Consider the following 72,089-nt stretch of genomic DNA (forward strand, 5'->3'; position numbering starts at 1 on the left):
TCCATCGAATAAACCAACTAGCATCAACTACTAGGAGTAATCAACACTACTAGCAACCCACAGGTACCAATCTGGGGTTTTGAGACAAAGATTGAATACAAGAGATGAACTAGGGTTTGAGAGGAGGTGGTGCTGGTGAAGATGTTGATGGAGATTAACCCCCTCTCGATGAGAGGATCGTTGGTGATGACGATGACAATGATTTCCCCCTCCGGGAGGGAAGTTTCCTGATAACCCACAAGTATAGGGGATTAGTTGTAGCCTCTTTCAGTAAGTAAGAGTGTTAAAACCCAATGAGGAGCTAAAGGTAGAACAAATGTTCCCCCAAGTTCTATCGACCAACGATACAACTCTATGCACGCTTTACGTTCGCTTTACCTAGAACAAGTATGAAACTAGAAGTACTTTCAAGGTGTTTTAGGATAGGTTTGCAGAATAATAAAGAGCATGTAAATAAAAACTAGGGGATGTTTAGATAAAGAAACAACTAAGTTAGTTTTAGTAGAGATCTTTTTGTCACAAGAAAGTTATTTGTCCCTAGGCAATCGATAACTAGACCGGTAATCATTGTTGCAATTTTATATAATGGAGAGGCATAAGCTAACATACTTTCTCTCCTTGGATCATATGCGCTTATGATTGGAACTCTACCAAGCATCCGCAACTACTAAAGATCATTAAGGTAAAACCCAACTAGAGCATTATAAGGTATCAAGTCCTCTTTACTCCCATACGCAAACAACCTACTTACTCGGGTCTATGCTTCTGTCACTCACGCCACCCACCATAAGCAAATCATGAGCATATTGCAAACCCTACAGCGGGGATCCCTCACGCTTGTGCGACACGGAGTGCACCATAGGACAACACCAATAATAAAACATGCAACTCAAACCAATCATGATCATCAATTAACCCGTAGGACAAAACAGATCTACTCAAACATCATAGGATAGCCATACATCATTGGGAAATAATATATAGCGTTGAGCACCATGCTTAAGTAGAGATTACACCAGGGAGGAGAGGTGTTACACCGCTGCATAGAGGGCAAGAGAGTTGGTGATGACGGCGCCGAATTTGTTGTTGTAGATCGTCGTCACGAAGATGGCCCCGGCGGTGTTTCAGCACCACCGGGAGAGAGGAGGAGAGAGCCCCTGTCGGTGTCAAAACCGGCGGATCTCGGGTAGGGGGTCCCGAACTGTGCGTCTAGGCCGGATGGTAACAGGAGGCAAGGGACACGAAGTTTTTCCCAGGTTCGGGCCCTCTTGATGGAGGTAAAACCCTACGTCCTGCTTGATTAATATTGAAGATATGGGTGTTACAAGAGTAGATCTACCATGAGATCGGAGAGGCTAAACCCTAAAAGCTAGCCTACGGTATGATTGTATGTTGTGATTGTTGCCCTACGGACTAAAGCCCTCCGGTTTATATAGACACCGGAGAGGGTTAGGGTTACACAAGGTCGGTTACAAAGGAGGAGATATCCATATACATATTGCCTAGCTTGCCTTCCACGCCAAGTAGAGTCCCATCCAGACACGAGACAAAGTCTTCAATCTTCTATCTTCATAGTCTAACAGTCCGGCCAATGGAGATAGTCCGGCTGTCCGGAGACCCCCTAATCCAGGACTCCCTCAGTAGCCCCAGAACCAGGCTTCAATGACGATGAGTCCGGCGCGCAGTTGTCTTCGGCATTGCAAGGCGGGTTCCTTCTCCGAATACATCACAGAAGAATTTGAATACGAGGATAGTGTCTAACCCTGCAAAATAAGTTCCACATTTCGCCGTAGAGAATAATGCTTTCGCAGATCTAATCCGCTAGCTTGCTTCGGCAACATGACGTTACGTCATGGCCCGGTGATTATTCGAACCGTTTCTTTTAACCAGCCCCGCACATAACGCAAGGCAGTTTTTCGACACGTCTTGTCAAAGCAGAGATCATGTCCCCCTATTACGAGATTCTCATCAATACGAGCATGGGTAACCCAACCGCGCCATCAATTGCAGAGCTTGGGGGATAAGCGAGTTTTACTAGGCAAGTGAGGACGTTTAATTTTGTCCGCCCATATAAAGGGATAAGGATTCACCTTTCTATCCACGCCTTCCTCCTCCTCTGCTCATCCGCTCCCGCATACTCGAGCTCTAGCACCCAAGCTCTCACTTCCACCTCAACCTTCTCCAACCATGTTCGGAGCGGGAGGCAAGTGGATGGTCCCCTCCATAACGGAGGGAGACGTCAAGAAACTGAGGAGAGCCGGATACCTGCACGACGACATCGCGCATCGGCTCCCAGATGAGGGACAGCTCATCCCCACCCCTGAGCCCCATGAGAGGGTGGTATTCCTCACTCATTTCCTCCGCGGACTGGTATTTCCTCTTCATCCCTTCGTCCGGGGGCTCATGTCTTATTACGGCCTGGATTTCCACGATCTGGCCCTGAACTTCATCCTCAACATCTCGGCGTTTATCGTCGTGTGCGAGGCCTTCCTCCGCATCAAGCCCCACTTCGGCTTATGGTTGAAGACCTTCAATGTCAAGCCAAAGGTAGTGAGTGGCCGCCAGGCGGAGTGCGGAGGCGCCATGGTGGGCAAGATGCCCAACATCACATGGCTCGAGGGCACCTTCGTGGACACCATAAATGGGTGGCAATCGGGGTGGTTCTATATCACTGAGACGCGCGACCCCGCATGGGTAGCGGCCCCTCAGTTCCGATCTGGCATCCCCATGCGGCTCACCTCCTGGAAAGAGAAGGTCCTGTCCTGGGGTAATTCAAAAGAGCTAACCGGACTCTAGTCATGTATTCAGAACATGGTGGATAAGAAGCTCAAGCTTGTCAACATAGTCCAGGTTATGCTCGTTCGCTGGATACTCCCGTGCCAACAATGGGAGTTTACCTTGTGGGAGTTCAATCCGACGCTGCACCGAACTCTGAATAGGCTCTTCGACACGACTCATGAAGATGCCTGGAGGGTGCTGTTCAAGGGCGCCGAGGTCCCTCCCCCCATTACTGAGGATCGCGGATTCAGTGCGAAGCGCCACGCCAGTGCAGTAAGTTGGTTTACCTCTTACAGGATATTTGTTTTATATATATAGATTGGCTCTATGGGATCTAAACTCCCGTAATTTTGACAGGACTGGCAGAAGATGGCCGGATAGATCGACTGTCCGGCTCCCTTGCCCGAAGGCCCCGCAGACGCTCTTTTGACGAAGATGCTGACTCCGGCCCCTTATAAGGTGTCGGAGAAGACCAAGAAGGCCAAGGGAGCTCGAAAGAGTTCCCGACGCCAGGCGTCATTGAACTCACCGTCCGATGACTCTGCGGTGCACTCTTCCCCCGAATACGAGGAAGAGGAAGAGGAGGCCCCCCCACCGACTGGGGGAGACAAGAAAAGGAAGGCCGCCCCAACTGGGGAGGCTGAAGGGTCCAAGAAGGGAAGGACGCTCCTTCCGGACAGCTCCACCGCCGCCGACGAAAGTGAAGACGAGTGGTTGCCCAGGGGCAAGCCCCAAGGGAGATCGTAAGTATTCGGATACCAAAGTAAACCATAGGATTCCTTTGTCGCATTGCTTTTCCTAACGGCGAACTCAATTGTGCAGGCCTCCTCGAGCCAATATCGAGGTATCCTCGGACGGCTCCCTGGGCGCGTCGGACATGGATAGCGATCCAGTCCCGACGGCCACCTCCCCCCATCCGGCCGACGACACCGAGGTGCTATTTCAAGAGGCACCGGATCAAAGGGGCAGTCCCGGAGGTGCCTCAAGGCGACCTTCCGGACTCCGGGAGCCGAGGGGACAGGGTCCCGGGAAGCTCCAAGTTCGGCCCTCAGCCGAATACCGCGCCGGACCCTCCAGCGGATCCGAACTCGGGCAGGCGGTCCCCTTCTAAGGAGGGTGAGACGCCAGTGCCGGTGACCTCTGTCCACCCAGAGGCACCGGACACTATGTTGGAAGCACTTCGCATCGCTGCCATCAAGGAGGAGAACCACACTATCATGAGTGCGGTGATCCAGAAGGTTCAGTCCGCCAAGAGCGGATTGACTGAAGCCTGTACTAGCCTTCTAACAGGCTTTGAGGTAAGTATTTTAAAATGTAGTAGAAGTGTTACCGCATAGATAGTAGCCCCTGATGCTTTGTTCGGTGTTCACAAAGAAAAGCCGAACAGAGGATCAAATAATATCGCAGGAGTCTAATATAAGTATGTCAATATGCATGTGCAGGCTTCGCTGCTGGCGTCCACCGCACTAACTGCGGAGGTCGCCGTACTGAAGGAGGCCCTCGAGGGGTCCCAGAAAGAGCTCAGCCTTGCTAAGAGGCAGCTCGAGGAGAACAAGGGTAAGTAATACCCCGTATGTAGATGAGAAAAAAGGACGCGATTGCTAAATGATAGGATCATTATATGTTTGCCAGGGGCCACGACCGAGGTGGCGACCCTGAAGCAAGCGCTGTCCTAGGCCGAAGAGAAGGCGGCCCAGGAGCGCACCGAGCGAGAGAGGCACGAGGCTCGGGTGGGCGAGGTGCAGGAAGAGCTACAAGCTCTCGTGACGAATCACGAGGCGTTGGAGCTTGACTTGAAGACGAGAGAGTCTGAGCTTGCTGCGGCCCATGAGAGCGCGAAGAGTGCCAAGGCCGAGGCCCAGAAGGCCCTTCAGGAGATCGACGCGATGAAGAAGATAGCGGCGGGTAAGGCTTTCTATATGCAAAGCAAGCATGCAACGGTGAATTACCAATTACTTACCCGAATCCGGAGCTCTTCAGGAGCATTCGTTGATTTGCCCTGCAGTGTGTCCGATGCCGCATTATTCTACCAGGCCGAGGATGGAAGCTCGACGGAGAAGTTGTTCTGGTCTCAGTATGCTGAGGCCGAACATCCGGTGCTAATGAGCGACCAGCTGAAGCAGATGGCCGAGCTACATAAGGCGGCCGATCAGGCCATGAAGGGCTTCATAGTCCGGCTGTGGCTTGGCGACGCCCTTCCGAACAGCTTCTTCAGCCTGGTGAGGCAGCTTGTGGGTGCCTGCCCATGGCTGGAGCTCGTCAAGCGATCCGTCTGCATTGAAGGTGCACGCTGGGCCTTCGCCCGTGTAAAAACGCAGTGGGTCAAGCTAGACGCCGTGAAGCTGATCAAGGAGGGACCGCCGGAGGGCAATGAGCACCGCCACCCCGAGATGTACTACGAGGGTGTTCTGCCGGGCGCCTGTCTTATCGTGGATGAGTGTTTGCAAAATGTAATATTTGAATGAGACTTGCTCGTTTTATCCTGTATGTATGAAAACTTGTATCGTTTTCGATATGCAACACTTGTGTGAATTTAAAATATTACCTTCTGTTTGGCTGTTTATCCAATCTGAGAGATGGCTAGTCCTCGGCTTCTTCCCCCATGCCACGAGTGATGGGGTGTTCGGGATAAACCTGAGCACTCTTGTTCCCATGTTTGGGTCCTTCGAGGGAGGTGCTCAACACAACGAACAAGGCAACCGGACTAATAATGCTTTATCACTCTCACTTAGCCATAGAATTCTATAATTTTAAATTTTGGCGAAGCCCCTAGTATTCGGAAGGCTGAATTCGGGGCGCGATACACGCCTGTAAGCTGGACGGAGCCGTCCCCTCGCCCTAAGCGACATAAGTCTTTAGGGACTTGAAAAACCTCGCCGAACAGCAACCAGTCTCTCGCCTTATCATGACAATCAGTTTTAGCTTTCTCTACTGAGGTGCTTGGCCCGGCAGAACCGGGGCACAATCGCAGTAGTTCTCCTAGCGCTACCTTAGCCGATAGAGCGGAACGTAAGGTACCAAAACATAGGAGCCGGGCAAACCCAACATTTGACCAAAGACATGATTCGGAGCTGATGCATATAATGCTATAAGTTCGGGGTGCCGCACTTGTGGAAGTGTTCGGACTTTTCACACCATATTGTGGGTATGTAAGCCCCTGGTGCATTGGCCGTACCAGAGTGTACGGTTGCTAGGCGTCATTAATGAACACATAGATATGCATACATATAACAAAAATGCGATAATAATCATAATGTCATGCATTGTATATTAAAAAATTGCATTAAAGCAAAGTGATACAGATAGTGTAATGAGCAAAAGAGTAGGACTATGTCCCTTCCAAGGGTGAGCTGAGGAATTATGTGAAATCTGTAATCCACCTGGGAATTCCGTAGTCGTCGGCCTTCTTGGTTGATGTATCATGTGTTCGGCAATAGAGCTACCGGACAGAGTTTCCAGAGATTAAAGTCTTGAAAGAAAAAGAAAAATAACCAAATGGGAAGCCCCTGGTGCGGTTTAGGCCACGTTTTAGGACGTGCCATAGTTGTGCCTCCCCCTCCCCATATGTGCCCATGGTATTTTTAATGTGTAATGATGTATGCGCGGCACGAACAATGTCGTTGGGCTGGGATTGGGGTGGCCGTCATATTACTACGCGAGCTCAGATTGCACCAGGCAGTCTATTTGCCGGTTGCCCGAGCGCACTTGAAGGTGTCCGAGCTTTGAAATGCCGAACTGGTAGATTGCCTTGAGAGGCTGCTTTGCGCTTCTGCTGCAAGGGCCGCGGTGTGCTCCTCTGTTCGGAGAGAGCGCTCTGTGTTTCCATTGACTGTAATAACTCCGCGAGGTCCTCGCATCTTGAGCTTGAGGTATGCATAATGTGGTACCGCATTGAATCTAGCAAATGCGGTTCGTCTGAGCAGTGCGTGATAACCACTGCAGAACGGGACTATATCGAAGATTAACTCTTCGCTTCGGAAGTTATCCGGGGATCCGAAGACCACTTCTAGTGTAATTGAGCCTGTGCAGTGGGCCTCTACACCTGGAATGACGCATTTAAAGGTCGTCTTTGTGGGTTTGATCCTTGAGGGGTCTATACCCATTTTGCGCACTGTGCCCTGATAAAGCAGGTTCAGGCTGCTGCCGCCGTCCATGAGGACTCGAGTGAGGTGAAATCCGTCGATGATTGGGTCTAGGACCAGTGCGGCGAATCCGCCATGACGGATACTAGTGGGGTGGTCCCTGCGATCGAAGGTGATCGGACAGGAGGACCAAGAGTTGAACTTCGGGGCGACTGGCTCCAGCGCATATACGTCCCTGAGCGCACGCTTCCTCTCCCTCTTGGGGATGTGGCTTGTGTATATCATGTTCACCGTCCGCACTTGCAGGGGAAAACTCATCTGTCCTTCGGTGTGCGGCTGCCGGTGTTTTTCCTCGTCATCGCTATGTGGCCCCTTGTCCTTGTTTTCGGCGATTAACTTGCCAGCCTGCTTGAACACCCAACAATCCCTGTTGGTGTGATTGGCTGGCTTGTTTGGGGTGCCATGTATTTGACACGAGCGATCGAGTATACGGTCCAAGCTGGACGGACCCGGCGTACTTTGTTTGAATGGCTTTTCCCGTTGACCGGGTTTAGAGCCTTTGAATCCGGCATTGACTGCCGTATCCTCAATACTTTCGCCGTTAATGCGGCGCTTATGCTTGTTGCGACGGGACCTGCTGTTGCCGTCCTTGGTATCTGAGGTACCATGGTTCTTTGATATGTTGTTACTGCGAGCCAACCAGCTGTCTTCTCCCGCACAAAAGTGGGTCATGAGCGTCGTGAGGGCTGCCATAGATTTTGGCTTTTCCTGACCAAGGTGCCGGGCTAGCCACTCGTCTCAGATGTTGTGCTTGAAAGCTGCTAAGGCCTCCGCATCCGAACAGTCGATGATTTGGTTTTTCTTTGTAAGAAACCGAGTCCAGAATTGCCTGGCCGACTCTTCTGGCTGCTGAATTATGTGGCTCAAGTCATCGGCATCTGGTGGTCGCACATAAGTGCCCTAAAAGTTGTCGAGGAATGTGGCTTCCAGATCTTCCCAACAGCTAATGGAGTCCGCTGGCAAGCTATGAAGCCAATGTCGTGCTAGTCCTTTGAGTTTTAGTGGGAGGTACTTGATGGCATGTAAGTCATCACCGCGGGCCATGTGGATGTGGAGGAGGAAGTCCTCAATCCATACCGCGGGATCTGTTGTGCCGTCGTATGATTCAATGTTTATAGGTTTGAAACCTTCTGGGAATTGATGTTCCATTACTTCGTTTGTGAAGCATAAGGGGTGTGCGGCGCCTCTGTATTGGGCTATATCGCGACGCAGCTCGTATGGGTCCTGCCCGCTGTGTTCGGCCCGGCCGGATTCGCTTTTATTGTATCCGGCGTGAAGTTTACCGTCTCGTAGAGTGGTGCGCCCTCATGATCCGTAGATCGATCTTGAGTGCTTTGCTTTGTCCTCCAATATGTCTCGCAGGTCTGGCGTATCTCCCCATGCCTCTTTATTTGGATGGCGTTGGGGTGGAGGCTGAGCTTTCGGCAGGAATGCCTCTCTATCGCAGCCACGAGGTGGCCGGTCAGCCGTATCATACGCTTCTTCCTCCAGTTGGGGTAGTAACCTGCGCCTTGGGTAACTCTTGGAGGGACGCTCGAGTTTATATTCCTCGGCTGCGAGGACTTTAGTCCATTTGTCAGCTAGCAGATCTTGATCTGCTTGAAGCTGCTGCTACTTTTTCTTCAGGCTATTTGTCGTGGCCATAAGCCTGCCCTTGAAGCGCTCTTGTTCGACTGGATCCTCTGGTATGGCGAATTCATCATCGCCGAGGCTTGCCTCGTCTTCGGAGGGGGGCATGTAATTGTCATCCTCCTCCTCTCCGCCAGCCGCTTTCTCCGGAGAGCTGGCACCTTCATCCTCCTGATCTAACTCTTGCTGGAGGGGGTTTTCGTTGTTTTCGGTGCTATCTAGAGTGTTATTATCTCCTGCGCCGGTATCACCACTTTTGCTTTGGCGGGACTTAGAGTGGCGTCGTTGACGTTGGCGCTTGGGTTGCTTCTTGGAGGGTCATCCTCCGCTATCTCGTCGTCGTTGCCTTCATTGGGTGTATCCACCATGTATATGTCATACGACGAGGTGGCTTTCCAGTGCCCTATAGGTGCTGGTTCATGTTCGTCTCTTACATCGTCGCCCATACCGCCGATGTCTTCAGAGTCGAAGTTGAGCATGTCGGTTAAATCATTGACAGTGGCTACAAAGTGGGTGGTGGGTGGGCGTCGAATTTCTTCGTCGTCCGCATCCTAGTCTTGTTGGCCATAATCCGGCCAGGGCTCTCCTGACAAAGAGAGAGACCTTAGTGAATTCAGAATGTCGCCGAAGGGCGAGTGCTGAAAGATATCCGCGATGGTGAATTCCATGATCGGCACCCACTTGGATTCGATTGGCAGGGGCGCGGATGGTTCGGGGCCCGGAAGAGAGTCCGGCACCTTGGAGTCACGGGCTGCGTAGAGGATTATGCTGGTGTTTGGCTCGATCGCTGTCGAGACTGCAGCCCCTGAGACGGTGTCTAGCCACCCGTCCTCGATTGGCGCAGTTGGCTCCGAGCTAAGGGTCGGAGCTGGTGTGGGCGCGGCCTCTGGAGTACCGTCCGGTGGCAGAGCTAGGTCATGCCCATCGAGACAGTGCGGCGCGTCCGGCTGTGGCTCGAATCCGTCGAAGATCAAGTCTCCGCGGATGTCGGCCGTGTAGTTCAAACTTCCAAATCTGACCTGATGGCCAGGGGGGTAGCTTTCAATCAGCTCCAGATGGCCAAGCGAATTGGCCCGCAGTGCAAAGCCGCCAAATACGAAGATCTGTCCAGGGAGAAAAGTCTCACCCTGGACCGCATCACTACCGATGATAGTAGGAGCCATCACGCCTAACAGCGACGACACAAAGGAACTCTCAATGACAGCACCAATGTCGGTGTCAAAACCGGCGGATCTCGGGTAGGGGGTCCCGAACTGTGCATCTAGGCCGGATGGTAACAGGAGGCAAGGGACACGAAGTTTTACCCAAGTTCGGTCCCTCTTGATGGAGGTAAAACCCTACGTCCTGCTTGATTAATATTGAAGATATGGGTGTTACAAGAGTAGATCTACCACGAGATTAGAGAGGCTAAACCCTAAAAGCTAGCCTACGGTATGATTGTATGTTGTGATTGTTGTCCTACGGACTAAAGCCCTCCGGTTTATATAGACACCAGAGAGGGTTAGGGTTACACAAGGTCGGTTACAAAGGAGGAGATATCCATATACGTATTGCCTAGCTTGCCTTCCACGCCAAGTAGAGTCCCATCCGGACACGAGACGAAGTCTTCAATCTTGTATCTTCATAGTCTAACAGTCCGGCCAATGGAGATAGTCCGGCTGTCCGGAGACCCCCTAATCCAGGACTCCCTCAACCCCCCTCCTTCTTCTTCTTCCTTGACCTTCCCCCTATATGCGAGAAGGGTTTCCCCTCTGGTCCAAGGCCTCTATGGCGGCGAAGGGGCGGGAGCCCCTCCAAGATTGGATCTCTCTCTCTCTCTCTCTCTCTCTCTCTCTCTCTCTCTCTCTCTCTCTCTCTCTCTCTGTTTCCTTCTGTTTCTGCGCTCCCAGATTCTGGCCTTTCACCGTTTCTTAAATTCCCGGAAATTCGTAACTCTGATTGGTCTGAAATTTTATCAAGATTTTTATCCAGATATTAGCTTTCTTGTGCCAGAAGAAGGGCACCAACCGCCTTACGGGGTGACCACAAGGGCCCAGGTTGCGCCCTACCCCCTAGGGCATGCTACCTCTTGAGCACTGCCTTGGATTTCCCCGAAGAGGAAGGGATGATGCAACAAAGTAGCGTAAGTATTCCCTCAGTTTTTGAGAACCAAGGTATCAATCCAGTAGGAGGCTACGCTCGAGTCCCTCGTACCTACACAAAAACAATAGCTCAACGCAACCAACGCGCTTAGGTGTTGTCAATCCCTTCATGGTCACTTACGAAAGTGAGATCTGATAGAGATGATAAATAATATTTTTGGTATTTTTGGTATATAGATGCAAAGTAAAAAGTAAAAGCAAAGCAATAATAAAGTGATGGAGATTGATATGATGAGAAAGAGACCCGGGGGTCATAGGTTTCACTAGTGGCTTCTCTCAAGATCATAAGTATTCTACGCTGGGTGAACAAATTACTCTTGAGCAATTGACAGAATTGAGCATAGTTATGAGAATATCTAGGTATGATCATGTATATAGGCATCACGTCCGAGACAAGTAGACCGAAACGATTCTGCATCTACTACTATTACTCCACTCATCGACCGCTATATATCCAGCATGCATCTAGAGTATTAAGTTAAAAACAGAGTAACTCCTTAAGCAAGATGACATGATGTAGAGGGATAGTTTCATGCAATATGATAAAAAACCCATCTTGTTATCCTCGATGGCAACAATACAATACGTGCCTTGCTGCCCCTTCTGTCACTAGGAAAGGACACCGCAAGATTGAACCCAAAGCTAAACACTTCTCCCATGGCAAGAAAAACCAATCTAGTAGTCCAAACCAAACTGATAATTCGAAGAGACTTGCAAAGATAACCAATCATACATAAAAGAATTCAGAGAAGATTCAAATATTATTCATAGATAGTCTGGATCATAAACCCACAATTCATCGGTCTCAACAAACACACCGCAAAAAGAAGATTACATCAAATAGATCTCCATGAGAGAGGGGGAGAACATTGTATTGAGATCGAAAAAGAGAGAAGAAGCCATCTAGCTACTAACTATGGACCCGTAGGTCTGAAGTAAACTACTCACACTTCATCAGAGGGGCTTGGATGATGATGTAGAAGCCCTCTGTGATCGATGCCTCCTCCGACGGAGCTCCAGAACAGCCCCAAGATGGGATCTCATGGATACAGAAAGTTGCGGCGGTGGAATTAGTTTTTTGGCTCCTTTTCTGATCATTTGGGGATACATGGATATATATGGGAGGAAGAAGTACGTCGGTGGAGCTTCGAGGGGCCCACGAGGCAGGGGGGGCGCGCCCTCCACCCTCGTGACCACCTTGTGGCTTTCTTGACAAAGGGTCCAAGTCTCCTAGATCTTATCTGATGAGAAAATCACGTTTCCGAAGGTTTCATTCCGTTTGGACTCCGTTTGATATACCTTTTCTTCAAAACCCTAAAACAGGCAAAAAACAGCAATTCTGGGTTGGGCCTCCGGTTAATAGGTTAGTCCCAAAAATAATATAAAAGTGGATAATAAAGCCCAATAATGTCTAAAACGGTAAATAATATAGCATGGAGCAATCAAAAATTATAGATACGTTGGAGACGTATCAGGGCGCGCCCCCTGCCTTGTGGCCCCCTCGGGCATCATCTCGCATTGATTCTTTTACCCAAAATTCACATATATTCCAAAAAAAATCTCCGTAAGTTTTTATCATGTTTGGACTCCGTTTGATATGGATTTTCTACGAAATAAAAAACATGCAACAAAGAGGAACTGGCACTCGGTACTGGATCAATATGTTAGTCCCAAAATTAGTATAAAAAGTTGCCAAAAGTGTATGAAATTTGTATAATATTGGCATGGAACAATCAAAAATTATAGATACGACAGAGAATATCAGCATCCCTGAGCTTAATTCTTGCTCGTCCTCGAGTAGGTAAATGGTAAAAAAAGATATTTTTTGATGTGGAATGCTACCTAGCATAATCTTAATCATGTAATCTAATCATGGCATGAATATTAAGACACGAGTGATTCAAAGCAATAGTCTATCATTTGACATAAAGACAATAATACTTCAAGCATACTAATAAAGCAATCATGTCTTTCTCAAAATAACATGGGCAAAGAAAGTTATCCCTACAAAATCATATAGTCTGGCTATGCTCCATCTTCATCACACAAAGTATTTCATCATGCGCAACCCCGATGACAAGCCAAGCAATTGTTTCATACTTTTAATGTTCTCAAGCCTTTTCAACTTTCATGCAATACATGAGCGTGAGCCATGGGTATAGCACTGTAGGTGGAATAGAATATGATGGTGGGGGTTGTGTGGAGAATACAAAAAGGAAGAAAGTCTCACATCGACGCGGCTAATCAATGGGCTATGGAGATGCCCATCAATTGATGTCAATGCGAGGAGTAGGTGTCGGTGTCAAAACCGGCAGATCTCGGGTAGTGGGTCTCGAACTGTGCGTCTAGGCCGGATGGTAACAGGAGGCAGGAAACACGATGTTTTACCCAGGTTCGGGCCCTCTTGATGGAGGTAAAACCCTATGTCCCGCTTGATTAATATTGATGATATGGGTAGTACAAGAGTAGATCTACCACGAGATCAAGGAGGCTAAACCCTAGAAGCTAGCCTACGGTATGATTGTTGTATATGGAGTTGATTGCCTACGGACTACAACCCTCCGGTTTATATAGACACCAGATAGGGTTAGGGTTACATAGAGTCGGTTACAATGGTAGGAGATCTTGAATATCCGCATCGCCAAGCTTGCCTTCCACGCCAAGGAAAGTCCCATCCGGACACGGGACGAAGTCTTCAATCTTGTATCTTCATAGTCCAGGAGTCCGGCTGAAGGTATAGTCCGGCTACCCGAACACCCCCTAATCCAGGACTCCCTCAGTAGCCCCTGAACCAGGCTTCAATGACGACGAGTCCGGCGCGCAAATTGTCTTCGGCATTGCAAGGCGGGTTCCTCCTCCAAGTCCTTCATAGAAGATTGTAAACACCAAGAGTAGTGTCCGGTTCTGCAAAAATAAGTTTCCGCATATTGCCATAGAGAGAATAATATTGACACAAATCAAATCTGCTGACGTATTCCGCAGTGCGTCATCACACTATGGCCAAGTCCTTTACTCAAATCGTTTTTACTTTTCCACCTCAGCATGTTTTGCGAGGCGGTTTCCTTGGCATGTCTTGTCAAAGCAGAGATCGTGTACCCCCCTTTTACGGGATTCTCATCAATACGGACGTGGGTAACCCAATCGTGCCCGCTAGCATGTTTTCTCGATTAAAGGCGAGTCCCAAACGGTTACGGGGAGGGCTCCTGGTATTCAACCTTTTATAAAGGGACCAGGGCCTTACTCCTTTTCTCCCATCCCAAAACAAGTTCGCCCGTCGCCTCGAGTTCCAACACCCTAGGCTTCAGATTCCGGGCGCCTCAGACCTTCGACAATGTCCTGTTCCGACCTTCAAGGCCGATGGATGCCCTCCTCTGTCACGGAGGAGGACGTGCTAAAGTTGAGAGAGGCTAAGTTCTTGACCGCCGAAATTTCGCATAGGTTGCCTGCTCAAAGGCAGGCTATTCCCAGTCCCCAGCCCGGTGAGAGCGTAGTGTTCATGTCTCACTTCCTTCGGGGGTTAGGCTTCCCGATGGATCCCTTCCTGAGGGGGCTGCTGTTTTATTACGGGCTGGAATTTCATGACTTAGCTCCGGAGTCCATCCTCCACATTTCCTCATTCATCGTTGTGTGCGAAGCGTTCCTCCGTGTTACTCCTCACTTCGGATTATGGCTCAAGACTTTTGGAGTGGAGCCGAAGATGATCGAGGGACGGCACGCAGAGTGCGGAGGCGCTGTCATAAGTAAGAATGCTGATGCTCCATGGCCCGAGGGCTCCTTTCAAGAGGAGCTCGGCTTGTGGCAACGAGAATGGTTCTATATCACCGCTCCCAGGAGCGCCAAGTGGGCGGCGCCTCCTGCCTTTCGCTCGGGTCCCCCATCACGGCTAGCGTCATGGGTCAACAAAGGATTAGATTGGGGGTTATCCAAAGACGTGCCCTTGTTGCAGGGCCGCATCAGGGATCTCTTAGAAAGAGACCTCAACCTGGTCAAGGTGACGCAGGTCATGCTGATTCGCCGAACACTGCCCGGCAAACGTCGCTCCCTTCGTCTGTGGGAGTTTAATCCGGAGGGACCACGAGCTCTCCATCATTTTATGGGCGCAACGCCCGTGGAGATGTATAAACTGTTCTTCGGATCACAAATGATGTGTCCGGATTTGACCGAGGACGCAGGCCTAAGCTGCAATCGCCCGGATACCGAAGTAAGTAACCTTGTGCCCGGACCTACTATCCATATAATCGTCATAAACTTGCCCCTAAAAGAGTTGTCCTTTTAAACAGGAGTGGATAGCGAAGGCAAAGCTGATCAGGTGTCTGGCTCCCCTTCCCGAAACCAGGCCGGATCCCGTGCTTGTCAGGATGTTGAAGATAATGCCTTTGGAGGGAAGTAAGGGGAAGGACAAGGGAACTATGGCCTCCTCGAAGGAGGCTGCTCCAAAGGGAGGAACCGACAATTCCTCTCCCAAGGGGAAGAAGAGGGCCGCCTCTGACGACCCGGAGACCATGGCCCCGAAGCGGGGGAGAAAATCCTCGTCAGAGGGTCCGACACCGGGGAGTTCCTCGGCCGAACTACGCCTTCAAAGGGATCAGCCCTCCAGCGAGCCGTAAGTAGAGAGAGGTTTTCCTTTTGAGGGATGAGAGAAATCCTTGATTTATATCTGAGAAGATTAACTGAAATTTTATCTTGTAGCTCGGACCTCAGCCCTTCTTAGCAGAGCTCGTCTTCGGGGGATCTTCTTCCGGAGATGATGGAGAGCAGGACGCCTCCCCCTGCCGTACCGCCTAGCGAGGCGGGCGACCCTGAGGTGTCGTCGCGAAGGGTTTCTCCGAATCCGGTAGGGGCGGAAGATAGCTATGTGGCCCCCCAAAGCTCTCCGCGTCCGGCCTTCGAAAGAGGCCATAGGACAAGTCCGGCACCGTCTGGTGCTCGGCCGGAGGAGCTAAAGATTCTGCTGGGGCGAGCTTCTATCTCAGAGGAGAACCATGCATTGGTGGGAACGGTTATTGAAAGGATTTCATCCGTAGAAAGCGGATTGCATGAGGCCGTCAAAAGTTTACTGACGGGTTTTGAGGTACGTTAGATAATGTACACTTTTCTCAGTTGCGCATAAGTAAGGTGTGCCCTGTGTAGATAGTAGCCCCTGAGACTCTGTGCGTTGTCAAGAAATGACGGCATGCAGAGGATCATAATCCCTGGTCTAAGATGTCGCCTTTGAATGTAGGTGGCGAGGTGTCCGGAATCAAGCCAAACTGATGATGTGGCCGAACTAAAGCGGCAACTGGACGTAGCAGATGCCGACATCGCGCTTGTCAACAAGCGGCTTGATGAGGCTCAAGGTATGTAATTCTTTGGGCGGCATCAGGTAAGAGGAGCTTCATGCCAGTGTTTTACAATGTGTGTGCTCGACGCAGATGGTACGGCCGCCATGGATAATCTTAAGGCAGAACTTGCCCGAGCTAAGGAGCAAGCCAGAAAAAGCGATGCGGCTGCCGAGAAGGCCCTTGAAGAGCTGAGAGCCGAACAGGCTGCTCATTGCCGAAGCAAGGAGGAGATGGCCGAGATGGCCGAAAAGTTAAAAAGCGCTACCGACCGTTGCAGACTTCTTGAAAAAGAAGACCAGGCGAAACAGACGGACTTAGAGAAGGCCGTTGCCAATGCCAAGGACGCGCGCTCTGCGATGAGAGCTGCGAAGGAGGAGCTGCGTCAGGCCGAACAGATTGCGGCTGGAAAGCCCTTTATGCTGCGAAGGAAATTTTGTGATCCGAAGTTTGCTCCGTTGGACCGGATGTGGAGTGTGGAGGATACCTATCTGGACTTGGCAGCGAGTGCTGCTGATGCGACCGAACACTTTCAAGATCAGAAAGATCGCGAAGTGGAAAAGCTTTTCTGGTCGCAGTTTCACAATCCAGAGCGTCCACTGGCAGTGGATGATCGTTTGGCTCAATGGGCCGAACTGAATAGGTTGTCTGGACTCGCCATGAAGTACGTCATGGGTCACCTGTGGCCGGGGAGATCGGAGCCGAAGAGTTATTTCAGCTTGGTGCAGCAATTCCTTGACGCGGTGCCGCGTATAAATGCAATGAAGAGGTCAGCATGCATAGAGGGCGCTAGGATGGCTCTTGCCCGTGTTAAGACATACTGGGCAGAGATGGAGACCACCGTTGTTGCGTCCCGAGATTCGGACAAAAGCCGAGTACCCTCCGAGCACTATTTTCAGGAAGTTCTTGAAGGCGCTCGTGTAATAGAGACGCAGTGCCCGAAAGATGCTATGTTATGATAGCATATGTAATTATAAAGTAATATTTTGATAAACTGTAGTGGCCTTTTTTATACTTGTGCCTCCAAGTATTGGGAACACCTCCTGTGCGGCCGTTTTAAGATATATATATATATATATATATATATATATATATATATATATATATATATATATATATAGAATCTGAAAGATGGCAGTCGTTGGCTTCAGCCCCCACGCACATAGTGCGGGGGTGCTCGCAGAAGACGCATTTTCACACTTAACCCAACGTCTTGGTCCTACAAAGGAGGTGATAGCGCAGCGGGCCAGGCAACCGGACTATAATGCTTTAACACTTTCACTTAGCCATAGGAGTTTGACAATGAGACTCTTTAGGTAGCTCCTTGGTGGCAACTGCGCTCGTCCGAATTCGGGGCGCGTATGTGCCTGACCGGGAAGCGGCCCTTCGTTAAAGCGGAGGAATCCGATAGATTCCGATAGGTCATCGAGTGGCTGACCAGTCTCACGCTACATCATGACAGTCAGTTTTCGGCTTTCTCTACTGAGGTGCTCGCCCGGCCGAACCGGGGGCACAATCGCAGTAGTTCTCCTGGTGCTACCTTAGCCGATAGAGCGGAACGTAAGGTAGCCGAACTCAGGAGCCGGGCAACCCAACATTTGACCAAAGACATGATTCGGAGCTGATGCATATAATGTCAAAACTCACGACGCCGAACACTCCCTAAGGTGTTCGGTCTTTATGAGTGCGGGCGAAACAACACTCTTTATTAAAAAAGCCCCTAGTGTCCAGGTACGTGCAAAAATTCTGACGTGGCCACATGCCAAGACGCCAGCCTCCTCCTTGGTTATATCAGAAAGAAAAAACCAGGGGATGTGTAGAAACAAGAGACAGTAAAAAAGGTTTACGCAGGGTCTTAATCTAAAAAGAATCCTTTAGGACGGGTCCCTACTGCACGTCTGCGCATGTGTCTCCGTTGTGTCGTATCCTGGACGGGCGCCGCACGACGTTCATCTGTAAAAGAGAGGAACTGAGTTGAGAACGGGTCGTGCCGAAAAAGTTTAAATAAGCAAAGGATAAAGTAAGATATATAATATTGAGCTTTATTGTCTCTTATTGTATATGCGTGGAGCCCCTAGTGCGGGGGTATATGGCTTCTAGGCCTGCATCAGTGATGATTTTGCACCGAACTCGTCTATCCGCGTTCGTGGTCTTGAATGACCTATTTCGAAGTTTCTTTTGGCCGGTGAGGCCATTTTGCCGTGGGGCTGTCAAAGCGGCCGCACAGTCCTCCGCTTGGGGAGGCGCACTTTAGTGCTTCCCCTTCAAAGAGATGATGCCTCGTGGACCAGGCATCTTAAGCGTAAGAGATGCATAATGCGGTATTGCGTTAAAGCGAGCGAAAGCTTCGCGTCCCAGTAGTGCTTGAAAGCGACTTGAGAACGGGACGATATGGAAGGTCAGCTTTTCGCGGCGGAGGTTATCGGCAGAGCCGAATATGACTTCGAGCCGGAGAAAACCCATACAATGGGTGTCCGGACCAGGTATTACCCCTTGAAAGGAGGTTTTGCTGCGGCGGATTCTTGCTGGGTTTATCCCCATGTGCTGGATTGTATCCTGATATATCAGGTTTAGTCCACTGCCGCCGTCCATAAGGACATTTGAAAACTGGAGTCCGCCAATTATTGGATCGAGTATCAAGGCAGTCCAGCCTACATTCTTGATATTCCTAGAATAATCTAGCTGATCGAAGATGATCGGTTTTGACAACCAGTGGCAGGACCCTTTGGGGCCGTGTGGTGCGTACCTTTACGGGCGCCGCACGTTTTGTTATGTGAAGTGAGTTCACTGTTTTTACTTCTTGTGGGAAGTTCTTTTGTTTCCTGGTGCTCTGCTTTTGGGGTTCGTCCTCGTCTTCGCTTGGTGTGTCGAGCCCCTTGTGTTCGGCATTGAGTCTGCCGGATTGTTTGAAAACCCAACAGTCTCTGTGGGTATGGTTAGCAGGCTTCCCGGGAGTACTGTGTATCTGACATATCCTGTCCAGGATTTTACTTAGGTTGGATGGATCGTCCCTGTTATCCTGGGGGGCGATTTTTCCTGATTTTGTCGTGAGCCTTTGAATCCGGCATTGACTGCCGTGCTCTTCGGACTTTTGTCCTTAGTCCAGCGACGGTCCTTGTTGCGTCGCGGTTTTCCGTTTCCATCCCTAGTTTCGGATGTACTTGGGTCGCTGGGGCTGCACCTTGCCAACCAGCTGTCCTCCCCTGCACAAAAGCGGGTCATGAGGCTTGTTAGTGCGGCCATTGTTCTTGGCTTTTCTTGGCCGAGGTGTCTGGCGAGCCATTCGTCTCGGACGTTATGCCTGAAAGCTGCTAAGGCTTCGGCGTCCGGACAGTCGACTATCTGATTCTTTTTAGTGAGGAATCTATTCCAGAACTGCCGAGCTGATTCTCCGGGTTGTTGAGTTATGTGACTAAGATCGTCTGCATCCGGAGGGCGGACATAGGTCCCTTGAAAGTTTGCTCGGAAAGCATCCTCGAGCTCTTCCCAGCTTCCAATTGTGTTTTCGGGAAGGCTTTTAAGCCAATGCCGGGCTGGCCCTTTAAGCTTAAGGGGTAGATATTTTATGGCGTGGAGATCATCTCCTCTAGCCATGTGTATGTGGAGGATATAATCCTCGATCCAGACTCCAGGGTCTGTTGTTCCATCATATGCCTCTATGTTTACGGGTTTGAATCCCTCTGGGAATTCATAGTCCAGGACCTCATCGGTGAAACATAGGGGGTGTGCGGCGCCCCTGTATTTGGGTGTGCCGGATTCTGATGATGGCTTCATAGCGTTGCTTACGAGAGCTTGCTTTCTTGGCCCATAAATGGACCTGACTGGGCCATGATGTGAATCCTTAAGTGGGTCGCATGCCGATTTAGGTGCGGCACCGCTTGCCGCTTTATGGGGTCGTCTATCCGACCGTGTGGCTTTTTCATTTTTTGAATGCGAGGGCTCTAGGGCCTCTTCGTCGAATTCAGGCAGTAGCTTTCTTTTCGGATAGCTTTTAGTGCGGTGACTGTCGCCGTACTTATCTGTGGTATTGATTATTTTGCTCCATCTAATCCGGAGTGCGTCTTCCGCTGTTTTTAGCTTCCGCTTCTGCTTCTTTAGGCTGCGTGCAGTTGCAACGAGCCTCTCGTGGAGGTTCTTCTGCTCCATAGGTTTATTCGGCGTGAGGTCGTCCGGAATGCCGTTTTCGCCGGAGGAGGGATGTTCGGTTTCTCTATCCGTGTTGCCCTGTTCGGACGGTTGCTCTAAGGCCTGCTCGTCGTCTACCGGCTCGTCCTGCTCTATGGCTGGGTTTTTGTTGAGGCGGGGCTTGGGTCGGCGTTTACGCCGACGCTTTGATTGCTTTTCGGGGGGTCGATCTCCCGTCCCATCCCCTTTTTCCTCATTGTCGCTTCCTTTAGGGGTATCCACCATGTACACATCGTGAGATGAGGTGGCTGTCCAATGCCCCATGGGCGTTGGTTCGTCGGTATCTCCTGCATCGTCATCCATGCTGTCGATGTCTCCGGAGTCGAAGTTGAGCACGTCGTTTAAATTGTCGACAGTGGCTACCAAGTGGGTGGTGGGTGGGCTTTGAATTTCTTCATCGTCCGTATCCCATCCTCGCTGACCGTAGTTCGGCCAGGGCTCTCCTGATAAGGAGAGAGTCTTGAGAGAGTTCAGGATATCGCCACAAGGCGAGTGCTGAAAGATGTCTGCGGCGGTGAACTCCATTATCGGCGCCCAATCGGATTCGATTGGCAGGGGCGCGGGGGGTTCGGAGTCCGGGGAGGAGTCCGGATCCTCGGAGTCACGGGTCGTGCAGAGTGCGGGGCTAGCGTTCGGCTCGATCGCTTTCGGGATCGCAGCCCCCGAGGTGACGTCCAACCGTTCATCCTCAATTGGTGCAATAGGCTCCGAGTTAGGGGTCGGAGCCGATGCGTGTGCGGCCTCCAGGACACTGTCCGGGGGCAGAGCTAGATCATGCCCCTCGAGATAGTGCGGCGCGCTTGGCCGTGGCTCGAGCCCGTCGAAGATCAAGTCTCCGCGGATGTCAGCCGTGTAGTTTAAGCTTCCAAACCTGACTTGATGGCCAGGGGCGTAGCTTTCGATCTGCTCCAAGTGGCCGAGCGAATTGGCCCGCAGAGCGAAGCCGCCGAAGACGAAGATCTGTCCGGGGAGAAAAGTCTCACCCTGGACCGTATCGTTGTTGATGATCAAAGGAGCCATCGGGCCTAAAGGCGACGACACAGAGGAACTCTCAATGAAAGCACCAATGTCGGTGTCAAAACCGGCGGATCTTGGGTAGTGGGTCCCGAACTGTGCGTCTAGGCCGGATGGTAACAGGAGGCAGGGAACACGATGTTTTACCCAGGTTCGGGCCCTCTTGATGGAGGTAAAACCCTACGTCCTGCTTGATTAATATTGATGATATGGGTAGTACAAGAGTAGATCTACCACGAGATCAAGGAGGCTAAACCCTAGAAGCTAGCCTACGGTATGATTATTGTATATGGAGTTGATTGCCTACGGACTACAACCCTCCGGTTTATATAGACACCGGATAGGGTTAGGGTTACATAGAGTCGGTTACAATGGTAGGAGATCTTGAATATCCGCATCGCCAAGCTTGCCTTCCACGCCAAGGAAAGTCCCATTCGGACACGGGACGAAGTCTTCAATCTTGTATCTTCATAGTCCAGGAGTCCGACTGAAGGTATAGTCCGGCTACCCGAACACCCCCTAATCCAGGACTCCCTCAGTAGGGATTGCCATGCAACGGATGCACTAAGAGCTATAAGTGTATGAAAGCTCAAACTGAAAGCTAAGTGGGTGTGCATCCAACTTGCTTGCTCATGAAGACCTCGGGCATTCGAGGAAGCCCATCAACGGAATATACAAGCCAAGTTCTATAATGAAAATTCCCACTAGTATATGAAAGTGATAACTCAATAGACTCTCTATATGAAGAACATGGTGTTACTCTGAAGCACAAGTGTGGTAAATGGATAGTAGCATTGCCCCTAATCTCTTTTTCTCTCAGTTTTTGTTTTTTTGTTTCTCTCTCTCTCTCTCTCTCTCTCTCTCTCTCTCTCTTAGGCTCTCCTTTTTTTGGCCCCTTTTTATATATTTTTCATTTTCCGTCTGGAGTCTCATCCTGACTTGTGGGGGAATCATAGTCTTCATCATCCTTTCCTCACTGGGGCAATGCTCTAATAATGATGATCATCACACTTTTATTTACTTACAACTCGATACTGGAACAAAATATGACTCTATATGAATGCCTCTGGCAGTGTACGAGGATGTGCAATGATCTAGTGTAGCAAAGATAACAAAAAACGGACAAGCCATAAAAATATCATGCTAGCTATCTTATGATCATGCAAGGCAATATGACAATGAATGCTCAAGTCATGTATATGATGATGATGGAAGTTGCATGGCAATATATCTTGGAATGGTTGTGGAAATGCGATGATAGGTAGGTATGGTGGCTATTTTGAGGAAGATATAAGAAGGCTTATGTGTGATCAAATGTATCTTATCACGGGGTTTGGATGCACCGGCGAAGTTTGCACCAACTCTCGAGGTGAGAAAGGGCAATGCACGATACCGAAGAGGCTAGCAATGATGGAAGGGTGAGAGTGCCTATAATCCATGGACTCAACATTAGTCATAAAGAACTCACATACTTATTGCAAAAGTCTATTAGCTATCAAAACAAAGTACTACGTGCATGCTCCTAGGGGGATAGATTGGTAGGAAAAGACCATCGCTCGTCCCGACCGCCACTCATAAGGAAGACAATCAAAAAATAAATCATGCTCTGACTTCGTTACATAACGGTTCACCATACGTGCATGATACGGGAATCACAAACTTCAACACAAGTATTCTTACCAATCCACAATTACTCACTAGCATGACTCTAATATCACCATCTTTATATCGCAAAATTATTGCAAGGAATCAAACATATCATATTCAGTGATCTACAGGTTTTCTGTAGGATTTTATGACTAACCATGTGAATAACCAATTCCTGATGACTCTCTAAATAGATATAAGTGAAGCAAGAGAGTTCAATTCTTTCTACAAAAGATATGCCCACGCTCTAACAAATATAAGTGAAGCCAAAGAGCATTCTAAAAATGATGGTTTTCTATATGTAGGGAAACAGGCAATCCAAACTTCAAATGATATAAGTGAAGCACATGAAGCATTCTATAAAGCCATACTCAAAAGATATGAGTGAAGTGCAAAGATCATTGTATAAATCAACCAAGGAATATCTCATACCAGCATGGTGCATTTATTAAAATAAAAATAAAAAGGCACACGACGCTCCAAGATTTATGCATATCATGTGACGAATAAAAATATAGCTCCAAGTAAAATTACCGATGATCATTAGAAGAAAGAGGGGATGCCTTCTGGGTCATCCCCAAGCTTAGTTGCTTGGGAGTCCTTGAATATTACCTTGGGGTGCCTCGGGCATCCCCAAGCTTAGGCTCTTGCCACTCCTTATTCCTTCACCCATCGTGATCTCACCCAAAACTTGAAAACTTCAATCACACAAAACTTAACAAAACCCTTGTGAGATCTGTTAGTATAATAAAACAAATCACCACTTTAAGTATTGTTTCAAACTCATTCATATTTTATTTTTGCATTGTAGCTACTGTATTGTAACTTGTCCATGGCTTATACCATCGATACAATCGATAGTTTCATCAAAACTAGCAAAACATTGCATCAAAAATAGAATTTGTCTTAAACAGGACAGTCTATAGTAATCTAAACATCTACCATACTTCTATAATTCCAAAAATTCTTAACAAATAGGAAAAAATAAAAAAAAATTGTATAGAAGTACTGTGCAAAACGTTTCAGAAACATTCGGCGTTCCATTTAAAAGTGAAAATTCACGCACTACAGCCAAAGTTTCTGTTTTTCCACTGCATATACCAAACAAGCAATCTAATCGTCCTAAAGGAAAATCATGGAACATTATTTTTATAATACAATGGATTTATACAAGGGGGTAATTATTTTTGTTGAAAAGTTTCTGTAATCAAGGTTTGCAAAGTTTCCACGGGCATGAACAAAGTTCAAGGAGCTCCCCCATTTCAACGGTGCTCGTCTTTCTTACTTTCGCTTTTCTTTTTGAAAAAGTTTTAGGTTGCCCACTTTATTTTTTTGTTTTTAAACTTTATAAAAGCACACAACAGAAATAAATGACTCTCTAAAACTTTTGGGTTTTCTCCTGATACGTCTCCAATGTATCTATAATTTTTGATTGTTCCATATCAATCTTGGATGTTTTATAATCATTTTATAGTCATTTTATATCATGTTTTGGTACTAACCTATTGACATAGTGCCAAGTGCGAGTTGTTGTTTTTCCATGATTTTTACATTGCAAAAAATCAATACCAAACGGAGTCCAAACGCAATGAAACTTTATGGAGATTTTATTGTACCACAAGGAACATAATGGGCCCTAGTTGCGCCTGGGGGTGCTCTTAGGAGAGCACAACCCACCAGGGCATGCCAGGAGGCCCAGGCGTGCCCTGGTGGGTTGTGCCCACCTCGGGTGCCCCACGGACTGCCTCTTTGCTCTATGAATACCCCAATATTCCAGAAGCCCTAGGGGAGTCGACGATATATTCATCCAGCCGCCGCAGAGTCCAGAACTACCAGATCCAATCTAGACACCATCTTGGATGGGGTTCACCACCTCCATTGGTGCCTCTCCGATGATGCATGAGCATTTCTTTGTAGACCTTCGGGTCTGTAGTTAGTTGCTAGATGGCTTCCTCTCTCTCTCGCTTGATTCTCAATATAATGGTCTCTTGGAGATCCATATGATGTAACTCTTTTGCGCTGTGTTTGTTGGGATCGATGAACTTTTGAGTGTATGATCAGATCTATCTTTTTATATTCATGAAAGTATTTAAGTTTCTTTGATCTCTTTTATGCATGATTTCTTATAGCCTCGTACTTCTTCTCTGATTGTTTGGCCAACTTGATCTATTTATTGTGCAATGGGAAGATGTGCTTTGTAGTGGGTTCGATCTTACCGTGCTTGATCCGAGTGACAGAAGGAGAACCGACACGTATGTATTGTTGCTACTAAGGATAAAACGATGGGGTCTATCTCTACATAGATAGATCTTGTCTACATCATGTCATCGTTCTTATTGCATTACACCATTTCTCCATGAACTTAATACACTAGATGCATGCTAGATAGCGGTCGATGTGTGAAGTAATAGTAGTAGATGCAGGCAGGAGTTGGTCTACTATTCTTGGACGTGATGCCTATGTTATGATCATTGCCTGGATATCGTCATGAGTATTTGAAGTTCTATCAATTTCCCAACAGTAATTTGTTCACCCACTGTTTGCTATTTTTCTCGAGAGAAGCCACTAGTGAAACCTACGGCCCCCGGGTCTCTTTCTCATATATTTTCCTTTGCGATCTACTTTTTCTTTGCTTTTATTTTCAGATCTATTAAACCAAAAATAAAAAAATACATTGCTGCAATTTATCCTTATTTATCTTATTTGGCATTCGATCTATCAATCTACTACAAATTTACCTCACGTCTATTTGCCTATCTTGAGGCGCCGTACCCCGGAAGGGATATACAACCCCTTTAACACGTCGGGTTGCAAGAAGTTGTTATTTGTGTGCAGGTGTTGTTTATGTTGTGTTGCTTGGTTCTCCTACTGGTTCGATAACCTTGGTTTCACATATGAGGGAAATACCTACCGCCGATGTGCTGCATCATCCCTTCCTCTTTGGTGAAACACCGATGTAGCTTCAAGCGACATCAAAAGATTTTCTGGCGCCGTTGCCGGGGAGAATCTTCAACATATACCAGGTTCCTAATCACAAATCTCATCTCCTCGCAATTTACATTATTTGCCATTTGCCTCTTGTTTTCCTCTCCCCCTGGTAACAAAAATTTGCCGTTTTATTTGCCCCTCTTTTTTTTCCTTCGCCGTTTTCTTGTCGGATCTGTTTTTGAGTGCAATCTTGTTGTGTGGTCATCATGACTCAAGAGAACACCAAGTTATGTGATTTCTCAAATACCAAGAACAATAATTTTATTGGCACTCCGATTGCTCCTCGCACCACTAGTGCGGAGTCTTGTGATATTAATGTTGCTTTGTTTAATCTTGTTATGAAAGATCAATTTTTGGTACTCATAATGAGTATGTCGCGTCCCATCTTAATACCTTCATGGAATTATGCGATATGCAAAAGAAAAGGATGTGGACAATGATGTGGTGAAGATGAAATTATTTCCGTTTTCTTTGCGTGATTTTGCAAAATTTTGGTTCTCTTCTTTGTCTCGCAATAGTATTGATTCTTGGAATAAGTGCAAAGATGCTTTTATCACTAAGTATTTTCCGCCCGCAAAAATTATTTCCCTTAGAACCCAAATCATTTATTTCAAGCAACTTGAACATGAGCATGTTGCACAATCTTGGGAAAGGATGAAAATGATGATAAGGAATTGCCCAACTCATGGGTTAAATCTTTGGATGATCATACAAAAATTTTATGCGGGGTTGAATTTTGTTTCTCATTATCTTTTAGATTCCGCCGCAGGTGGGACTTCTATGGAAATTACTTTGGGTGAAGCCACCAAATTGCTTGATAATATTATGGCAAATTATTCGCAATGGCATACCAAAAAAGCTCCTACTAGTAAAAAAGTTAATTTGGTTGAAGAAATGTCTTCTTTCAGTGAAAAAGTTGATGCTCTTATGATATTGGTTGCTAGTAGAAGTGCTCCTATTGATTTTAATGATATGTCTTTGTCTACTTTGATTGAGCAAAATAGTGATGCCATAGATGTGAATTTTATCTCTCGAAATAATTTCAATAACAATGCTTATAGAGGTAATTTTAATCCTAGGCCTTTTCCTAGTACTTCCTCTAATAATTATGGTAATTCCTATGGAAATCCTTCTTATAATAATAATAGTAACACCTCTGATCTTGAGAATAATATTAAAGAATTTATCAACACGCAAAAGGTTTTCAATACTACCATAGAAGAAAAGTTGAATAAGATTTATAATTTGTTTAGTAGTGTTGATAGAATTTCTCATGATGTGGAAAATCTCAAGATGAAAATTTTTGTGCCTAAGGTTGATGAATCAATTAAAGTTCTTTATGTTTCTATGGATGAAAGTAAGAAAAGAACTGCTATGCTTAGAGCTAAAAGAGAATTTTTAGAAAAAGCGTTTTCTAGTGATTACTTTCGTAAAAGTGATGAAGATCTTAAAATGATTGGTGTTTCTTCTATTGATTCATTGTTTAGTAAAGTTAAGATTGATGAAAAAGGGACTCGAGAATAGTCAACTTTAGGTAGAAGAAGTCCTGATATTTCGGAGGGTGAAAATCCTGTTGAGAAAATTGATAAAAGTGGGGATGCCCCGCAGTGGCATCCCCTATTTCTTCTAACGACCATCGGTATTTTACTCGAAGCTACATTTTTATTCGTCACATACTATGTGTTTTGCTTGGAGCGTCTTGTATGATATGAGTCGTTTCTTGTTTTATTTTGTATTTTAAGTGTTGATTCCTTGCTGAACACACCTATTTGAGAGAGCCAAAATTATGTCATGACTTGATAGAATTGCTTGCTATGCTTCACTTAAATCTTTTATGAGCTATGGACTTGCTCTAGTGCTTCACTTATATCTTTTTGAGCACGGTGTGCTTAGTATTTTTAAAGAAATTCCCTCTTGCTTCAGTTAGATTTATTTGAGAGTTCATAAAATTTTCAAGAAATTCTCTCTTGCTTCACTTAAATTAATTTGAGAGAAAGAAAGAAATGTTATGCTCATGATCTTCACTCATATTTGTTTGAGCTTATGAAAAGCAACACATGAAAATTAGTCCCAACGTGATAGATATCCAAGAAGGATATAATAAAAACTTTCATGAAGATCATTGGACAAAATAAACTTGATTCTTAGTAATAGTTTTCAGATATGATGATGTGATATGTGAGTTATGTTGATGAGTAACTATGCTTTAGTAAGAATATTGGTGTTAAGGTTTGTGATTCCCTATGCAAGCACGAAAGTCAATAGTCATGCAATGAAATTGTATCCTACTTGTGGTGCATTATTCGGTGTTAATTAAAGGAAATATGCCCAAAAGGCAATAATAAAGTTGTTATTTATATTTCCCTGTATCATGATAAATGTTTATTATTCATGCTAGAATTGTATTAACCGGAAACTTGGTACATGTGTGAATACATAGACAAACAGAGTGTCCCTAGTATGCCTCTACTAGACTAGCTCGTTAATCAAACATGGTTAAACAGAATGATGTGATGGACAAGACCCATCTGTTAGCTTAGCATAATGATCGTTTAGTTTTATTGCTATTGCTTTCATCATGACTTATACATGTTCCTCTGACTATGAGATTATGCAACTCCCAAATACCATAGGAACACCTTGTGTGCTATCAAATGTCACAACGTCATTGGGTGATTATAAAGATGCTCTATAGGTGTCTCCGGTGGTGTTTGTTGAGTTGGCATAGATCAAGATTAGGATTTGTCACTCCGGGTATCGAAGAGGTATCTCTGGGCCCTCACGGTAATGCACATCACTATGAGCCTTCCAAGCAATGTGACTAATGAGTTAGTTACGGGATGATGCATTATGAAACGAGTAAAGAGACTTGCCGGTAATGAGATTGAACTAGGTATGATGATACCGACGATCGAATCTCGGGCAAGTAACATACCGATGACAAAGGGAATGACGTATGTTGTTTTGCGGTTCGATCGATAAAGATCTTTGTAGAATATGTAGGAACCAACATGAGAATCCATGTTTCGCTATTGGTTATTGTCCGGAGATGTTTCTCGATCATGTCTGCATAGTTCTCGAACCCGTAGGGTCCACACGCTTAACGTTCGACGACGATTTGTATTATGAGTTATGTGATTTGATGACCGAAGTTTGTTAGGAGTCCCGGATGAGATCATGGACATGACGAGGAGTCTCAAAATGGTTGAGAGGTAAAGATTCATATATTGGAAGATTGCATTTGGACATCGGAATGGTTCCGAGTGGTTCGGGCATTTTTTCGGAGTACCGGGAGATTACCAGAACCCCCCGAGAGAAGTATTGGGACTATTGGGCCTTATAGGAGAGGAGAAAGGCCACATGAGAGGGGCGCCCCCCCCCCCTTGCCCAAACCGAGTTGGACTAGGGGAGGTGTTGGGGAGCACAGTATTTCAAAAAATTTACCTACCATCGCGCACGATCTATCTAGGAGATGCATAGCAACGAGAGGGGAAAGTGTGCCTATACGTACCCTCGTAGACCGAAAGCGGTAGCGTTTAGTAACGCGGTTGATGTAGTCGAATGTCTTCACGATCCAACCGATCCAAGTACCAAACGTACAGCACCTCCGCGATCTGCACACGTTCAGCTTGGTGACGTCCCTCGAACTCTTGATCCAGTTGAGGCCGAGGGAGAGTTTCGTCAGCACGATGGCATGGTGACGGTGATGATGAAGTTACCTACGCAGGGCACTGCCTAAGCACTACAATGATATGACCGAGGTGTGTAACTGTGGAGGGGGGCACCGCACACGGCTAAAAGATCAACTTATGTGTCTATGGGGTGCCCCCTTGCACATATATAAAGGGGGGAGGAAGGAGGAGGCCGGCCAAGGTGTGGCGTGCCCAAGGGGGGGAGTCCTACTCCAAGTAGGATTCGCCCCCCCCCCCCTTTCTTATTCCCACAAGGAGAGGGGGGAAGGAGGAGGAGAAGAGAAGGAAAGGGGGGCCAGCCCCCCAACCCTAGTGCAATTCGATTTGGGCGAGGGGGCGCGCGCCACTCCCTAGCCTGCCTCCTCTCTTCCACCACTAGGCCCATGAGGCCCAATAACTTCCCCCGGGGGGTCTGGTAACCCCCGGTACTCTAAAATGACCCGAACCATTCCGGTGTCCGAATGTAACCTTCCAATATATGAATCTTTATGTCTCGACCATTTCAAGACTCCTCGTCATGTCCATGATCTCATACAGGACTCCGAACAACCTTCGGTCATCAAATCACATAACTCATAATATAAATCGTCATCGAACGTTAACCGTGCGGACCCTACGGGTTTGAGAACTATGTAGACATGACCGAGACACATCTCCAGTCAATAACCAATAGCAGAACTTGGATGCTCATATTGGTTCCTACATATTATACGAAGATCTTTATCGGTCAAACCGCATAACAACATACGTTGTTCCCTTTGTCATTGGTATGTCACTTGCCCGAGATTCGATCATCGGTATCATCATACCTAGTTCAATCTCGTTACCGGCAAGTCTCTTTACTCGTTCCGTAATGCATCATCCCGCAACTAACTCATTAGTCACTTTGCTTGGAAGGCTTATAGTGATGACCATTACCGAGAGGGCCCAGAGATACCTCTCCGGTACTCGGAGTGACAAATCCTAATATTGATCTATGCCAACTCAACAAATACCATCGGAGACACCTGTAGAGCATCTTTATAATCACCCAGTTACGTTGTGACGTTTGATAGCACACTAAGTGTTCCTCCGGTATTTGGGAGTTGCATAATCTCATAGTCATAGGAACATGTATAAGTCATGAAGAAAGCAATAGCAATGAACTAAATGATCATAGTGCTAAGCTAACGGATGGGTCTTGTCCATCACATCATTCTCTAATGATATGATCCCATTCATCAAATGACAACACATGTTTATGGCTAGGAAACTTAACCATCTTTGATTAACGAGCTAGTATAGTAGAGGTACAATAGGGACATACTGTTTGTCTATGTATTCACACATGTACTAAGTTTCCGGTTAATACAATTCTAGCATGAATAATAAACATTTATCATGATATAAGGAAATATAAATAACAACTTTATTATTGCCTCTAGGGCATATTTCCTTCAGGGGGGGCCGGCCCCCCTCTTTCCTTCTCCCTCTCTCTCCCTTCCCCTTTTCCCTCTCTGGTGGAAGGAAGGAGGGGGCCGAATCCTACTTGGACATATCGTCGTAGTGCTTAGGCGAAGCCCTACACCGATAACTTCGTCATCACCATCGCCACGCCGTCGTGCTGACGAAATGCTCCCTCGTCCTCAACTGGATCAAGAGCTCGAGAGACGTCATCGTGTTGAACGTGTGCAGAACACGGAGGTGACGTACATTCGGTACTTGGATCGGTTGGATCGTGAAGACGTTCGACTACATTAACCGCGTTACTAAACGTTTCCGCTTTCGGTCTACGAGAGTACGTGGACACACTCTACCGTCTCGTTGCTATGCATCTCCTAGATAGATCTTGCGTGATCGTAGGTAAAAAAATCGAAATACTATGTTCCCCAACAGTGGCATCCGAGCCAGGTCTATGTGTAGATGTTATATGCACGAGTAGAACACAAAGAGTTGTGGGCGATAATAGTCATACTGCTTACCACCAACGTCTTACTTTGATTCGGCGGTATTGTTGGCTGAAGTGGCCCGGACCGACATTACATGACCGCTTTCATGAGACTGGTTCTACCGACATGCTTTGCACACAGGTGGCTGGCGGGTGTCTGTTTCTCCAACTTTAGTTGAATCGAGTTTGACTACGGCCGGTCCTTGTTGAAGGTTAAAACAGCACACTTGACGAAAAATCGTTGTGGTTTTGATGCGTAGGTAAGAATGGTTCTTGCTAGAAGCCCGTAGCAGCCACGTAAAACTTGCAACAACAAAGTAGAGGACGTCTAACTTGTTTTTGCATGGGCATGTTGTGATGTGATATGGTCATGACGTGATGAGATATAAATTGTTGTATGAGATGATCATGTTTTGTAAAAGTTATCGGCAACTGACAGGAGCCTTATAGTTGTCACTTTATTGTATGAAATACAATCACCATGTAATTGCTTTACTTTATCACTAAGCGGTAGTGATAGTCGTAGAAGCAATAGTTGGCGAGCCGACAACGATGCTACGATGGAGATCAAGGTGTCAAGCCGGTGACGATGGAGATCATGACGGTACTTTGGAGATGGAGATCAATGGCACAAGATGATGATGGCCATATCATATCACATATTTTGATTGCATGTGATGTTTATCCTTTATGCATCTTATTTTTCTTACTACGGCGGTAGCATTATAAGATGATCCCTCACTAAATTTCAAGGTACAAGTGTTCTCCCTAAGTATGCACCGTTGCTACAGTTTGTCGTGCCGAGACACCATGTGATGATCGGGTGTGATAAGCTCTACGTTCACATACAATGGGTGCAAGCCAGTTTTGCACGTGCAGAATACTCGGGTTAAACTTGACGAGCCTAGCATATGCAGATATGGCCTCGGAACACTGAGACCAAAAGGTCGAACATGAATCATATAGTAGATATGATCAACATAGTGATGTTCACCATTGAAAACTACTCCATCTCACATGATGATCGGACATGGTTTAGTTGATATGGATCACGTGATCATTTAGATGACTAGAGGGATGTCTATCTAAGTGGGAGTTCTTAAGTAATATGATTAACTGAACTTTAATTTATCATGAACTTAGTACCTGATAGTATTTGCATGTCTATGTTGTTCTAGATCAATGACCCATGCTACCGTTCCCTTAAATTTTAATGCGTTCCTAGAGAAAGCTAAGTTGAAAGATGGTGGTAGCAACTACATTAACTGGGTCCATAACTTGAGGATTATCCTCATTGCTGCACAGAAGAATTATGTCCTGGAAGCACCGCTAGGTGCAAGACCTGCTGCACGAGCAACTCCGGATGTTATGAACGTCTGGCAGAGCAAAGCTGATGACTACTCAGTAGTTTAGTGTGCCATGCTTTACGGCTTAGAATTGGGACTTCAAAGACGTTTTGAACATCATGGAGCATATGAGATGTTCAAGGAGTTGAAGGTAATATTTCTAGCAAATGCCCGAATTGAGAGATATGAAGTCTCCAATAATTCTATAGCTGCAAAATGGAGGAGAATAGTTCTGTCAGTGAACATATACTCAGAATGTCTGGGTACCACAACCACTTGACTCAACTAGGAGTTAATCTTCCTAATGATAGTGTCATTGATAGAGTTCTTCAATCACTGCCACCAAGCTACAAAAGATTCATGATGAACTATAATATACAAGGGATGGATAAGACAATTCCCGAGCTCTTCGCGATGCTAAAGGCTGCGAAGGTAGAAATCAAGAAGGAGCATCAAGTGTTGATGGTTAACAAGACCACTAGTTTCAAGAAAACGGCAAAGGTAAGAAGGGGAACTTCCAGAAGAACGGAAAGCAAGTTGCTGCTCAAGTGAAGAAGCCCAAGTCTGGACCTAAGCCTGAGACTGAGTGCTTCTACTACAAAGGGAGTGGCCACTGGAAGCAGAACTGCCCCAAGTATTTGGCGGATAAGAAGGATGGCAAAGTAAAAGGTATATTTGATATACATGTTATTGATGTGTACCTTACTAATGCTCGTAGTAGCGCCTGGGTATTTGATATTGGTTCTGTTGCTCATATTTGCAACTCGAAACAGGGGCTATGGATTAAATGAAGATTGGCTAAGCACAAGGTGACAATGCGCGTGGGAAATGGTTCCAAAGTTGATGTGATCGCCGTCGGCACGCTACCTCTACATCTATCGTCGGGATTAGTTTTAGACCTAAATAATTGTTATTTGGTGGCAGCGTTGAGCATGAACATTATATCTGGATCTTGTTTGATGCGAAACGGTTATTCATTTAAATTAGAGAATAATGGTTGAATCTCGATTGTAGTGATACACATATTCATAATATTGAAGCCAAAAGATGCAAGGTTAATAATGATAGTGCAACTTATTTGTGGCACTATCGTTTAGGTCATATTGGTGTAAAGCGCATGAAGAAACTCCATGTTGATGGGCTTTTGGAATCACTTGATTATGAATCACTTGATGCTTGTGAACCATGCCTCATGAGCAAGATGACTAAGACTCCATTGTCCGGAACAATGGAGAGAACAACTGACTTATTGGAAATAATACATACTGATGTATGCGATCTGATGAGTGTTGAGGCTCGGAGAGGGTATCGTTATTTTCTGACCTTCACAGATGATTTGAGCAGATATGGGTATATCTACTTGATGAAACATAAGTCTGAAACATTTGAAAAGTTCAAAGAATTTTAGAGTGAAGTGGAAAATCATCATAACAAGAAAATAAAGTTTCTACGATCTGATCGTGGAGGTGAATATTTGAGTTATGAGTTTGGTCTTCATTTGAAGCAATGTGGAATAGTTTTGCAACTCACGCCACCTGGAACACCACAGCGTAATGGTGTGTACGAATGTCGTAACCGTACTTTATTAGATATGGTACGATCTATGATGTCTCTTTCTGATTTACCACTATCATTTTGGGGTTATGCTTAAGAGACGGTTGCATTCATGTTAAATAGGGCACCATCTAAATCCGTTGAGACGACACCATATGAACTGCGGTTTGGCAAGAAACCTAAGCTGTCGTTTCTTAAAGTTTGGGGCTGCGATGCTTATGTGAAAAAGCTTCAACCTGATAAGCTCGAACCCAAATCGGAGAAATGTGTCTTAGGATACCCAAAGGAAACTGTTGGGTACACCTTCTATCATAGATCCGAAGGCAAGATATTCGTTGCTAAGAATGGATCCTTTCTAGAGAAGGAGTTTCTCTCGAAAGATGTGAGTGGGAGGAAAGTAGAACTTGATGAGGTAATTGTACCTTCTCCCGAACTGGAAAGTAGTTCATCTCATAAATTAGTTCCAGTGATTCCTACACCAATTAGTGAGGAAGCTAATGATGATGATCATGAAACTTCAGATCAAGTTACTACCGAACCTCGTAGGTCAACCAGAGTATGATCCGCACCAGAGTGGTACGGTAATCCTATTCTAGAGGTCATGTTACTTGATCATGGCGAACCTACGAACTATGAGGAAGCAAGGATGAGCCCAGATTCCGTAAAATGACTTGAGGCCATGAAATCTGAGATGGGATCCATGTATGAGAACAAAGTGTGGACTTTGGTTGACTTGCCCATTGATCGGCAAGCAATAGAGAATAAATGGATCTTCAAGAAGAAGACAGATGCTGACGGTAATGTTACTATCTACAAAGCTCGACTTGTTGTGAAAGGTTTTCAACAAGTTCAAGGATTTGACTACGATGAGACCTTCTCACCCATAGCGATGCTTAAGTCTGTTCGAATCATGTTAGCAATTACCACGTTTTATGATTATGAAATTTGGCAAATGGATGTCAAAACTACATTTCTTAATGGATATCTTAAAGAAGAGTTGTATATGATGCAACCAGAAGGTTTTGTTGATCCAAAAGGTGCTAACAAAGTGTGCAAGCTCCAACGATCCATTTATGGACTTGTGCAAGCCACTCGGAGTTGGAATATACGCTTTGATAGTGTGATCAAAGAATATGGTTTTATACAGACTTTTGGAGAAGCCTGTATTTACTAGAAAGTGAGTGAGAGCTCTGTAGCATTTCTAATATTATATGTGGATGACATATTGTTGATTGGAAATAATACATAATTTCTTGATAGCATAAAAGGATACTTGAATAAGAATTTTTCAATGAAAGACCTCGGTGAAGCTGCTTATATATTAGGCATCAAGATCTATAGAGCTAGTCAAGACGCTTAATTGGACTTTCACAAAGCACATACCTTGATAAAGTTTTGAAGAAGTCCAAAATGGATCAGTCAAAGAAAGGGTTCTTGCCTGTATTACAAGGTGTGAAGTTGAGTCAGACTCAATGCAATGCTGTGTACTAGACCTGTGTGTGCCTTGCTATAAGTATAGCAGGGAGGTACCAAAGTAATCCAGGAGTGGATCATTAGACAGCGGTCAAGAACATCCTGAAATACCTGAAAAGGACTAAGGATATGTTTCTCGTTTATGGAGGTGACAAAGAGCTCATCGTAAATGGTTACGTCGATGCAAGCTTTGACACTGATCCGGATGACTCTAAGTCACAAACCATATACGTATTTATATTGAATGGTGGAGCTGTCAGTTGGTGCAGTTCCAAGAAGAGCGTCATGGCGGGATCTACATGTGAAGCGAAGTACATTGCTGCTTCAGAAGCAGCAAATGAAGGAGTCTGGATGAAGGAGTTCATATCCGATCTAGGTGTAATACCTAGTGCATCGGGTCCAATGAAAATATTTTGTGACAATACTAGAGCAATTGCCTTCACGAAGGAATCTAGATTTCACAAGAGAAACAAACACATCAAGAGATGCTTCAATTACATCCGCGATCAAGTCAAGGAGGGAGAAATAGAGATTTGCAAGATACATACGGATCTGATTGTTGCATACCCATTGACTAAGCCTCTCTCACGAGCAAAACATGATCAGCACCAAGACTCCATAGGTGTTAGAATCATTACTATGTAATCTAGATAATTGACTCTAGTGCAAGTGGGAGACTGAAGGAAATATGCCCTAGAGGCAATAATAAAGTTGTTATTCATATTTCCTTATACCATGATGAATGTTTATTATTCATTCTAGAGTTGTATTAACCGGAAACTTAGTACATGTGTGAATACATAGACAAACAGAGTGTCCCTAGTATGCCTCTACTAGACTAGCTCATTAATCAAAGATGGTTAAGTTTCCTGACCATAGACATGTGTTGTCATTTGATGAACGGGATCACATCATTAGAGAATGATGTGATGGACAAGACCCATCTGTTAGCTTAGCATAATGATCGTTTAGTTTTATTGCTATTGCTTTCATCATGACTTATACATGTTCCTCTGACTATGAGATTATGCAACTCCCGAATAACGTAGGAACACCTTGTGTGCTATCAAATGTCACAACGTAACTGGGTGATTATAAAGATGCTCTACAGGTGTCTCCAATGGTGTTTGTTGAAGTTGGCATAGATCAGGATTAGGATTTGTCACTCCGTGTATCGGAGAGGTATCTGTGGGCCCTCTCGGTAATGCACATCACTATGAGCCTTGCAAGCAATGTGACTAATGAGTTAGTTATGGGATGATGCATTACGGAACGAGTAAAGAGACTTGCTGGTAACGAGATTGAACTAGGTATGATGATACCGATGATCGAATCTCGGGCAAGTAACATACCGATTACCAAGGGAATGACGTATGTTATGCGGTTTGACCGATAAAGTTCACCGTAGAATATGTAGGAATGAATATGAGCATCCAGGTTCCGCTATTGCTTATTGAACAAAGATGTGTCTCGGTCATGTCTACATAGTTCTTGAACCCGTAGGGTCCGCACGCTTAATGTTCGATGACGATTTGTATTATGTGTTATGTGATTTGATGACCGAAGTTTGTTCGGAGTCCCATATGAGATTGCGAACATGACGAGGAGTCTCAAAATGGTCTAGAGGAAAAGAGTCATATACTGGAAGGTTGCAATTGGACATCGGAATGGTTCTAAGTGGTTCGGGCATTTTTCCGGAGTACCAGGAGGTTACTGGAACCCCCCGGGAGAAGTATTGGGCCTATTGGGCCTTATTGGAGGAGAGGAGAAAGGCCAAATGAAAGCACAAGTGCTCCCTGGGTGGTTTTGATAATTGATGACAACATATCTCTTGTTGGACTAACATTTCTATCTAGCATGTTTCAGATAAGTTCAACAATGGAGTGGCATGGACTAAAGGTTGTGGGAACTCCTTCAAGATGCTAAGGACAAAGGATTGGCTAAAGCTTCAAGCTCAAGACTCTTCATTTTACATTTTAGTGATCCAAGATCACATTGAGTCCATAGGAAAAGCCAATAGTATCAAGGAGGGATGAGGTGTTGCTTAATGAGCCTCTTGCTTCATGTGCTTAATGATATGCTCCAAAATCCTCAGCTACTTTCCCACTTCCACATATGACCTAAACCCAAAGCCAAACTTGGACCTACCGATTATTCCTATCCGGCGCCACCGAGTTTCACCTGTCATAATCCACTGCCAAACCCTAGCAATTCGGTTCTACCGATAGGGATCTCGGTCTCACCGAGATGGGATTGCAAACTCTCTGTTTCCCTTTTGTAACTTTTCGGTCTCACCGAAAGAGCGAATCGGTCTCACCGAGATTGCAATGTAAACTCTTTGTTTCCCTTTTGTAACTTTTCGGTCTCACCTAAAGAGCAAATCGGTCCCACCGAGTTTGCCTGACCAACTCTCTGGTTAGCTTATTACCAAACTCGGTCTCACCAAGTTTGTGTAATCGGTCTCATCGAGATTATGTTATGCCCAAACCCTAACCATATCGGTCCTACCGAGTTGCATGTCAGTCCCACCGAAAATCTCTAACGGTCACTAGGTTTACCTTTTCGGTCCGACCGAGTTTGTTGATTCGGTCCCACCGAGATTGGAAAACTGTGTGTAACGGTTGGATTTTGTGTGGAGGCTATATATACCCCTCCACCTCCTCTTCATTCATGGAGAGAGCCATCAGAACACATACACAATTCCAACTCATATGTTCTGAGAGAGAACCACCTACTCATGTGTTGAGACCAAGATATTCCATTCCTACCATATGAATCTTGATCTCTAGCCTTCCCCAAGTTGCTTTCCACTCAAATCTTCTTTCCACAAAATCCAAATCCTATGAGAGAGAGTTGAGTGTTGGGGATACTATCATTTGAAGCACAAGAGCAAGGAGTTCATCATCAACACACCATTTGTTATTTCTTGGAGAGTGGTGTCTCCTAGATTGGCTAGGTGTTACTTGGGATCCTCCGACAAGATTGTGGAGTTGAACCAAGGAGTTTGTAAGGGCAAGGAGATCGCCTACTTCGTGAAGATCTACCGCTAGTGAGGCAAGTCCTTCGTGGGCGATGGCCATGGTGGGATAGACAAGGTTGCTTCTTCGTGGACCCTTCGTGGGTGGTTGCTTCTTCGTGGACCCTTCGTGGGTGGAGCCCTCCATGGACTCGCGCAACCATTACCCTTCGTGGGTTGAAGTCTCCATCAACGTGGATGTAGGATAGCACCACCTATCCGAACCACGGGAAAAACATCCGTGTCTCCAATTGCGTTTGAATTCTCCAAACCCTTCCCTTTACATTCTTGCAAGTTGCATGCTTTATTTTCCGCTGCCTATACACTCTTTGCATGCTTGCTTGATATGTATTGTGAATGTTGAAATTATGCCTAAACTCCACTTAAATCGAAAAAGCTTAAAAATTGCAACTTTAGCATTAAGTGTCTAATCACCCCCCCCCCCTCTAGACACATCTACTTCAAGATCCTACAAGTGGTATCAGAGCTTTGGTCTCCATTGCCTTGGTTTAATCACCATTGGAGGAAGATGGATGTGTCTACCTTAGGGAGTCTTAGACATAGAGTGCCTATTCTTGATGGAGAGTATTTTCATGAGTGGAAAAATGAGATGCTTGTAATTTTCAATCAATATCATTTGAACAAGTATATTGCTAGCCCTTGTGCACCTCATATTGATCCTTTGCATCCTACCCTAGATGAAGATATTGACATGATTCGCAATCTTAGAACTATTGAGCTCATCATTAGAGGATTGCCCAAAAATTTGATTGCTGGTTTGCCTACTCTTAATTGTGCCTATACTATATGGAAATTTCTTGAGGAACGATTTCTCGATCATTCCTTGAAAACTTTGGATGAAATTCTCCATAAATCTATTGCCTTGAGTAAGATGAACTCTAGTGATCCTAGTTTTGGTAATTGTCTATTTGAACTTACTAATCTTAAGCATGCTAAAGGAGATGTTGGAATCATTAGTGATATCATATTCGAAGCTATAAGAATTCATAAAGGTGACCACTTTGATGATCATTTATCTAATGAATTACCCTCTCTAGGAAATGATGAGTCACAAGATCATGTTGAACATGGATACTATGATGATGATGATGATAGTGACTTCGATCTTGATGATGCAATGAGACATTTTGGTCTTATGGCAAATCTTCGGGGATATGAGTCAGGAGGAAAGGAATGGGTTCTTGATAGTGGATGTACTGATCATATGACCGGAGATGAAGAGATGTTCCGTGAGCTTGCTGAAAATGACGGCCCTCGAAAATATGTCACCTTTGGTGATAATTCAAAGGGTAAAGTGGTTGGCCTTGGTAAGGTGGCCATCTCACATGATAGTTCCATTCAAAATGTCATGCTCGTTGAATCTCTTGGCTACAACTTACTTTCAGTATCTAGACTTGCTGATTTCGGTTTGAATGTCCTATTTACTGAGGTAGAGTGCCAAGTATTTCGTTGAGACAATCATAAAATGGTCTTTACCGGTATGCGTAGAGGTGATCTTTACATTGTCGATTTCTCTAAAAAGGCACAACCTAAAACTTGCTTTATTGCTAAATCCTCAAAAGGTTGGTTGTGGCATAGACGACTAGGTCACGTTGGCATGAGAAACCTTGACAAGCTTATTAAAGGAAATCATATACTTGGAGTTAACGATGTCATATTTGATAAGGATAAACTTTGCAGTGCTTGTCAAGCAGGTAAACAGGTTGGAGGAAGACATCCTGTGAAGAACATCATGACCACAAGGAGGCCACTCGAGCTACTTCATATGGATCTTTTTGGTCCCAACGCCTACAAAAGTCTTGGTGGAAATTCTTTTGGTCTAGTTATAGTTGATGATTTTTCAAGATTTACATGGGTGTTCTTTCTTAATGACAAGTCACAGGTCCAGAAGATCTTCAGAAACTTCGCTAGGATGGCCCAAAATCAGTTTGACGTGAAGATCAAGAAGGTTCGGAGTGACAACGGAACGGAGTTCAAGAACGCAAATGTGGACACCTTTCTTGACGAAGAAGGGATTTCACACGAGTTCTCGGCTACGTACACACCTCAACAAAATGGAGTTGTTGAGAGGAAGAACCGAACGCTCATCGAAATGGCAAGAACGATGCTTGATGAATACAAGACGCCGAAGCACTTTTGGGCAGAAGCGGTTGAGACAGCTTATCACGCAACAAATCGCTTATATCTTCACAAGCTACTCGGCAAGACGGCATACGAGCTTCTCATCGGTAACAAACCCCAAGTTGGATACTTTCGAGTATTCGGCTCAAAGTGCTACATTCTTGATAAGCATCGTCATTCAAAGTTTGCTCCTAAATCTCATGAAGGTTTCCTACTTGGTTATGGCTCAAACTCTCACACTTACCGTGTCTACAACAATTTCACCCGAAAGGTTGAAGAGGCGGTAGATGTGAAGTTTGATGAATCTAATGGCTCGCAAGTAGAGCAATTGCCAATTGATGTAGGAGACAAAGACCCTTCAGAAGCAATCCAAGACTTGTCCATTGGCAAAATTCGTCCAACGGAGGTGAAGGAGAGTACTTCATCCGTCCAAGTGGAAGCTTCTACTTCACGACAAAGTGAACCAAGAATTGACACGGAAGCATCCACAAGTGGGACACACCAAGATGAAGAAAACGAGGAAATACATCAAGACGAACATCAACAACCTCCTTCTCCACCACGACAAGAGAACGACAACGTCAACAATGAAGAAGACCAAGAAGAAGAACAAGATGAAGAAGATGTTCGACAAAGACCCAAGCAAAAGCTCTCACGAGTTCGAGCAAGAATTGCCAAAGATCATCCCGTCGAGCAAATCTTAAATGATATACAAACCGGGAGAATCACTCGCTCAAAGACTCGTTTAGCTAACTTTTGTGAAAACTATTCATTCATCTCTAGCATTGAACCTATGAAGGTTGAAGAAGCATTGGAAGATCCGGATTGGATAAACGCTATGCATGAAGAGCTACACAACTTTGAGAGAAACCAAGTTTGGACATTAGTTGAGAAGCCCGACAACAACCACAACATCATTGGTACCAAATGGGTGTTTCGCAACAAGCAAGATGAAGATGGACAAGTGGTTCGCAACAAAGCACGTCTCGTCGCCCAAGGATACACACAAGTCGAAGGTATGGACTATGGTGAGACATATGCTCCCGTTGCTAGACTTGAGTCCATTCGCATCTTACTTGCCTATGCTAATCACCATAATATCACCTTGTACCAAATGGACATCAAAAGTGCTTTTCTAAATGGTGAAATAGAGGAGGAAGTTTATGTCAAACAACCTCCCGGTTTTATCAATCCTAAGAAACCAAATCATGTTTACAAACTTCACAAAGCTCTTTATGGTCTTAAACAAGCTCCTAGAGCATGGTATAAATGCTTGACCAAGTTCCTTACTACAAGTGGTTTTGAAATTGGTAAAATTGATTCTACTCTTTTTACTAAAAGGGTTAATGGAGAACTATTTGTATGCCAAATTTATGTTGATGATATCATATTTGGTTCAACTAACCCTCTCTTTAGTGAAAAGTTTGGAAAGCTAATGTCAGAGAAGTTTGAGATGTCTATGATGAGTGAACTCAAATTCTTTCTCGGTTTGCAAATCAAGCAAACTAAGGAAGGTACATTTGTCTCTCAAACAAAGTACACCAAGGACTTATTCAAGAAGTTCAATATGCAAGAATGCAAAGGTATGTCTACACCCATGCCTACTAGTGGACATAATGATTTGACCAAAGATGGTGAACCGGTTGATCAAAAGGTTTATCGCTCTATGATTGGTTCATTGTTATACCTATGTGCTTCACGTCCCGATATTATGCTAAGTGTGTGCATGTGTGCACGATATCAAGCTGCTCCTAAAGAATGTCATCTTAAGGCTGTGAAAAGGATAGTGAGATATTTAATCCATACACCAAATTTTGGCATTTGGTATCCTAAGAGGTCTTCTTTTGATCTTGTTGGCTATTCCGACTCGGATTATGCCGGAGATAAGGTTGATAGAAAGTCCACTTCGGGTACTTGTCAATTTCTTGGTAGATCTCTTGTGTCTTGGTCTTCCAAGAAACAAAACTCGGTATCCTTATCCACCGCCGAAGCGGAATACATTGCCGCTGGTTCATGTTGTGCTCAATTACTTTGGATGACCCAAACTCTTAAAGATTATGGGATCTATGTGAAACATGTTCCACTACTTTGTGACAATGAAAGTGCTATCAAAATTGGTCATAATCCTGTACAACATTCTCGAACTAAGCATATTGAAGTTCGTCATCATTTCATTCGAGATCATGTTGCTAAGGGTGACATTGATCTTAAGCATGTTCGCACCGATAAGCAATTAGCGGATATATTTACTAAACCTCTTGATGAGAAAGTGTTTTGCAGGTTGAGAGGAGAATTGAACATCATTGATGCTTCGAACTTGGAGTAGAAACTCCATTGGATACATGCAAGACATGAGCTTATGACTAATCCATGATATATCTCTTATGATAACTATCTTATGTCTTGGATATATTTGCACCTTGCATGTTGTCTAACCCATGTAGGTGCTTGGTTGAATCTAATTCCATGAGATTGCGACTCACTCACATCTTGAGCAATCTCTACATCACCAAGACTCTACACAATGGTGGTTGAAGACAAGGAAGCACAAAACCATTCAAACATATCCTTTGACAAATTCTATGTTGAGCTTCATGATTGTCATTTTTGGATACACAAGTGCTCTTCCTTGCAAGAACTAACCCATGTAGGTAGATGAACTCAAACTCCAAGTGGTGCTCCCAACTCTTGATGAGCTACATCAACCTTGAGCACCCACACAAGTTCAACTACATGAGCAAGAACCACACCACCACCCAAGGTATGTTATTCCATCTTAGAGAAGCTTTACTCCAAGACATGAGTCAAAGCAACTCAACAAGATGTGAATACATCAAGATGCTTAAACGAAAAATGGTAACCCCATTTTGAGCTTAAACGATGAGTATGACCTATGATCAAGTGTTCTCACTTGACTCCTAAGTCAATATACTCTAACATAGGTGACTATGTCACCGCCCAACTCTAGATGAAGTTCTCTTGTGTTCTTTTTGTGTGTATCTCATGCATGTTTAGTTTCTTTCTCTTTTTCAAAAACAAAAAAAACTCCATCTAGATTTTTCAGTCTCTTCTCTTTTCTTTCTGTTTATGTTCTGCATTTTCTGCATTTAATTCCTTGCAAATCCTTCAGGTAATTCATTGCAAATCTTTGTGAGATCCTACATGTCTAGTGAGCTGAGGTGACAAGTGTTTTTCTCTGTGTGAACTCGGTTTCACCGACTTGTAATTTTCGGTCCAACCGAATCTTTTCGGTGCCACCGAAACATACCACTCGGTGCCACCAACTTCGCAACAGGAAAAACAGTTTGCCACTTGTTCTATATTTCTTCTGATCCAGCTCTACTCAATGAATCTTGTCCTCTACAAGCATCACAGTTTTATCCATTGCTTTGTGCTGAGTCTCAAGGACCAAACCTATACGACGGATTCCAGAAAGCCCTTCTTGGAAATTGATGTCAAAGGGGGAGAGAGAGATCACATCAAAGCTTGTAGGAGAGAGAGATCACATCAAGGGAGAGAAAAAGTCTCAAGGACCAAACCTACAAGAGAGAAAGTATTAAGGGGGAGAGAGAGACTTCCAGGGGGAGAGAATACTCAAGGATCCCAGATGCTTGATGTTCAAGAGGAGAGATGCCTTTTTGGGGGAAAGACATGTATTTGCATTAAGTTCTATCCATTTGTATCTTTCAGCTCTGATTTTCTGTTCCCTATCTTCTCCCAATATCCCATGTAAGATTCAGGGGGAGCAAGACACCTAAGGGAAAGAAATCAGTCAAATTCATTGCATATCTTTATTCTTGGGGACATGTTGAATCCAATGTGGTACCTTGTACTCACTCTCTACATGTCATCCCAGTCTTGGTATTCTTGTGGTTTCTTTGTTTGCTCTGGCTAGTGGATGTACCTGTGTTATCTAACTTTGTTTGTGCAGGTTCATTCCATCCTAAGCCAACTCAAGACCACAAGGTAAGTATATGCATCAAAATCATGAGTATGAGGAGTTCTTGCTTATGTACATACTGTTTGCAAGAAGGACTCATGAGCATGAAGGTATTTTCCTTGATAATCTTTTGCTCTGATGCATATGGCCAAGATACATGTAACACATTGCCTACTCTATCATGGTTATGCTCTCACATGCCTCTATATTTCATATTTACATGAGTGCATACATGTAGGGGGAGCCTATGCTTGTTACATGTCCTTCCAAAGCTTTACTTGATGTTCTTTATATCTTTATCTAAAGCTTTGATGTATGTTGCCATCAATTACCAAAAAGGGGGAGATTGAAAGCACAAGTGCTCCCTAGGTGGTTTTGATAATTGATGACAACATATCTCTTGTTGGACTAACATTTCTATCTAGCATGTTTCAGATAAGTTCAACAATGGAGTGGCATGGACTAAAGGTTGTGGGAACTCCTTCAAGATGCTAAGGACAAAGGATTGGCTAAAGCTTCAAGCTCAAGACTCTTCATTTTACATTTTAGTGATCCAAGATCACATTGAGTCCATAGGAAAAGCCAATACTATCAAGGAGGGATGAGGTGTTGCTTAATGAGCCTCTTGCTTCATGTGCTTAATGATATGCTCCAAAATCCTCAGCTACTTTCCCACTTCCACATATGACCTAAACCCAAAACCAAACTCGGACCTACCGATTATTCCTATCCGGCGCCACCGAGTTTCACCTGTCATAAGCCACTGCCAAACCCTAGCAATTCGGTTCTACCGATAGGGATCTCGGTCTCACCGAGATGGGATTGCAAACTCTCTGTTTCCCTTTCGTAACTTTTCGGTCTCACCGAAAGAGCGAATCGGTCCCACCGAGATTGCAATGTAAACTCTTTGTTTCCCTTTTGTAACTTTTCGGTCTCACCGAAAGAGCAAATCGGTCCCACCGAGTTTGCCTGACCAACTCTCTGGTTAGCTTATTACCAAACTCGGTCTCACCAAGTTTGTGTAATCGGTCTCATCGAGATTACGTTATGCCCAAACCCTAACCATATCGGTCCTACCGAGTTGCATGTCAGTCCCACCGAAAATCTCTAACGGTCACTAGGTTTACCTTTTCGGTCCGACCGAGTTTGTTGATTCGGTCCCACCGAGATTGGAAAACTGTGTGTAACGGTTGGATTTTGTGTGGAGGCTATATATACCCCTCCACCTCCTCTTCATTCGTGGAGAGAGCCATCAGAACACATACACAATTCCAACTCATATGTTCTGAGAGAGAACCACCTACTCATGTGTTGAGACCAAGATATTCCATTCCTACCATATGAATCTTGATATCTAGCCTTCCCCAAGTTGCTTTCCACTCAAATCTTCTTTCCACAAAATCCAAATCCTATGAGAGAGAGTTGAGTGTTGGGGAGACTATCATTTGAAGCACAAGAGCAAGGAGTTCATCATCAACACACCATTTGTTACTTCTTGGAGAGTGGTGTCTCCTAGATTGGCTAGGTGTTACTTGGGAGCCTCCGACAAGATTGTGGAGTTGAACCAAGGAGTTTGTAAGGGCAAGGAGATCGCCTACTTCGTGAAGATCTACCGCTAGTGAGGCAAGTCCTTCGTGGGCGATGGCCATGGTGGGATAGACAAGGTTGCTTCTTCGTGGACCCTTCGTGGGTGGTTGCTTCTTCGTGGACCCTTCGTGGGTGGAGCCCTCCGTGGACTCGCGCAACCATTACCCTTGTGGGTGGAGCCCTCCGTGGACTCGCGCAACTGTTACCCTTCGTGGGTTGAAGTCTCCATCAACGTGGATGTAGGATAGAACCACCTATCCGAACCACGGGAAAAACATACGTGTCTCCAATTGCGTTTGAATTCTCTAAACCCTTCCCTTTACATTCTTGCAAGTTGCATGCTTTATTTTCCGCTGCCTATACACTCTTTGCATGCTTGCTTGATATGTATTGTGAATGTTGAAATTATGCCTAAACTCCACTTAAACCGAAAAAGCTTAAAAATTGCAACTTTAGCATTAAGTGTCTAATCACCCCCCCCCTCTAGACACATCTACTTCAAGATCCTACACCACGTGAGAGGGGCGCCCCCCCCCCCTTCCCAAACCGAATTGGACTACGGGAGGGGGGCGGCCCCCCTCTTTCCTTCTCCCTCTCTCCCCCTTCCCCTTTTCCCTCTCCGGTGGAAGGAAGGAGGGGGGCCGAATCCTACTTGGACTAGGAGTCCAAGTAGGACTCCCCCCTTATGGCACGCCGCCTTAGGCCGGCCACCTCCTTCTCCCCCCCCCCCCTTATATATGGAGGCGGGGGGCACCCCAAAGGCACAACAGACATCTCTTAGCCGTGTGCAGTGCCCCCTCTACAATTTACCACCTCGGTCATATCGTCGTAGTGCTTAGGCGAAGCCCTGCGCCGATAACTTCATCATCACCATCGCCATGCCGTCGTGCTAACAGAACTCTCCCTCGTCCTCAACATGATCAAGAGCTCGAGGGACGTCATCGTGCTGAACGTGTGCAGAACACGGAGATGCCATATGTTCGGTACTTGGATCAGTTGGGTCGTGAAGATGTTCGACTACATCAACCGTGCTACTAAATGCTTCCGCTTTCGGTCTACGAGGGTACGTGGACACACTCTCCCTTCTCGTTGCTATGCATCTTCTAGATAGATCTTGCGTGATCGTAGGTAAATTTTTGAAATACTGCGTTCCCCAACATTAATTATGCTTAATGCTCGCTTATGAGATTATTCGTTTCTTGGTTGGTCGCTTCGCAATCTTTTGTTAGCCTTCATTTTGCACTAAGTATGATCACTACTTGTGCATCCAAAAACCTTTAATCCAGTTTTGCCACATGAGTCCACTATATCTACCTATATGCGGTATTCTTTTGCCGTTCTAAGCAAATTTGCATGTGCCAACTCTAATTTTCAAAATAAACTTCTCTTTTGTGTGTTCATTTCGCTCGTGGAGCGGTGAGGGATGGCTAATATTTTCCATGCTAGATGTGTTATTCTCACGATGAGTGTTTATTCACTTGTCATTGGACGAGAGTAAGGCAAAGGTATTAGGGATGCCCAGTCCCGAAATGAAAAAATGAATTTACTACATGTAACATCCCAAATTTTCAATTTGGAATGTTATACAATAGATCATCATTGCATATCATATTTTATTGCATTTTGGTTGATCCTAGAAAATTCTACGCAACTCAAGGACCCTCAGAGAGAGTTGGGGATTTCGTTATTTTCATATTTGAGTTTTCTCCAATTTTGAAAATAGGATCATTTGATTTTAATTATTTTATCTTCAATTATTTCTATTACAAAAATATGAGAGAGGGAATAAAATGACTTTCACAAAATAAAGAAATATGGAGGATTTAATAAAAAAATCAAATAAGATTTTATTTTGGTTTTATTTGCTATTTTATTTGAATTTAGGAAAGATGCGCGTTGTTCAAATTGCATTTAGGCCCCAAATAAATGTTCATCCTGTGCGGCTTGATTTTAGAAGCCGGGGAAATTTTATTTCGGGATTTTTGGAGTCCATTTAGTATTCTTTTTGTTTTTTTTTCTGAGCGTAACTATTTAGAAAAACGGACCGACCTAACGGGCCATGTCCGACCCGGACACTAGGCCCGGCCGGCTTTATAAGCCGGGGAAGCCCAGCCGGACCCCCCAAACCCTAGCCGCCCTAGCCGCCCCGCCTTTGCCACCGCCGCGGTGCGCCGCCGCCGTACCCCGCCGCTGCCGGACCGCCACCCCGCCGCCCGCCGGACCACCGCCCTGCCGCTCGCCGGAGGTAGACCTCGCCACCGCCGGTTTTTCTCAAAAAACCGTTCGGTTTTTTTGTCGGTTTTTCGTTCGGTTTTTTTAGTTTTGTTTTTTTATAGATCAGTTTTTCCAATTTATTTAATTAGCGAGCGTTCACTCGTTCGTTCGTTTTAACGAACGCGTTCATCGGTTAGATCCAGATAACGAACGTTCGTTCGTTAATCCGTTCGTCGTTTTTCTTTTTCTCGGATTAAATCCGTGATTTTTCTGATCGCGGTTCCTGATCCAATTTTCGTTTTAGTATAACTTTTCGCTCGTTTATCGGAATCAGGCGATTCAAGCGCCTGGAATTTCATCTCGAAACCCTCTTTCCGTTTAACCAACTCAAACAAGTTTTTGCCATTGTAAAAATTGCCCTAGATCCAGAATAGTAAATGAAGCCTGTTTCTTTTGCCGTTTGTCTTTCGTTGCTTCGTTCGATTTGACTCTTTTTGCCAACCGGAGTTCTTAAGTTGAACTTTCTGGTTAGATCTCTTATTCAATTTTTATCTGTGCATTAGATGAGTACTTATTGTATGCTTGTTTGTTTGCGATAGAGTACCCGGAGTGTCGCTTGCTACTTCGAATCGCTAGGTTTTGCGGATCATCAGCAAGGCAAGTAACACTTTGATCATACTTCCAATTACCCAGTTTTATTGCATTAGATCAATCCTCACACCTTGCATGTTTAGGAGCTAATTAAATTGTGGGTTTGGGAAGTAGTTGAGGTAGTACCTATTACCTGATTATTATCAAACCTTTGGGAGTTACTTCTATATTTGCTTATTATGCTATGCTAGTAGACGTGGATTGGGTGAGTGTATCCATGACAGATGTGAGTTTGTTAAATTAATGGTTTATCTAAGGTGGCAACTTAAATACACATCTGGGTGGATTGAGGCACCTGGGTATTCCAGCGATTGCCTGTTTTTCTTTTGGACCACCACCCAGGCTCAAAGGGATCATGAGATTATTCATGCTAGAAACTTCCGTGTGCAGCCACAAGTTACTATGGGCTCTAGCATAGTTGATTAAGTCGTGCGAACTCTTACAGTGGTAGACTAGCAGATGTAGGGGAAAGTAGGTGTAACGGTCTACCTGTTCGTAAGGTGCAAGCGCTTCTGAAAGACTATGTCCCGGTCATCCGTTTCTCAAACACCATGTAGTGCGAGAAATCCAATGCAGTAGATTGTGTCTTGTGGGGAAAAGTGTGCAAACCTCTGCAGAGTCTATAAACTAATCATGGTTAGCCGTGTCCCGGTTATGGACATCTTGAGTATCTAGTACTTGGATTATCATGTGAATCTCATCATGTTACTCTAATTAATTTGTTGGGTTTTTAATGATGATGTTTAATTGGGATTGAGAGCGTGTCTACACTCTCAATGTTTAACAACCGCCATGATAGTTAATTAAAATTTATTCCTTTGCAGTAGGGAAAAATTGGCTTTTCACAAAACTGTAACCATAGATCTTTCCACCAGCCAAATATGCATATAGTATAGCCTATATCTTTCATTACTCTCTATGTGTTACATTGCCAGCATATTCCATGTGCTGACCCATTTCGGGCTGCAATGTTCATGTTGCAGACTTTTCATACGACGATTAAGGTGCTTTTAGGTCGTGGTTCTATACTCAGTGATGCCGTTGGAGTTGATGGACTCACTTATCTTCCAAGCCTTCCGCTGTTATCATTATTAAATGGCCTTAAGCCATATTTACTGTAATAAGTTCTCTTTTGAGACACTTGATGTAATAAGTGTGTGATTGCTACTCTGTTATAAATCCTTCAAGTACTGTGTGGTGTCAGCATTACTGATCTAGGGATGACACCTGAGCACAGAGATTGGACCGTTTGAGGTCTGGTCGCTATAAGATGGTATCAGAGCACACGCTGACTATAGGACACGACCACTAAGCTAAAGCCCTAGATCACTACTCACTCTCTTCTCATTTTGACTTCTCATCTTTTCTGCTCTTTTAGGATGGCGGATGCAAGGAACAAGTTCACGCAACCGGATGAAGATACACCCTTTGGACGCCACTTGAAGGAAGTCACTAGATATCTGAACATAGGAGTACCAAGTTTCACTGGAGCCTACAATGCCACATTACATGAAGAAGAGCGCTGGATGATTCAAGTTCAAGTTCCAGGAAGGACGTTCATGCCAGTCACTGAGCCCATAGAGTTTTCTTTTGATGCACCAACTTGGAATCTAGGGAAGAGCATGGTGTTGGGGAACGTAGCAATAATTCAAAATTTTCCTACGTGTCACCAAGATCAATCTATGGAGTCATCTAGCAATGAGGGAGGAGTGGATCTACATACCCTTGTAGATCGCGCGCGGAAGCGTTCAAGAGAACGGGGTTGATGGAGTCGTACTCGTCGTGATCCAAATCACCGATGATCCTAGCGCCAAACGGACGGCACCTCCGCGTTCAACACACGTACGGAGCAGCAACGTCTCCTCCTTCTTGATCCAGCAAGGGGGAAGGAGAGGTTGAGGAAGATGGCACCAGCAGCAGCACGACGGCGTGGTGGTGATGGAGCTGCAGTACTCTGGCAGGGCTTCGCCAAGCTCTATGGAGGAGGAGGATGTGTTGGAGAGGGAGAGGGAGGCACTAAGGCGTGGGATGAGAGGCCCTCCTTTACCCACTATATATAGGGAGCCTAGGGGGCGCCGGCCCTAGGAGATCCAATCTCCTAGGGGGGCGGCGGCCAAGGGAGGACTCCCTCCTCCCCAAGGCACCTAGGGGTGCCTTCCCCTTTTAGGACTCTTCCCCTTTTTCTATCTCTAGGCGCATGGGCCTCTTGGGGCTGGTGCCCTTGGCACATATACGCCAAGGCGCATCCCCTACAGCCCATGTGGCCCCCGGGGCAGGTGGCCCCACCCGGTAGACCCCCGGGACCCTTCTGGTGGTCCCGATACAATACCGGTGACCCCGAAACTTGTCCCGATGGCCGAAATAGCACTTCCTATATATAAATCTTTACCTGCGGACCATTCCGGAACTCCTCGTGACGTCCGGGATCTCATCCAGGACTCCGAACAACATTCGGGTTACTGCATATACATATCCCTACAACCCTAGCGTCACCGAACCTTAAGTGTGTAGACCCTACGGGTTCGGGAGACATGTAGACATGACCGAGATCGCTCTCCGGTCAATAACCAACAGCGGGATCTAGATACCCATGTTGTCTCCCACATGTTCCACGATGATCTCATAGGATGACCTACGATGTCAAGGACTTAATCAATCCCGTATACAATTCCCTTTGTCTAGCGGTACGATACTTGCCCGAGATTCGATCGTCGGTATCCCGATACCTTGTTCAATCTCGTTACTGGCAAGTCTCTTTACTCGTTTCGTAACACATCATCTCGTGATCAACTCCTTGATCACATCGTGCACATTATGATGATGTCCTACCGAGTGGGTCCAGAGATACCTCTCCGTTTACACGGAGTGACAAATCCCAGTCTCGATTCGTGCCAACCCAACAGACACTTTCGGAGATACCTGTAGTGTACCTTTATAGCCACCCAGTTACGTTGTGACGTTTGGCACACCCAAAGCACTCCTACTGTATCCGGGAGTTGCACAATCTCATGGTCTAAGGAAATGATACTTGACACTAGAAAAGATTTAGCATACGAACTACATGATCTTGTGCTAGGCTTAGGATTGGGTCTTGTCCATCACATCATTGTCCTAATGATGTGATCCCGTTATCAACGATATCCAATGTCCATGGTCAGGAAACCGTGACCATCTATTGATCAACGAGCTAGTCAACTAGAGGCTTACTAGGGACATGGTGTTGTCTATGTATCCACACATGTATCTGAGTTTCCTATCAATACGATTCTAGCATGGATAATAAACGATTATCATGAACAAGGAAATATAATAATAACTAATTTATTATTGCCTCTAGGGCATATTTCCAACAGTCTCCCACTTGCACTAGAGTCAATAATCCAGTTCACATCGATATGTGATTAACACTCAAGGTCACATCCCCATGTGACTAACACCCAAAGAGTTTACTAGAGTCAATAATCTAGTTCACATTACCATGTGATTAACACTCGATGAGTTATGGGTTTGATCATGTTATCCTTGTGAGAGATGTTATAGTCAACAGGTCTAAATCTTTCAGATCTGTATGTACTTCGCAAATCTCTATGTCATCTTGTAGATGCAGCTACCACGTTCTATTTGGAGCTATTCCAAATAACTATTCTACTATACGAATCCAGTTTACTACTCAGAATAATCTGGATTAGTGTCAAAGTTTGCATCGGCGTAACCCTTTACGACGAACTCTTTTACCACCTCCATAATCGAGAAAATTCCTTAGTCCACTAGTTACTAAGGATAACTTTGACCGTTGTCTTGTGATCCATTCTTGGATCACTCTTGTACCCCTTAACTGACTCATGGCAAGGCACATTTCAGGTGCGGTACACAGCATAGCATACTGTAGGGCCTATGTCTTAAGCATAGGGGACGACCTTCGTCCTTTCTCTCTATTCTGCCGATGTCGAGCTTTAAGTCTTAACTTCATACCTTACAACTCAGGCAAGAACTCCTTATTTGACTGATCCATCTTGAACACCTTCAAGATCATGTCAAGGTATGTGCTCATTTGAAAGTACCATTAAGCGTTTTGATCTATCTTTATAGATCTTGATGCTCAATGTTCAAGTAGCTTAATCCAGGCTTTCCATTGAAAAACACTTTCCAAATAACCCTATATGCTTTCCAGAAATTCTACGTCATTTCTGATCAACAATATGTCAACAACATATATTCATCAGAAATTCTATAGTGCTCCCACTCACTTCTTTGGAAATATAAGTTTCTCATAAACTTTGTATACACCCAAAATCTTTGATCATCTCATCAAAGCATACATTCCAACTCCGAGATGCTTACTCCAGTCCCTAGAAGGATTGCTGGAGCTTTGCATACTTATTAGCATCTTTTAGGATTTACAAAACCTTCCGGTTTGTATCACATACAACCTTTCCTCAAAAAAAACGTCGGGGAAACAATGTTTTGACATCCTATCTGCAAGATTTCACAAATAATGCAGTAATCACTAATATAATTCCAACAGACTCTTAGCATTGCTATGAGTGAGAAAGTCTCACTGTAGTCAACTCCTTGAACTTGTCGGGAAACATCTTAACGACAAGTCGAGCTTTCTTAATGGTGACATTTACCATCATTGTCCGTCTTCCTTTTAAAATCCATCTGTACTAAACAGCCTCACGACCATCGAGCTGTTCTGTCAAAGTCTACACTTTCTTTCCATACATGGATCCTCTCTCGGTTTTTATGGCCTCGAGCCATTTATCGGAATCCGGGCCCACCATCGCTTCTCCATAGCTCGTAGGTTCATTGTTATCTAGCAACATGAATTCCAAGACAAGATTACGTACCACTCTGAAGTAGTACGCATCCTTGTCATCCTACGAGGCTTGGGAGTGACTTGATCCGAAGTCTCATGATCAATATCATAAGCTTCCACTTCAATTGGTGTAGGTGTCACAGGAACAACTCCCTGTGCCCTGCCACACACTAGTTGAAGAGACGGTTCAATAACCTCATCAAGTCTCCACCATCCTCCCACTCAATTCTTTCGAGAGAAACTTTTCCTCGAGAAAGGACCCGATTCTAGAAACCCTTATTGCTTTCGGATCTGAGACAGGAGGTATACCCAACTGTTTTGGGTGTCCTATAAAGATGCATTTATCCGCTTCGGGTTCGAGCTTATCAGCCTGAAACTTCTCACATAAGTGTCGCAGCCCCAAACTTTTAAGAAATGACAGCTTAGGTTTCTCTAAACCATAGTTCATACGGTGTCATCTCATCGGAATTACGTGGTGCCCCTTTTAAAGTGAATGTGGTTCTCTCTAATGCCTAACCCATAAATATTGTGGTAATTCGATAAGAGACATCATGGTATGCATCATATCCAATAGGGTGCAGTTATGATGTTCGGACACACCATCACGCTATGGTGTTCCAGGCTGTATTAGTTGTGAAACAATTTCCACAATGTCTTAATTATGTGCCAAACTCGTAATTCAGATATTCATCTCTATGATCATATCATAGATCTTTTATCCTCTTGTCACGAGATCTTTCAACTTCACCCTGAAATTACTTGAACCTTTCAATAATTTAGACTCGTAATTCATCAAGTAAATATACTCAACATCTACTCAAATCATCTGTGAAGTAAGAACATAACGATATCCACTACACGCCTCAGCACTCATTGGACTGCACACATCAAAATGTATTACTTCCAACAAGTTGCTTTCTAGTTCCATTTTACTGAAAACGAGGCTTTCAGTCATCTTGCCCATGTGGTATGATTTGCATGTCTCAAGTGATTCAAAATCAAGTGAGTCCAAACGGTCCATTTGCATGGAGTTTCTTCATGCATATACATCAATAGACATGGTTCGCATGTCTCAAACTTTTCAAAAATGAGTGAGTCCAAAGATCCATCAACATGGAGCTTCTTCATGCGTTTTTTACCGATATGACTTAAGTGGCAGTGCCACAAGTAGGTGGTACTATCATTACTATCTTATATCTTTTGGCATGAACATGTGTATCACTATGATCGAGATTCAATGAACCATTCATTTTAGGTGCAAGACCATTGAAGGTATTATTCAAATAAACCGAGTAACCATTATTCTCCTTAAATGAATAACCGTATTGCAATAGACATAATCTAATCATGTCTATGCTCAACGCAAACACCAATCTTGATGGTAGAGGGAGCGTGCGATGCTTGATCATATCAACATTGGAAACACTTCCAACACATATCGTCAGCTCACCTTTAGCTAGTCTCCGTTTATTCCGTAGCTTTTATTTCGAGTTACTAACACTTAGCAACCGAACTGGTATGTAATACCCTGGTGCTACTAGGAGTACTAGTAAAGTACACATCAACACAATGTATATCCAATATACTTCTATCAACCTTGCCAGCCTTCTCATCTACCAAGTATCTAGGGTAATTCTGCTCCAGTGGCTGTTCCCCTTATTACAGAAGCACTTAGTCTCGGGTTTGGGTTCATCCTTGGGTTTCTTCACTAGAGCAGCAGCTGAATTGCCATTTCATGAAGTATCCCTTCGTGCCCTTGCCCTTCTTGAAACTAGTGGTTTCACCAACCATCAACAATTGATGCTCCTTCTTGATTTCTACTTTTGTGGTGTCAAACATCGCGAATATCTCAAGGATCATCATATATGTCCCTGATATATTATAGTTCATCACGAAGCTCTAGCAGCTTGGTGGTAATGACTTCGGAGAAACATCACTATCTCATTTGGAAGATCAACTCCCACTTGATTCAAATGATTGTTGTACTCAGACAATCTGAGCACAAGCTCAACAATTGAGCTTTTCTCCCTTAGTTGCAGGCTAAGAAAATCGTCGGAGATCTTATACCTCTTAACGTGGGCACGAGCCTGAAATCCCAATTTCAGTCCTTGGAACATCTCATATGTTCTGCGATGTTTCAAAAACGTCTTTGGTGCCTCAACTCTAAGCCGTTTAACTGAACTATCACGTAGTTATCAAAATGTGTATGTCAGATGTTCGCAACATCCACAGACGACGTTCGAGGTTCAGCACACTGAGCAGTGCATTAAGGACATAAGCCTTCTATGAACCAATGAGGACAATCCTCAGTTTACGGACCTAGTCCGCATAATTGCTACTATCAACTTTCAACTAATTTTTCTCTAGGAACATATCTAAACAGTAGAACTAAAGCGCGAGCTTCAACATAATTTGCGAAGACCTTTTGACTATGTTCAGGATAATTAAGTTCATCTTATGAACTCCCACTCAGATTGACATCCCTCTAGTCATCTAAGTGATTACATGATCCGAGTCAACTAGGCCGTGTCCGATCATCACGTGAGACGGACTAGTCAACATCGGTGAACATCTTCATGTTGATCGTATCTACCATACGACTCATGCTCGACCTTTCGGTCTCTTGTGTTCCGAGGCCATGTCTGTACATGCTAGGCTCGTCAAGTCAACCTAAGTGTTTCGCATGTGTTCCGAGGCCATGTCTGTACATGCTAGGCTCGTCAACACCCGTTGTATTCGAACGTAAGAATCTATCACACCCGATCATCACGTGGTGCTTCGAAACGACGAACTTTCACAATGGTGCACAGTTAGGGGGAACACTTTCTTGAAATTTTAATGAGGGATCATCTTATTTACTACCGTCGTTCTAAGCAAATAAGATGTATAAACATGATAAACATCACATGCAATCAAATAGTGACATGATATGGCCAATATCATATTGCTCCGTTTGATCTCCATCTTCGGGGCTCCATGATCATCATCGTCACCGGCATGACACCATGATCTCCATCATCATGATCTCCATCATCGTGTCTCCATGAAGTTGTCTCGCCAACTATTACTTCTACTACTATGGCTAACGGTTAGCAATAAAGTAAAGTAATTACATGACGTTTATGTTGACACGCAGGTCATAAATAAATAAAGACAACTCCTATGGCTCCTGCCGGTTGTCATACTCATTGACATGCAAGTCGTGATTCCTATTACAAGAACATGATCAATCTCATACATCACATATCATTCATCACATTCTTCTTGGCCATATCACATCACATAGCATACCCTGCAAAAACAAGTTAGACATCCTCTAATTGTTGTTTGCATGTTTTACGTGGCTGTTATGGGTTTCTAGCAAGAACGTATCTTACCTACGCAAAAACCACAACGTGATATGCTAATTGCTATTTACCCTTCATAAGGACCCTTTTCATCGAATCCGATCCGACTAAAGAGGGAGAGACAGACACCCGCTAGCCACCTTATGCAACTAGTGAATGTCAGTCGGTGGAACCAGTCTCACGTAAGAGTACGTGTAAGGTCGGTCCGGGCCACTTCATCCCACGATGCCGCCGAATCAAGATAAGACTAGTAATGGCAAGCAAGTTGACAATATCGACGCCCACAAATACTTTGTGTTCTACTCGTGCATAGAAACTACGCATAGACCTGGCTCTGATACCACTGTTGGGGAACGTAGCAATAATTCAAAATTTTCCTACGTGTCACCAAGATCAATCTATGGAGTCATCTAGCAACGAGGGAGGAGTGGATCTACATACCCTTGTAGATCGCGCGCGGAAGCGTTCAAGAGAACGGGGTTGATGGAGTCGTACTCGTCGTGATCCAAATCACCGATGATCCTAGCGCCAAACGGACGGCACCTCCGCGTTCAACATACGTACGGAGTAGCGACGTCTCCTCCTTCTTGATCCAGCAAGGGGGAAGGAGAGGTTGAGGAAGATGGCACCAGCAGCAGCACAACGGCATGGTGGTGATGGAGCTGCAGTACTCCGGCAGGGCTTCGCCAAGCTCTATGGAGGAGGAGGATGTGTTGGAGAGGGAGAGGGAGGCACTAAGGCGTGGGATGAGAGGCCCTCCTTTCCCCACTATATATAGGGAGCCTAGGGGGGCGCCGGCCCTAGGAGATTCAATCTCCTAGGGGGCGGTGGCCAAGGGAGGACTCCCTCCTCCCCAAGGCACCTAGGGGTGCCTTCCCCTTTTAGGACTCTTCCCCTTTTTCTATCTCTAGGCGCATGGGCCTCTTGGGGCTGGTGCCCTTGGCCCATATAGGCCAAGGCGCATCCCCTACAGCCCATGTGGCCCCCGGGGCAGGTGGCCCCACCCGGTGGACCCCCGGGACCCTTCCGGTGGTCCCGGTACAATACCGGTGACCCCGAAACTTGTCCCGATGGCCGAAATAGCACTTCCTATATATAAATCTTTACCTCCGGACCATTCCGGAACTCCTCGTGACGTCCGGGATCTCATACGGGACTCCGAACAACATTCGGGTTACTGCATATACATATCCCTACAACCCTAGCGTCACCGAACCTTAAGTGTGTAGACCCTACGGGTTCGGGAGACATGTAGACATGACCGAGATCGCTCTCCGGTCAATAACCAACAGCGGGATCTGGATACCCATGTTGTCTCCCACATGTTCCACGATGATCTCATAGGATGAACTACGATGTCAAGGACTTAATCAATCATGTATACAATTCCCTTTGTCTAGCGGTACGATACTTGCCCGAGATTCGATCGTCGGTATCCCGATACCTTGTTCAATCTCGTTACTGGCAAGTCTCTTTACTCGTTTCGTAACACATCATCTCGTGATCAACTCCTTGATCACATCGTGCACATTATGATGATGTCCTACCGAGTGGGTCCAGAGATACCTCTTCGTTTACATGGAGTGACAAATCCCAGTCTCGATTCGTGCCAACCCAACAGACACTTTAGGAGATACCTGTAGTGTACCTTTATAGCCACCCAGTTACGTTGTGACGTTTGGCACACCCAAAGCACTCCTACGGTATCCGGGAGTTGCACAATCTCATGGTCTAAGGAAATGATACTTGACATTAGAAAAGCTTTAGCATACGAAGTACATGATCTTGTGCTAGGCTTAGGATTGGGTCTTGTCCATCACATCATTCTCCTAATGATGTGATCCCGTTATCAACGATATCCAATGTCCATGGTCAGGAAACCGTGACCATCTATTGATCAACGAGCTAGTCAACTAGAGGCTTACAAGGGACATGGTGTTGTCTATGTATCCACACATGTATCTGAGTTCCCTATCAAGACAATTCTAGCATGGATAATAAACGATTATCATGAACAAGGAAATATAATAATAACTAATTTATTATTGCCTCTAGGGCATATTTCCAACACATGGCAGCTCACATCACCATGGGACGTATTGGAGAAGTTTACCGCAATGATCTCAAGGATACTATCTACCAGATTTGTGGGTGCCGAGATTAGCACTGGGAGATGATCAGTACCAGGAAGGATAGATCAATTGCAGCTTTTATCCAGGAGTTAAACCAGCACATTCGATGTCAGGAGAACCAGATGTGCGCCGACATGATAGATCTGAAGAAGGCGAGGACAAGAATCAAGGAACTGGAGGAAGAACTCAAGGCTACACGTGAAGATTATGAAGAGGAAATTGAAGTACTCGTGGATAAGAATGCCGACTTAACAATGAAGATTGGAATATTTATGGGAGGCCCTACAACAGTAGAAGAAGACGAAGAACCGAAGGAGATTCGCCCAGAAGAGTACATCATCATCGACGACACTGACTCGGATCCAGATGATAGCGATGATGACTATGTTGATGAAGCTGGAGCAGATATCATGGAGTCTGCAACTGAAGAGTATTTTTAGTAGACCACCCCATCAGTAGTAGTAGTCCACCATGTAAATATAGTAGTCCGAGCACTTTTGTGATAGTTAGATCGATTGTATGCCTTATTTGATTGATTGAATGAAGTGAATTGTTTGCTTTTGCCTCATGAGCATATGGCTGGTGTTTTCTCTCTAGACCCCTCTCTATTCTTAAATCTCATCTTTTCTAAACCCTCAGATGCCTCCGAGACGTGACCCCGGATTTACCTTCCCACCAGAGCTCACTCAGTTGATCCAGCAGCAGAACACATTGATGCAGTTGCTAGTCCAGAATCAGAATCAGGGGAACAACAACAACCCACCACCACCACCACCTGTTGATCAATTAGCCCATTTTCTTAGGCTGAATCCGCTGGTGTTTTCCAGTAGCACCAAGCCGATAGTAGCAGATGATTGGCTCCGCAAGACAGCAAGGGAGTTGACCACGACAGGATGCACAGATGCGGAAAAGGTGAAGTTTGCCGCACATCAGCTTGAAGGACCCACAACATCATGGTGGGAGAATTTCACAGCCACTTTCCTTGTCGACACTGTCACGTGGGACCAGTTTCAGGAGGCTTTCCGTACTACCCATGTTTCAGCGGGAGCTATGGCCATGAAGAAGCGAGAGTTTCGCAACTTGCGCCAAGGAGGACGGACAGTTGGCCAATATGTGGAGGACTTTAATAAGGTAGCACGTTCTGCCCCAGATGACGTTGCTACAGATGCAGCTAAGCAAGAGAAGTTTTTGGAAGGACTGAATGATGAGTTGAGCATGCAGTTGATGGTAGCAACCTTCAACAACTACTAGGAGTTGGTAGATCGTGCTCTCATGATTGAAGGGAAGCAGCAGCAGATTGAGAACTGCAAGAGGAAGTATGGACAAGGGAAGTACAATTCAGGAGCTCAGCAGAAGCCACGTTTTACCCCTAGACCGGGAGGACATTTTTAGCATACCCATGGAGGAGGTAGCTCGCACAATCACAACGGCACCAAGAATGGTAATGGGAATGGAGGAAGCAATGGCCAGAACCGCACCAACCCATCGACCCCAGCCAAGAGAGACCTGAGCCAAGTCACTTGCTTTAAGTGCCAGAAGACCTGACATTATGCCAATGAATGTCCTGAATCCCAGAATGTAAATGGCAATGGAAGCTCTGGGAAGAAGTCGAACCCTTTCAATAGGGGACAGGTGAACCACGTTAACGTGGAGGAGGTTGAAGAGCAGCTGGATGCAGTAATCGATAAGTTTTTGGTTAAGTCATTTACTGCACTCGTTCTTTTCGATACTGGTGCATCACATTCATATATATCAAGGGGATTTGTGGATAAGTATAACCTGCCCACCAAAGTTCTTAGAACACCTATGTTAGTAAGCTCACCAGGAGCGGGGTATATGGCTAGCCAGGGATGTTTTCAAGTGCCATTGAGTATAGGTAGGCATGTGTTTCCCTCGGATTTGATCATTTTGGAATCACAAGGATTGGATGTAATTCTGGGTATGGATTGGTTGTTGATGTATGGAGGAAACATCTATTGCGCTAGTAAGTCGATTTTGCTTACCACCCCAGAAGGGAGAAGGATCAAGTATGTATCCCGGCATGTGCCGATGAGGACTCAAGTAAATTGTGTAACAGGAGTTGTGCAGGAGGAAGTACTAGTAGTGAAGGATTTCCCTGATGTATTTCCAGAAGAGTTGCCAGGCATGCCACCAGATAGAGATATCGAGTTTTTGATTGAGCTTTTGCCAGGCACAGGGCCAATATCTAAGAGACCATATAGGATGCCCGCAAAGGATTTGGTGGAGATTAAGAAGCAAATTAAGGAGTTACTGGATAAAGGTTATATTCGCCCAAGTTCTTTGCCTTGGGGATCGCCAGTACTTCTAGTGGAGAAGAAGGATGGATCGTCAAGGATGGTTGTTGATTATCGAGGATTGAATGAAGTAACCATCAAGAACAAGTACCCACTACCGATGATAAATGATCTGTTTGATCGATTGCAAGGAGCTAAGGTATTTTCCAAGATCGACCTGCGATCAGGATACCATCGGTTGAAGATTCGAGAACAGGATATACCTAAGACGGCTTTTACCACCAGGTATGGGCTGTACGAGTATACCGTTATGTCATTTGGTCTGACTAACACACCTGCTTATTTTATGAACATGATGAACAATGTGTTTATGGAGTTTCTGGATAAGTTCGTCGTAGTGTTCATCAATGATATCCTAGTTTACTCGAAGAATGGAGCGGAGCATAAGGAGCATTTGCGTTTGGTACTTGGTAATCTCAGAGAACATCAGTTATATGCCAAGTTTAGCAAATGTGAGTTTTGGTTGAAGGAAGTTGGATTTCTCGGACATGTTATATCCGGAGAGGGTGTAGCAGTAGATCCCACTAAGGTTGACACTGTGACAAATTGGGAAGCCCCAACAATAGTTGGAGAAATCCGGAGTTTTCTTGGACTCGCAGGATACTACCGGAGATTTATTGAAAATTTCTCGAAGATTGCAAAGCCTATGACAGAGTTGTTGAAGAAGGATACCAAGTTCATATGGACTGAGGAATGTGAGGCCTGTTTCCAGGAGCTAAAGAAACATTTGGTTACGTCACCTGTGTTGATTTTGCCAGATCAGACCAAGGATTATGAGGTGTATTGCGACGCTTCACGTCGAGGACTTGGAGCAGTTCTTATGCAGGAAGGAAAAGTTGTTTCATATACCTCATGACAGCTTAAGCCTCATGAGTTAAATTATGCTACGCATGATTTGGAGTTAGCAGCCGTGCATGCATTGAAAACCTGGAGACACTTTCTCATTGGAAACCATTGTGAGGTGTACACGGATCACAAGAGTTTGAAGTATATTTTCACACAGAAGGAGTTGAACCTCAGGCAAAGGAGATAGTTGGAGCTCATCAATGATTATGATATGAGATTGCATTATCACCCTGGAAAGGCTAACATAGTAGCTGACGCGCTGGGCCGTAAGAGCCATGTCAACACACTAATAACGAGAGATTTACCAAGGGAGTTAGCCGAAAATCTCTGTGAGCTATGTTTGGGGATAGTCCCAAAAGGCTATGTAGCAGCATTGGAGATTCAGTCGACTTTGATGGATAAGATCAGAGAAGCCCAGAAGACCGACAAGGAGATCGCTTCTATTAAGGAGAAAATAAGTAAGGGAAAAGCTAAAGGATTTCGTGAGGATGAGGACGATACCTTATGGTTTGAAGACCGTGTTTATGTGCCTAACGACCCGGAGATCAGGAAGTTAATTCTGTAAGAGGCCCATTATTCACCATATTCGATTCACCTAGGAAATACCAAGATGTATTTGGATTTGAAGGATATTTTCTGGTGGACCGGAATGAAGAAGGATACTGCGGAGTATGTAGCAGTTTGTGATGTATGTCAAAGAGTAAAGGCAGAGCATCAGAAGCCAGCGGGATTGCTACAGCCATTGCCAATACCCGAATGGAAGTGGGATAAGTTAGGCATGGATTTTATCACAAGATTGCCCAAAACACGTTCAGGCTATGACTCGATTTGGGTTATAGTCGATCGTTTGACAAAGGTAGCACATTTCATCCCAGTGAAGACTACCTATACCAGTGCAAAGTTAGCAAAGATATACATGACCAGAATCGTATGTCTGCATGGAGTTCCAAGGAGCATTGTATCAGATAGAGGAACCCAGTTTACCTCAAAGTTCTGGAATCAGTTGCATGAAACTTTGGGACCAGGCTAGAGTTCAGTACAGCTTTCCATCCGCAGACAGATGGACAGACCGAGAGAGTCAATCAGATTTTGGAGGATATGCTGAGAGCTTGTGCGCTAGATTACGGATCTAGTTGGGACGAGAATTTTCCGTATGCAGAGTTCTCTTACAACAATAGTTATCAATCCAGTTTGAAGATGGCCCTTTTGAAGCTTTGTACGGAAGGAGGTGCAGCACCCCATTGTCGTGGGATGAAGTTGGAGACCGTCAGTTGTTTGGACCAGATCTGATTAAGGAGTCTGAACAGAAAGTAAAATTGATTCGCGATAGGCTCAAGGTAGCCTAGTCCAGGCAGAAGAGCTACGCAAATTCTAAACGCAAGGAGACAGTTTACGAAGTCAGAGAACGAGTTTATCTTCGAGTATCTCCACTTCGAGGAGTTAAGCGCTTTGGAGTTAAGGGAAAGTTAGCGCCATGTTTTGTAGGACCATACAAAGTTTTGGAGCGTATGGGAGAAGTAGCCTACAAGTTGGAATTGCCCGAAGGATTGTCAGGAGTTCACGACGTGTTCCACGTTTCCCAGTTGAAGAAGTGCCACGCAGAGATGGCTGATATACCGCTAAGAGACAGAGTGCCACTGGAAGCGATACAGTTGGACAGTGATTTTACCTATGAGGAGAAACCAGTCAAGATTCTAGAATATGCCAGTCGAGTCACCCGAAGCAAGGTTATAAAGTTTTGCAAGGTTCAGTGGAGCCACCACACGGAGGATGAAGCCACGTGGGAACAAGAGGAAGATTTGCTGAAGGACCACCCTCACCTATTTTCTAGCCAACCCGAATCTCGAGGGCGAGATTCATCTTAAGGGGGGTAGGTTTGTAACATCCCAAATTTTCAATTTAGAATGTTATATAATAGATCATCATTGCATATCATATTTTATTGCATTTTGGTTGATCCTAGAAAATTCTACGCAACTCAAGGACCCTCGGAGAGAGTTGGGGATTTCGTTATTTTCATATTTGAGTATTCTCAAATTTTGAAAATAGGATCATTTGATTTTAATTATTTTATCTTCAATTATTTCTATTACAAAAATATGAGAGAGGGAATAAAATGACTTTCCCAAAATAAAGAAATATGGAGGATTTAATAAAAAATCAAATAAGATTTTATTTTGGTTTTATTTGCTATTTTATTTGAATTTAGGAAAAATGCGCGTTGTTCAAAATTCCATTTAGGCCCCAAATAAATGTTCATCCTGTGCGGCTTGATTTTAGAAGCCGGGGAAAATTTATTTCGGGATTTTTGGAGTCCGTTTAGTATTCCTTTTTTGAGCGTAACTATTTAAAAAAACGAACCGACCTAACGGGCCGTGTCCGACCCGCACACTAGGCCCGCCCGGCTTTATAAGCCGGGGAAGGCCCAGCCGGACCCCCAAAACCCTAGCCGCCTCGCCGCCGCCACCGCCCACGCTGCCGCCGGACCGCCGCCCCGCCGCTCGCCGGAGGTAGACCTCGCCGCCGCCGGTTTTTCTCGAAAAACCATTCGGTTTTTTGTCTGTTTTTTTAGTTTCGTTTTTTATATAGATCGGTATTCCTGGTTTATTTAATTAGCGAGCGTTCGCTCGTTCGTTCATTTTAACGAACGCGTTCATCGGTTAGATCCAGATAATGAACATTCGTTCATTAATCTGTTCATCGTTTTTCTTTTTCTCGGATTAAATCCGCGATTTTTCTGATCGTGATTCCTGATCCGATTTTCGTTTTAGTATAACTTTTCGCTCGTTTATCGGAATCGGGCAATTCAAGCGCCTGGAGTTTCATCTTGAAACCCTCTTTCCGTTTAACCAACTCAAACAAGTTTTTGCCACTGTAAAAATTGCCCTAGATCTAGAATGGTAAATGAAGCTTGTTTCTTTTGCCGTTTGTCTTTCGTTGCTTCGTTCGATTTGACTCTTTTTGCCAACCAGAGTTCTTAAGTTGAACTTTCTGGTTAGATCTCTTATTCGAGTTTTAGTTGTGCATTAGATGAGTACTTATTGTATGCTTGTTTGTTTGCGATAGAGTACCCGGAGTGCGCCGCTTGCTACTTCGAATCGCTAGGTTTTGCGGGTCATTAGCAAGGCAAGTAACACTTTGATCATACTTCCAATTACCCAGTTTTATTACATTAGATCAATCCTCACACCTTGCATGTTTAGGAGCTAATTAAATTGTGGGTTCGGGAAGTAGTTGAGGTAGTACCTATTACCTTATTATTATCAAACCTTTGGGAGTTACTTCTATGTTTGCTTACTATGCTATGCTATGCTAGTAGACGTGGATTGGGTGAGTGTATCCATGACAGATGTGAGTTTGTTAAATTAATGGTTTATCTAAGGTGGCAACTTAAATACACATCTGGGTGGATTGAGGCACCTGGGTATTCCAGCGATTGCCTGTTTTTCTTTTGGACCGACATCCAGGCTCAAAGGGATCATGAGATTATTCATGCTAGAAACTTCCGTGTGCAGCCACAAGCTACTATGGGCTCTAGCATAGTTGATTAAGTCGTGTGAACTCTTACAGTGGTAGACTAGCAGATGTAGGGGAAAGTAGGTGTAACGGTCTACCCATTCGTAAGGTGCAAGCGCTTCTGAAAGACTATGTCCCGGTCATCCGTTTCTCAAACACCATGTAGTGCGAGAAATCCAACGGAGGAGATCGAGTCTTGGGGGGGAGTGCGCAAACCTCTACAGAGTGTATAAACTAATCATGGTTAGCCGTGTCCCCGGTTATGGACATCTTGAGTATCTAGTACTTGGATTATCATGTGAATCTCATCATGTTACTCTAATTAATTTGTTGGGTTTTTAATGATGATGTTTAATTGGGATTGAGAGCGTGTCTACACTCTCAATGTTTAACAACCACCATGATAGTTAATTAAAATTTATTCCTTTGCAGTAGGAAAAAATTGGCTTTTTGCAAAACTGTAACCATAGAGCTTTCCACCAGCCAAATATGCATATAGTATAGCCTATATCTTTCATTACTCTCTATGTGTTACATTGCCAGCATATTCCATGTGCTGACCCGTTTCGGGCTGCAACATTCATGTTGCAGACTTTTCAGACGACGATTAAGGTGCTTTTAGGTCGTGGTTCTATACTCAGTGATGTCGTTGGAGTTGATGGACTCACTTATCTTCTAAGCCTTCCGCTGTTATCGTTATTAGATGGCCTTAAGCCATATTTACTGTAATAAGTTCTATTTTGAGACACTGGATGTAATAAGTGTGTGATTGCTACTCTGTTATAAATCCTTCAAGTACTGTGTGGTGTCAGCATTACTGGTCCAGGGATGACACCTGAGCACAGAGATTGGACCGTTTGAGGTCTGGTCGCTACACTTCATGTTGTCAAATAATAAATTCCTTGGAAAGTGTTGGTATGGAGGGCACCCGTGGATACGGTTAGCCATGGAAGGTGAAAGTATGGTGGAAAAAGGAATAAACTCTATTTTCTGTTTGGGAACTGCCTATGATATATCTAGCATGGAAAGTGTTGGGAACTCTAAGTCGTTTTCATTGGTGGGATGGATACACCTCCCAAAATGTTTTTATCTCTAAGTTTTTCGCTTTGAGCTCTGGCACCTCTACAAATCCCTACTTCCCTCTGCGAAGGGCCTTTCTTTTACTTTGTGCAATTTTTATTTTGAATTTGAGTCTCCATCTTCTCTTATAAAAGCACCAACTAGGAGGCAATATGATCGTACTTGAGTATTGGTGTAGTTAATATGCGAGTGTGTTTCATGAATGGATCAATGATTGAGCATGATGGGCTAGGGATAACTTATTTTAGCGTTGATATGTTGAAAGACATGGTTGCTTGTTGATATGCTTGAGCACTTAAATTATCATGTAAAAACTAGACTATTGCTTTGAACAATATAAAAGTCCAAATGTCCATGCTATAAAGAAAGAAATATGATATGACATGTTAAGCAGCATTCCACGTTAAAAATTCTGTTTTTATCACTTCCCTACTCGAGGACGAGTAGGAGTTAAGCTTGGGGATGCTGATACATCTCCAGCGTATCTATAATTTTTTATTGTTCCATGATGTTATATTATCAATCTTGGATATTTTATAATCATTTTATAGTCATTTTATAACATTTTTTGGTACTAACCTATTGACATAGTGCCAAGTGTCAGTTGCTGTTTTTTCCATGTTTTTTACATCGCAGAAAATCAATACCAAACGGAGTCCAAATGCAATGAAACTTTACAGAGATTTTTTTTGCACCAGAAGGAACATAATGGGCCCTAGCTGCGCCTGGGGGGTGCTCCGATGAGAGCACAACCCACCAGGGCGCGCCCTGGTGGGTTGTGCCCATCTCGGGTGCCCCCGGGACCGCCTTTTTGCTCTATAAATACCCCAATATTCCAGAAACCCTAGGGGAGTTGACGAAATATTTGTCCAGCCGCCGCAAAGTCCAGAACTACCAGATTCAATCTAGACACCATCTTGCATGGGGTTCACCACCTCCATTGGTGCCTCTCCGATGATGCATGAGTAGTTCTTTGTAGACCTTTGGGTCCGTAGTTAGTATCTAGATGGCTTCCTCTCTCTCTCTCTCTCTCTTGATTCTCAATACAATGGTCTCTTAGAGATCCATATGATGTAACTCTTTTGCGGTGTGTTTGTTGGGATGGATGAACTTTGAGTTTATGATCAGATCTATCTTTTTATATCCATGAAAGTATCACTACTAGGGAAAACCCCAGTAGTAGCGCGGGTTTAATGCCCACTAGTAGCGCGGGCAGACGCGCTACCAATAAGGTGCTACAACTATTACTTAGCAGTAGCGCGTGCGACAAGCGCTACTGCTAAGACACATAGTGGCAGCGCTTGTTCTATCCCGCGCTGCCGCTAATCTAGCTAGTTGTAGCGTGTTTACTATCCATCGCTACTAGTACTCTTTTTTCATTTTAGTGTATTTATACGCCGTTATACAAATTTTGGTACAATACCAATTGTGAGGTTTATATCATTATGTCCATAACAGTGTGTCAAATGAAGGTGGATTAGGTTCAAGTGGAGGCAATATGTGGTGCATGTCAAAAGTATACTGCTAATCCAAACTTGATCTAGTTTGGACTAGTAGTACTTTCGATGTGCACCACATGTTGCCTCCACTTGAATCTAATTCGCGAGCACAAGCTATTTAATCATCATCATAGTCATTACCACCAACAATATTTATTTAATCACCATAGTCATAGTGTAGCACATCATCATCTTCAAACTCATTCTAGCTAGCTAATCACCACCAACACTAGCTAATAATAATCATCATAGTCATTACCACCAACACTAGCTATTTAATCATCATAGTCATAGTGTAGCACATCATCATCTTCAAACTCATTTCTAGCTAGCTAATCACTCCTGCTGCTCTCTCAGGTAAAATAACATAAAACATGTGTAGCTCTCCTCCTTCATCAAGTTGGAGCATGCAGATGAACCTGTCTCCTAATCATGGACTGCGCTTCTGATTGCTGCCCCCTGGTACTTCTCTGCGCTCCTCCATCACAAATTTGGTCCAGTCTTTCACTATTAAGACTTCCTCGCTCTTAGAAATCCTGAATGCACTAAAGTGCATTGTAGGATATCTTGGTCGTAAGCTAACAATACTCATGGTACCATTAGTCTTGATCCCATGAGGCACAACATTCATCGGGAGTCCCTGTTGAAGAACATCGTATAGTAACATACTTAGCAATGAAGTTTAGCTTAAAAATAATGTATGCAAAAGATGCACTGAGGACAAATAGTAAAAATCTTACCATCTTTCCTAAATAGATGTGACCGTAGTTCATTATGAACACTATTGGTCGCACGTTTTCAGTACTAACATTTCTAAGTGCAGGAAGAAAATTTTTCTTGACAGTATCAAGATCCTCAAGACATGAAACATAATGACTTAGCTCGTCGCAGTTTAGTTCAGCCCTGGGACAGTAGTAGGTCCTGTCTACCAAGCGTTGGACATGTTTGCTTGAACCGAAATAAGCTGACATAGTTGTCAACTATTTTTGAATAAACAATATCAAAGACATAAATATGGTTGAGAAACTCACATAATGGTATAACTGGAGGCGTCTGCACATCGACCCAGATGTCGGTATTACCTTCAATATCATCTCCCGGACGAATATCAAAGGTGATAACCATATCAGGCTCAAATGCATAAGTCTTGCATAGTGCTCGCCAAGTTTTGCATCCAAAATAGGTGTAGTCGTCTGCGTTGTATAATTTTGCGTGGAAAATATAACCATGCTCGTTCTTCAAGTAAACTTTCTTTACCTCCATAGTACGACTGAAACCTGTCTTATCCAAGACAAAAACTCTTGCATGGCAGGGGATACGCTAGTAGAATAGTAAAAATAAATAAATTATAAGTTGAAGCAAATGAAGCAGATGTCAAGCTTAATTACGAAAAAAGACTTGTCGTTGTGACTTACTGTATCCACTTCGAAGTTCACGTCCAGCTTGATGCTGAAGCGCCTATCATCATCTAGGAAGATTCTGTCGCACAGGCCGCGCTCGTCTTTGCAGTATTTGCAAATACCGAAATCCTTTTCATTGTCAGACATTTCCTATGTTCATAGTTGAAACATTAATTGAAAATCGATCGAAGACAACTCCAGGATACTCAAAATATCTTATAGGACTCATATTGACATGAGCATTCAATAAGAAAAACCAAATCGTAAAATAAATAAGTATTCAAATTAGCATGCATTCAATAAGTAAAAGTAAATCACCTCATGCGTCTGTACATCGTCGAATATTATCACTAATACATCCCGAATAGTATCATACATATAACATCACTAATACAACTAAAACCCTAGCGCACAACGGGTATCGGCGCGGGCGGTGGACACCCGGAACCATCACAGGATCATAGCTCCAGTGAGATCCCTGTACAACCTGCCAGGTATTGGAGAACATGTGCTCCAACGGAAACAAGTACCGACGGACGTGCGTGTCCTCCTCACTGACACGGTGACGCAGCACCTCCGCGGGGTCCTCGAGCCTCTGGACCGTCACTGGCCCACGCGACCGCCACCAAAGAAGGTTCGGGTCAACGACAGGCTGGCTCCTCACCAACCTGCGCCCCCCGGTAGGTAGCGCCTCCCAATACCACCCCGGCGGAGCCTAGTCCCGGACATGGCCCATCTGGTGACGCAGGTGTCCTCCGCCGACTCGACGACGAGGATGCGAGATAGGCATCGTCGACGTCGATGCGCGAAAAAATGCTTTAACTAAAAAATAACAACAAATGTGACATGTTCAACTAGTTCTATTAATTCAACTAGTTCTTACGATTAAATCTAGTCAATTAATTCTATACCTAATAAAATGAATAATGACATAAAAAGGCATATGCTTTATAGGAACATTGACTCCTTCCCGGTGCGGCAAATCCCGGCCACTCGATATGTCCTAATTTGTAGCACAAGTCATGCCAAAATTCACGAAAATTTTTGGCATGAATTTTGCTAAAAAGTGGACAAATCGAGAACCTAAAATTTGCCGGAACGGAAATGAATCAACATTCCGGCAAAACATAGGCCACTCGGCTTCATTTCCTGAAAACAACAAAGCCACTTGGGCACAATCGAACCACTTCAATAATGGAATATGCAAATGAACATCAATGGCATATATCATATAACAACAATATGCAAATGAAATTACTGTTTAGGCATTTTTATAAAAATTTGCCCTAGCTAATTTCCTAAAAAAAATTGCTAATCATTTTTTCTAAATGCTAAAAAATGCCTACTGCCCTAAACAAATCTAGGATTCATATGAACACCTAGGGTTCATATGAACATCAACACAACATCAACACATATATAAATTGCCCTAGCAGAGAGAGAGAGAGAGGAGGGTAGGGGAGAGGAGAGGCAGAGCCTTACGGTGACTGCGGCGAGGGAGGGGCAGGCGGCATCGAGGTTGGGGCTCAGGCGCGCGGCGTAGGGCGGCGTCGAGGTCGGGGTCGGGGGCGGCGTCAGGGTCGGGGGCGGCGTCGAATCCGGGGTCGGGGGCGGCGTTGAGGCGGGAGAGCGACGGGAGAGCGCGCGGCGGGCGACGGCGGTGGCAACAGCGGAGGAGTTGCGATTTGGGGGAAGTGGCCGTTGGGAAAAACAAATCGAGCGGTTTAGTCAGAAGTAGCAGTAGCGCGTTC

This window comes from Triticum aestivum, chromosome 7A (genome assembly GCF_018294505.1).
Source record: "Triticum aestivum cultivar Chinese Spring chromosome 7A, IWGSC CS RefSeq v2.1, whole genome shotgun sequence".
Lineage (NCBI taxonomy): Eukaryota > Viridiplantae > Streptophyta > Magnoliopsida > Poales > Poaceae > Triticum > Triticum aestivum.